This window comes from Trachypithecus francoisi, unplaced genomic scaffold (genome assembly GCF_009764315.1).
Source record: "Trachypithecus francoisi isolate TF-2019V2 unplaced genomic scaffold, Tfra_2.0 Lachesis_group1, whole genome shotgun sequence".
NCBI classification, from domain to species: domain Eukaryota; kingdom Metazoa; phylum Chordata; class Mammalia; order Primates; family Cercopithecidae; genus Trachypithecus; species Trachypithecus francoisi.
The window spans coordinates 76,233,067-76,304,421 of record NW_022681454.1 but is presented as its reverse complement, the minus strand read 5'-3'; the positions used below and the strand labels follow the sequence as shown (position 1 = coordinate 76,304,421).

Genomic DNA, 71,355 nt, shown 5'->3' with positions numbered 1-71,355 from the left:
GTTCCCATTGTCTTCCAATATTAATTATATTTCAAACATGCCAAAGTAGTTTAAGTTACACTTATTGTTATGAACTTTTCTTTTTTTTTTTTGAGACGGAGTCTGGCTCTGTCTCCCAGGCTGGAGTACAGTGGCCGGATCTCAGCTCACTGCAAACTCCGCCTCCCGGGTTTACACCATTCTCCTGCCTCAGCCTCCGGAGCAGCTGGGACTACAGGCGCCCGCCACCTCGCCCGGCTAGTTTCTTGTATTTCTAGTAGAGATGGGGTTTCACCGTGTTAACCAGGATGGTCTCGAACTCCTGACCTTGTGATCCACCCGTCTCGGCCTCCCAAAGTGCTGGGATTACAGGCTTGTGCCACCGCGCCCGGCCTCGTTATGAACTTTTCAACATCTTTCTGAGCCCAGCCCTAGCATTGTTTAAAATTGACAAATTGTTTCTTATAAATGATATTTAAAATGTATTTGGAAACCTGACAAAGATTTGCAGAAACAAGTGATTACAAAAAAAATTCCACGAAGCCAAGAAGATCACAGAAAATAAAAAGTAGTTTCAACAAACAAACAGGCCAGGTGCAGTGGCTCACACCTATCACGCCTGTTATCCCAGCACTTATCCAAGCACTTTGGGAGGCTAAGGCAAGAGTATCACTTGAGCTCAAGAGTTTGAGACCAGCCTTGGCAACATGGCGAGGCCTTGTCTTTACAGAAACAAACAAACAAACAAACATCAAATTCTTAATTGTGTGAAATAGTACAAGAACAAATTGACATAGAGAATGTAAGGTTTTATACAAGCAATGTAAGATGAGTTCTTTACAAATAGAAAAATATTTTTTAAATTGGCTATGGTTGATTCTGGAAGGAAAAATAAAAAATGTCTCTGCAATAGAGTCTCTGCAAAAAAAAAATAATGTAAAAGAAAAGAAATAAATGATATGGCAATTTCACTTCCTTTTTTTATATTTATTTTTATTTATTTATTTTTGAGACGGAGTCTCGCTCTGTTGCCCAGGCTTGAGTGCAGTGGCACAATCTTGTCTGACTGCAAGCGCCACCTCCTGGGTTCACGCCATTCTCCTGCCTCAGCCTCCCGAATAGCTGGCACTACAGGCGCCTGCCGCCACACCCAGCTAATTTTTTGTATTTTTAGTAGAGACGGGGTTTCACCATGTTAGCCAGGATGGTCTCGATCTCCTGACCTCATGATCCGCCCGCCTCGGCCTCCTAAAGTACTGGGATTACAGGCGTGAGCCACCGCGCCCCGCCTTCACTTCTTATTTTATTTTTTGAGATGAGATCTCATTCTGGCACCCAGGCTGGAGTGCAGTGGCGTGAACAGGGCTAACTACAGTCCTCCTGGGCTCAAGCAATCCTACCCCCTCAGTTTCTTGGGTAATTAGGACTACAGACACATGCCATCATGTCCAGGAAATATTTTTTTTGTACAGATGAAAAGGGTCTCACCATGTTGCCCAGGCTGGTCTCTAATTCCTGGGCTCACATGATTTGCCAGCCTTGGCCTCCCAAAGTGCTGGGATTACAGGTGTGCGCCACTGCGCCTGGTCCCATTTCACTTTATTAAGTACCTTCTTGATGATGCCAATGACTCACAAACATATATTGGCAGCTCAGACCTCTTCCTGAATTCCAAACTCAGAATTTACTTGAAATTTTCTGATGAGCTGTGGCGGCTCATGCCTGTAATCCCAGCACTTTGGGAGGCCAAGAAGGGTGGATCACCAGAGCCCAGGAATTTGAGACCTAGGCAACATGGTGAGAGCCCCACCTCTACAAAATAAAATAAAATAAATTTCCTCTGGCATGTTTCAAGGACATCTTAAACCTCACATGTTCAAAATTCAATTGTAAATTATGAGCTGAGTAAAATAAGCCCTAGAAGCTGTGGAGACTGGAAAAATCTCCTACCAAGAAAAAGGTATTTTCCCATATGGCACTGACTACAAGAGAAAACTAAGGGGTAAGGAAAATCATATTTATTAGTAATGAAGCAACATCGTTGTCTGGGTAAATACCCAAGGTTCGTTGTCTCATACCAGGGAAATCGAGGACACAGAGACAAAAGAAGTGAGTTTAAGAGCAGAGGTTTAGGCCAGGTGCAGTGGTTCATGCCTGTAATTCCAGCACTTTGAGAGGCCAAGGTGAGCAGATCACCTGAGGTTGGGAGTTTGAGACCAGCCTGTCCAATATGGTGAAATCCCATCTATACTAAAAATACAAAAATTAGCCAGGCGTGGTGGCTGGCGCCTGTAATCCCAGCTAGTCAGGAGGCTGAGGCAGGAGAATTGCTTGAGCCCAGGAGACAAAAGTTGCAGTGAGCTGAGATCGTGCCACTGCACTTCAGCCTGGGCAACAGAGCGGGAGTCTGTCTAAAAAAAAAAAGTGGAGGTTTAATAGGCAAAAGAAAGGGAAAAGAGAATAGCTCTCTCTCCCTGCAGAGAGAAATGGCACACCCTAGTGGATCTTCTAGTTCCATGGTGAAATGCACAGGGTTTTATAGACAAGCTTGAGGAGGCGGTGTCTGATTTACATAGGGCACAAGAGATTGGTCAGACCAGGTGTGCCGTTTGCATAGCACACCATGCAAAGAAGTTGGCAGTCCCACCCTAATCTTTTATTATGCAGATGGAGTCTCTACCTGGCCAGTGCCATGTTGCCTACTTTCTTACTGCACACATGGCGACAAAGAAAAGGAAGGAGGGAACCTCTATGTTGAACATCCCTGTCTTCCAGCTATCCGTTTTCTATTGGCACAGCTGCCAGCATTTACCTATGCAAGCTTTTAGCTTGCTTATTCATCTCTACTTGCAGCTTGATTTTTCAGGCTGCAAAGAAAAGAAATGATTTCGGGACTGCTTTTTATTGAAAGGAAACCTTACTGAAGACTCTTTTACCCTCACCATCTGCCTAAATAATTTCTTTCTAGCTCCTGTATCAGTAACTTGCCCAAAGTTAAAATATGGTTCCCAGAAAATATATACATATGTGCGTGTTAGTATGTGTGTGAGAGAGACAGAGAAAGAAAGATTAGTTTGACTTATCAGTGAAGGAATCTGCAGATAGTAAAGCTGGTTCAAAGAGCATTTGATAAACAGAGATTTATAAAGTTCTCCAGGAAAGACATGCTGGAGTAAATTTGCTAGGTTAGAAACTGAAACTAGTTAATGTGCTACAGGATAATAAGATTATGGCCATTTGGGGTACTTTTTCTACTAAAGAGAAGTCATTTGCATCTTTACCAGACAAAAATCTGCAAGTTAACATGCAACTTCCCAGAGTCTGGGCCTAGTCAACAGTAAATAGCATGCCAAAAACGATCATTTCCTTAGGGAATTAAATCATCTGTGGGTAGGTCTGTCATACAGAACTCAAGTATGACACTGAAAACATACCGCCCTCTTTCTAGCCTCTCTTCCGTGTCTTGTATAATTTTTAACAAGTATCAGAACCTCCACACTTTTTTTTTTCCCTGAGCACAGAGTTTTTAGTAGAGCTGGGATTTTTTTTTTTTTTTTTTTTTTTCCAGATAGAGACTCACTCTGTCGCCAAGGCTGGAGTGCAGTGGTGCCATCTCAACTCACTACAACCTCCACCTCCCAGGATGAAGTGATCTTCTCACCTCAGCCTCCCGAGTAGCTGGGATTACAGTCATGTGCCCCTGCCAACCTCATGGCCGGGTGTGGTGGCTCGTGCCTGTAATCACAGCACTTTGGGAGGCCAAGGCAGGTGGATCCCTTGAGCTCAGGAATTCGAGACCAGCCTGGGCAACATTGTGAAACCCCATCTTTAAAAAAAAAGAAAAATCTGAAGGTCATACTCCTTCCTCACACTCCATTGGCACATAATATATGTTTTGGAGGGAGAGATAGTATTGAGATTTTCAGGTTCTAGGGTTCAGCTGAAATATCCCTCACCAGGACTTAGTGCTCTTAGAACCTGGAAGTTTCAAAAAGGAAAAACAAAAAATAATACATTTTAAAAGAGAAATTAAAATAAATAGTTAAAAAAGAAAGACAGAACAATAAAATTTTATAAAGAAAAAAAAAATCACGCCTGTAATCCCAGCACTTTGGGATGCCAAGGTGTGTGGGTCATGAGGTCAAGAGATCGATACCATCCTAGCCAACAAGGTGAAACCCTGTCTCTACTAAAAATACAAAAATTAGCTGGACGTGGTGGTGCACAACTGTAGTTCCAGCCACTGGGGAGGCTGAGGAAGGAGAATCACTTGAATCTTGGAGGCAGAGGTTACAGTGAGCTGGTATTGCGCCACTGCACTCCAGCCTGGCAACAGAGCAAGACTCCTTCTCAAAAAAAAAAAGGGCCGGGCATGGTGGCTCATGTCTGTAATCCCAGCACTTTGGGAGGGCAAAGCAGGTGGGTCACTTGAGGTCAGGAGTTCGAGACCAGCCTGGCCAGTATGGTGAAACCCCCATCTCTACTAAATACACAAAAATCAGCTGGGCACAGTGGTGCACCCCTGTAATCCTAGCACTTTGCAAGGCCGAGGCTGGCAGATCTCTTGAGTTCAGAAGTTCAAGACCAGCCTGGTGAAACCCCATCTCTACAAAAACTACAGAAATTAGCCAGGTGTGGTGGCTTGCTGTAATCCCAGCTACTCAGGAGGCTGAGGCAGGAGAATCACTTGAACCCAAGAGGCAGAGGTTGCAGTGAACTGAGATCAGGCCACTGCACTCCTGCCTGAGGGACAGAGCATGACTCCATCTCAAAAAAAAAAAAAAAATGCTTTCACTGTAAATAAAAATGAAAATGACTTGTGATAAAGTTTTAAGAAGGCAATGGTTGGGCACAGTGGCTCACACCTGTAATCCCAGCACCACTGGAGGCCAAGGCAGGATCTCTTGAGTTTAGGAGTCCGAGACCAGCTAGGGCAAGATAGCAAGACCTCCTCTCTACTAAAAAATAGAAATAAAGGCCTGGAGGGTGGTTCACGCCTATATTCTCAACACTTTGGGAGGCCGAGATTGGTAGATCGACTGAGGTAGGAAGTTCGAGATCTGCCTGGCGAGCATGGTAAAACCCATCTTTACTAAAAATACAAAAATTGGGCTGGGGTCGTGGCAGGCACCTATAATCCCAGCTACTTGGGAAGCTGAGGCAGGAGAATCATTTGAACTTCTGGAGGTGGAGGTTGCAGTGAACCAAGATCATGTCATTGCACTCCAGCCTGGGCAACAGAATAAGACTCTGTCTCAAAAAAAAAAAAAAAAAAAAAAAAGAAAGAAAGAAGTAAAAAAATTTAGCCAGATGCAGTGGCTCATGCCTGTAATCCCAGCACTTTGGGAGGCCAAGGCAGACAGATCACCTGAGGTCAGGAGTTTGAGACCAGCCTGACCATCATGGAGAAACCCTGTCTCTACTAAAAATACAAAAAAATTAGCTGGACGTGGTGGCACGAGCCTGTAGTCCCAGCTACTTGGGAGGCTGAGGCAGGAGAATCGCTTGTACCTGGGAGGGAAGTGGAGGCTGCAGTGAGCCAAGATAGTGCCTGGGCAACAAGAACAAAACTCCGTCCCAAAAAACAAAACGAAACAAAAAATTAGCCAGGTGTGGTGGTGTTAGATATAAGTTCTAAATTTCTTTTCAAAGAATCAGTATGTCAGTATGTTCAATTCTTTGCCTTCTACCTTTAAACTTAACTTTCTCCTAAAGCAACCTTTTTTGATTACCTGCGTTACCCTGACTCGTTCCGATTACCTACTCCACCGTGACTAATTCCGATTATCTGCTCTGTCATAACCATTTTTCCTGTGAAAGCACTCACCCCGTCACTCTCTTTAATCAGCCAATCGGAATTAGTTTAGCCTTTTAGGTCTAACCCTAGCCAATAGGGGAACACGCAGCAGGGGCCACGTACCTCAGGGATAAGAACCCCTTCCCCTCCCTTGTCCAAGTGTGCACTCACCTTTTCTCCATCTGTAAGGTTGCACCCTTCTATAGAAGTACCTTGCCTTGCTGAGAATTAAAAAGAAAATTTCATATTCGAGTGCTATTTCTTTTGGGGCACCGAAACTTTATATATAATAGTGTTGTGTGCCTATCTATAGTCTCAGCTACTCAGTAGGCTGAGATGGGAGGATTTCTTGAGCCCAGGCAGTGGAGGCTGCAGTAAGCCATGATCGCACCACTGCGCTCCAGCCTGGGCTACCAACCACAGAGCAAGACCACATTAAAAAAAAAAAAAAAAAAAAAAAAAAAAAAAAACAGGAAAAGAAAGACAGAAAGACAAAAGAAAAGACAAATAATTTCAGCAAAATAGGTCAATTTGAAAATAAAATGTATCTTTTTTCTCAAACGGATTTTTTACCTACAGTGATTAAGGAAGTGAGGGTGGGGCGGAGGTGGGAGGGGGTGGTGGGAATCAGTTTATCTATTTGGTCAAAACTTTGTCTCCATTTAAAGGTCTCCTTCCTGTAAATGAAGAAGTTTTCATCTTATCCCTGAAACTGCATATCACAAATGCACCAAGTAAAAAAAAGAGGTTTGTGGAACATTCCCTTTGTTTACACTTTTTTTTTTTTTTTTTTTTTGAGACGGAGTCTTGCTCTGCTGCCCAGGCTGGAGTGCAGTGGCCGGCTCTCAGCTCACTGCAAGCTCCGCCTCCCGGGTTCACGCCATTCTCCTGTCTCAGCCTCCCGAGTAGCTGGGACTACAGGCGCCCGCCTCGTCGCCCGGCTAGTTTTTTGTATTTTTTAGTAGAGACGGGGTTTCACCGTATTAGCCAGGATGGTCTCGATCTCCTGACCTCGTGATCCGCCCGTCTCGGCCTCCCAAAGTGCTGGGATTACAGGCTTGAGCCACCGCGCCCGGCCTGTTTACACTTTTATACTGACCTTTTGGACCCTTTTGATTCTATCCTCTCAGAACCCTATACTAGGGAGATTTCTCCATGAAATTCAGTTTGGTCTTTATGTATATAAAGACCTGGTCTTGGCCAGGCGTGGTGGCTCACGTCTGTAATCCCAGCACTTCGGGAGGCCGAGGTGGGCAAATCAGCTAAGGTTGGGAGTTCAAGATCAGCCTAACCAACATGGAGAAACCCCGTCCCTACTAAAAATACAAAATTAGCCAGGCGTGGTGGCACATGCCTGTAATCCCAGCTACTTGGGAGGCTGAGGCAGGAGAATCACTTGAACCCGGGAGGCGGAGGTTGCAGCCTGGGCAACAAGAGTGAAACTCCGTTTCAAAAAAAAATAAAAAAAGATCTGGTATTTATATACATAAAGCCTCCACGCCTAGCAGATTTCTGGGAAGTTGTTTAAAACATTGGATAGATCTTTATACAAAAACAGATTCAGGCTGGGCTCGGTGGCTTGCGCCTGTAATCCTAGCACTCTCGGAGGCCAAGGCGGGTGGATCACCTGAGGTCAGGAGTTCGAGACCAACCTGGCCAATATGGTGAAACACTGTCTCTATTAAGAATACAAAAATTAGTCAAATGTTGTGGCACGCACCTGTAATCCCAGCTACCCAGGAGGCTGAGGCAGGAGAATTTCTTGAGCCCAGGAGGCAGAGGTTGCAGTGAGCTGCGCTCCAGCCTGAGTGACAGAGTGAGACTCCATCTCAAAAACAAAACAAAACAAAAAACAGATTCAGGGATTCAAGATGTATTATTAAAGGAAAAAAGTTTTAGTACAGTGTGAAACAATTTTAGTTTAAAGATGTTTATTTTGAACTCGGTGACGTGGTTCATGCTGTAATCCCAGTACTTTGGGAAGCCAAGGTGGGAGGACTGCTTGAGTCTAGGAGTTCAAGACCAGTCTGGGCAACATGGTGAAACCCCTGTCTCTACAAAAAAACACAAAAATTATCTAGGCATGGTGGCATGCGCCTGTGGTCCCAGGCACTCAGTCGGCTGAGGTGAGAGGATCCCTTGAGCCCAGGAGGTCAAGGTTGCAGTGGGCTGTGCTTGTGTCACTGTACTCCAGCCTGGGCTAATACAGAGTGAGACCCTGTCTCAAAATAAATAAATAAATAAATTTATTTTGGACTGGACATGGTGACTCATGCCTGTTATGTAACACTTTAGGAGGCTGAGGTAGGGGGTTCAATTGACCCCAGGAGCCGAGATCACGCCACTGCACTCCACAAGACTCCGTCTCAGAAAAAAAAAAAAGAGACTATCATAAAATGATGGCCAATGATTGGATTAAAATTTATTTCTGGATGTGAAGGATCCATTTTTTTGCCTGCTTTTATTGTTTTTCATTGACATATAATAATTGTATTTATGGGGTATAGTGTGATGTGGCAACACATGTATACAGTGTGTAATGATCAAATCCAGGAAATTAACATATCCATACCTATCCAAACAAACATTTATCATTTTTTCGTGTTAGGACACTTAATATCTGCTCTTCTCACTATTTGGTTTTCTTTGTTTGGTTTTGTTTTGAATTGGAGTTTCGCTCTTGTTGCCCAGTCTGGAGTACAATGGCGCGCAATGTCGGCTCATCACAAGCTCCGCCTTCCAGGTTCAAGCGATTCTCCTGCCTCAGCCTCCCGAGTAGCTGGGATTACAGGCATGCTCCACCACGCCCGGCTAATTTTGTATTTTTGGTAGAGACAGGGTTTCTCCATGCTAGTCAAGCTGGTCTTGAACTCCTGACCTCAGGTGATCTGCCTGCCTCGGCCTCCCAAAGTGCTGGGATTCCAGGTGTGAGCCACTGTGGTTGGCCTCACTATTTGAAAATATGCAATAAATTGTTGTTAATTACAGTCCCCCTATAGTGCTATAGAATACTGTAACTTATTCCTACTATCTAGCTGTGCTTTTGCCTCCATTAACCAACCTTTGTCTATTCCTCCCTTCCTATGCCCCTTCCCCAGGTGTAATAACTACTATTCTACTCCCTACTTTTTTTTTGTTTTTGTTATTGTTGTTTGAGACAGAGTCTCCCTCTATCACCCAGGCTGCAGTGTAGTGGCACAATGTAAGCTCACTGCAACCTCCGCTTCCCAGGCTCAAGTGATTCTCAAGTCTCAGCCTTTCAAGTGGCTGGGACTGCAGGCACATACCACTATGCCTGGCTAATTTTTTGTATTTTTAGGAGAGATGGGGTTTCACCATGTTTGCCAAGCTGGTCTGGAACTCCTGGCTTCAACTCCCCCTTGACCTCCCAAAGTGCTGGGATCACAGGCATGAGTCATCACACCTGGCCTCTACTCCCTACTTCTATGAGATCAACATTTTTCCCCCTTGAGACGGAGTCTTGCTCTGTCGCCCAGGCTGGAGTGCAGTGGCATGATCTCGGTTCACTGCAACCTCCGCCTCCTGGGTTTAAGCGATTCTCCTGCCTCAGCCTCCTCAGTAGCTGGGACTTCAGGTGCATGCCACCACCATGCCCAGCTATTTTTTGTGTTTTTGGTAGAGATGGGGTTTCACCATTTTGGCCAGGCTGGTCTCGAACTCCCGACCTCATGATCCACCTGCCTCAGCCTCCCAAAGTGCTGGGATTACAGGCATAAGCCACAGTGCCCAGCCCGAGATCAACTTTTTTAGCTTCCATATATGAGTGAGAACATAGGGTATTTACTTTTCTGTGACTGGCTTATTTCATTTAAGTCCATTTTATTTTGACTTTCAGTTCAAGATGACCTTAAACTTGCTAGCAGACAAATTTTCAGTGATTATTCTCTAATGGATGGTGTCTGACTACAGGCCAAGTAAGTCAGGGAGAATATCAAATAGGAATCTCTAAACGTTCTTAAAGGGTCACCCCACCCCTCCCCTCTGCGTTTGAGGCTTATGGATGGATTTCCTCCACAAAGTCACCGTTGCCTCTCCCGTAGGCTTATTCTGACCCAGCCTGAATTAAGCGCCCCTTTCATGGGTCTCCTCAGATGTTATGCATTCTTTCCCCAGCTAGCACTTCTAGAAATGCGTTTTCATCTTCCCACTGACTTATCAGTCTGTACTCTCCACTAAATTGTGAGATTCTTTTTATCCCTAAGGCCTAGCAGGGAATTAGTCATGTGTCCACAAATATTTATTTGAATGTCTATTCTGTGCCAGGCACTGTGCTAGGTGCTGGAGTTGCAATGGTGACCAAAACAGTAAATACTGACATTATGGGATTTACAGTTTGTTGGCGGAATCAGTCATTAAAAAGATACACAAGTAACTAATTAATTAAGATGGTGTTTAGGGCCACTTAATCCAAGTACTGGGGGCTAAGAGAGCATATTAGCTTTAGCAGGACTTGGTTGAGTTCAGATGAATGCTTCCTGGAGGATATGACATTTAAGCTGATTTCTGAAAAATGAGAGCAAGTTGACCAAGCAAAGTGTATCTGTGTTGAAATGGGGATAGGTGGGGTGCTGAGACCGAGAAGAACCCTTCAAGTAGTTGGAAGAGCACACAGAAGGAGGCTGAAGCTGGAAGTGGTCAGTGTGGCTGAGCTGCTGAGAAGAGAGGTCAAGATCAGGCAGTTCCTCACAGACCTTGTTAAGCAGTTCAAACATTAAAAGAAATGTGGGCCAGCTAGGTGCAGTGGTTTACGCCTGTAATCCCAGCACTGTGGGGAGTCAAGGTGGGCAGATCACGAGGTCAGGAGTTCAAGACCAGCCTGGCCAACATAGTGAAACCCCCATCTCTACTAAAAATACAAAAATTAGGTGGGTGTGGTAGCACACACCTGTAGTCCCAGCTACTTGGGAAGCTGAGGCTGGAAAATCACTTGAACCTGGGAGGCAGATGTTGCAGTGAGCCAAGACTGTGACATTGCATTCTAGCCTGGGCAACAGAGCAAGACGCCATCTCAAAAAAAAAAAAAAGAAAAGAAAAGATATGTGGACCGGGCATGGTGGCTCATGCCTGCAATCCCAGCACTTTGGGAGGCCAAGGTGGGTGGATCGCCTGAGGTCAGGAGTTCAAGACCAGTCTGGCTAACATGGTGAAAACCAATTTCTACTAAAAATACAAAAAATTAGCCAGGCATGGTGGTGGTATGCACCTGTAATCCCAGCTACTCAGGAGGCTGAGGCAGGAGAATGGCTTAAACCCAGGAGGCGGAGGTTGCAGTGAGCCGACGTCGTGCCATTGCACCACTCCAGCTTGGGCAACAAGAACAAAACTCTGCCTTAAAAAAAAAAAGAAAGAAAGAAATATGAAGGCACTGAGGAGATTTTAGCAGAGAATGATGATGTGATCAGATGATGAGATTTGGGTTTCTGAAAGTTGACCTTTCTTAGGCTGCTAGAAGAAGAATGGAATGTAGAGAAGCAGGAATCGGCAAAGGGAGATTAGTTAAGGCAAGAGAGAATGGTGGCTTCATAAGGCAAGAGAATATGTGGAGTGAATGAGAGCCAAAGTGTAGGATGCAAGGCCTGGAAAGTCCCCAGAAATCCCATCTCAGTTAACTAGGAAACTGAGTCCCAGAGTGGAACCATAAATGACTCAGTGCATTCCAGTTCATTCACGGCACAGTTAGGATGACAAACCAGTCGTGCACTTCGTGTCTTTTCCTCTTTTTTCATGGACCTTCCCAAGTGACTCAGCTAGCTTTTGAATTAAAAGCAGTGCTTTACCAAGCGATGGATATATGAAGTTCACTACACTATTCTCTCTACGTTGATATGTTTGAAAATGTCAATAGTAATCAGGTTTATAAGAAGCAACATTTTAAAACTGTTGTGGCATAGGTGCTAACTCAAGGCCTTTCACACAGTCTGGGAAAGGGAAGAGGTCCGGGGCTTCTTGGCACTCACATCCTTATATGGCACTCACTAATCCGCAGCCTGACTGAGCTTGGCTGTGTTTGTACCTATTGCCACAGTCATACACAATGCTAGACTGCTGGACTCCATGACACTTGCCTTGGGCAAGACACAGAACCTCTCTTTGGATCTTCTGTAAAATAGAAGTCCATACCTATGACACAAAGAATGCTGTGAGATTGAAGTGAGTATTTACAAGTTCCTGTCTGCCCCTCATTCCCTATCAAATGAATGTTATTTTACGAAAAACTTTCCTTGAAATTGGGTAATGTCACCACAGCTGTCTGCATAAACCACCAAGAGTGACCACATAGTTGTGGGGTTTTTTGTTTTTTTCTTTTTTTTTTTGAGATGAAGTTTCATACTTTTTGCCCAGACTGGAGTGCAATGGCGCGATCTCAGCTCACCAGAACCTCCGCCTTCCGGGTTCAAGGGATTCTCCTGCCTCAGCCTCCTGAGTAGCTGGGATTACAGACATGTGCCACCATGCCCAGCTAATTTTGTACTTTTAGTAGAGACGGGGTTTCTCTGTGTTGATCAGGCTGGTCTCGAACTCCGCACTTTAGGTGATCTGCCCACTTCGGCCTTGAAAAGTGCTGGGATTACAGGTGTGAGCCACCTTGCTGGCCTTTTTTTCTTTTCTTTTCTTTTCTTTTTTTTTTTTTTTTGAGACAGAGTCTCTCTCTTGTCACTCAGACTGGAGTGCAGTGGCATGATCTTGGCTCACTGCAACCTCCACCTCCTGGATTCAAGTGATTCTCATGCCTCAGCCTCCCAAGTAGCTGGGATTACAGGCCCCTGCCACCACACCCAGCTAATTTTTTGTATTTTCAGTAGAGACAGGGGTTCACCATGTTGGCCAGGCTGGCATAGTTGTCTACACATGATTTACATTACATGTTTTTTGGTTTTTTTTTTTTTTTTTTTTTCTTTTTTTTTTTGAGACGGAGTCTCGCTCTGCCGCCCAGGCTGGAGTGCAGTGGCCGGATCTCAGCTCACTGCAAGCTCCGCCTCCGGGTTTACGCCATTCTCTCGCCTCAGCCTCCCGAGTAGCTGGGACTACAGGCGCCCGCCATCTCGCCCGGCTAATTTTTTGTATTTTTTTAGTAGAGACGGGGTTTCACCGTGTTAGCCAGGATGGTCTCGATCTCCTGACCTCGTGATCCGCCCGTCTCGGCCTCCCAAAGTGCTGGGATTACAGGCTTGAGCCACCGCGCCCGGCCGGTTTTTTTTTTTGAGACGGAGTCTTGCTCTGCCACCCAGGCTGGAGTGCAGTGGCCGGATCTCAGCTCACTGCAAGCTCCGCCTCCCGGGCTTATGCCATTCTCCTGCCTCAGCCTCCCGAGTAGCTGGGACTACAGGCGCCCGCCTCGTCGCCCGGCTAGTTTTTTTTTTGTATTTTTAAGTAGAGACAGGGTTTCACCATATTAGCCAGGATGGTCTCGATCTCCTGACCTCGTGATCCGCCCGTCTCGGCCTCCCAAAGTGCTGGGATTACAGGCTTGAGCCACCGCGCCCGGCCACATTACATGTTAATCTTAAAGACAGTCTGTGTTTTGATTTTTATTTTTTATTTAATTCGGGGATTGCTATTCATCTTAAACCCTCACAATATAGAAAGCAAAGGTAACATTTACGTTGCTAAAACAATGATGTGGAAGGTGGAGATTTGCTTTTGATCTGAAGTCTCTGGGTCTTGGAGGCTGGTGGTGGACAGTTAAAAAAAAATTAATCGGCCGGGCGCGGTGGCTCAAGCCTGTAATCCCAGCACTTTGGGTGGCCGAGACGGGCGGATCACGAGGTCAGGAGATCGAGACCATCCTGGCTAACACGGTGAAACCCCGTCTCTACTAAAATATACAAAAAATTAGCCGGGCGAGATGGCGGGCGCCTGTAGTCCCAGCTACTCGGGAGGCTGAGGCAGGAGAATGGCGTAAACCCGGGAGGCGGAGCTTGCAGTGAGCTGAGATCCGGCCACGGCACTCCAGCCTGGGCGACAGAGCGAGACTCCGTCTCAAAAAAAAAAAAAAAAAAAAAAAAAAAAAAAAAATTAATCAGCTTTAGCCCAGCATGGTGGCTCAGGCACATTGGGAGGCCAAGGCGCGGATCACGAGGTCAGGAGATCAAGACCATCCCGGCTAACACGGTGAAATCCCGTCTCTACTGAAAATATAAAAAAACTAGCCGGGCATGGTGGTGGGCGCCTGTATTCCCAGCTACTCAGGAGGCTGAGGCAGGAGAATGGCATGAACCCAGGAGGCGGAGCTTGCAGTGAGCCAAGGTCCTGCCACTGCAGTCCTGCCTAGGCGACAGAGAGAGACTCCATCTCAAAATAAGTAAATAAATAAAAATTAATCAGCTTATTTTCAAGCGGCTGGTTGGCCTTCTTTAGAGAATGTGCTCAAGGAGCTCTTCAAATAACACCTTCAATTTTATCCTCTTCCCAATGTTTCTACTCCACATAGACACTCTGGTATACAGAAGACATTTGACTAGTCACCTCTTCATTTCCTCTCCATTAACACACGTCCTTTTTATTTCAGTCTTAAACTGGTGAGGGCAGATTCGAGGGGCAAATCTGGCATGTTACAACTACATAATAGTTGTTGAGCCTGGGCGCAGTGGCTCACACCTGTAATCCTAGCACTTTGGGAGGCCGACGAGGTCAGGAGACTGAGACCTTCCTGGCTAACACTGTGAAAACCCATCTCTACTAAAAATTCAAAAATAAATTATCAGGGTGTGGTGGCAGGTGCCTGTAGTCCCAGTTACTGGGGAGGCTGAGGCAGAATGGTGTGAACCTGGGAGGCGGAGCTTGCAGTGAGCTGAGATCGCGCCACTGCACTCCAGCCTAGGCCATAGAGCAAGACTCTGTCTCAAAAAAAGAAAAAAGTCGGCCGGGCGCGGTGGCTCAAGCCTGTAATCCCAGCACTTTGGGAGGCCGAGACGGGCGGATCACGAGGTCAGGAGATCGAGACCATCCTGGCTAATACGGTGAAACCCTGTCTCTACTTAAAAATACAAAAAACTAGCCGGGCGACGAGGCGGGCGCCTGTAGTCCCAGCTACTCGGGAGGCTGAGGCAGGAGAATGGCGTAAACCCAGGAGGCGGAGCTTGCAGTGAGCTGAGATCCGGCCACTGCACTCCAGCCTGGGTGGCAGAGCAAGACTCCGTCTCAAAAAAAAAAAAAAAAAAAAGAAAAAAAAAGAAAAAAGTTGTTGAGCAAATGAAGCAATGAATAAGCAAATGTGAGCTCTATAATTCTTTTTTCTTTTTTTTTTTTGAGACAGAGTCTGGCTTTTGTCTCCCAGGCTGCAGCGCAATGGTGCGATCTCAGCTCACTGCAACCTCCGCCTCCCAGGCTCAAGCAATTCTCCTGCTGCAGCCTCTAAGTAGCTGGGATTACAGGCATCTACCACCACACCCCGCTAATTTTTTGTATTTTTAGTAGAGACAGGGTTTCATGATGTTGACCTTGCCTGGCCTTTTTTTTTGAGAGGAAGTCTCATTATGTTGCCTAGGCTGATCTGGAACTCTTGGGCTCAAGTGATCCTCCAGCCTCAGCCTCTCAAAGTGCTGAGATCACACACATGTGCGACCACACCCAGCCTGCTACAATCATTTCTAAGCGAATCAAACATGTCTACCAGATTACAAGAATTTATGAAAATGTTAGAACCTGGAAGTTATTCATTTTGGTGGCTCCAAAATTTGAAAGGTAAACTGTAAGATAAAAATTAGTAAAGATTTAATAAAATGTCTATGAAATACATTATGTCAGCTTACTTAGTCATAGATTTAGCATTTATAAAAATGTCATTATATTTCAGAAAAAGAAGTTACATTTTCCTACTTCCAAGATATCCTAAAAGGGAAGAACAATTATTCAGAAATCATTGCTGGTAAATTAAATAAGTTACTAATAGCCAAGTATTTTTAATAGAAAAGAATGTTACATTATTTCAAATAAATAAATATATTTGTATGCTATGTGTGTGTATGTATATATATTTTATGTGGGTGAGTGCATTTGAAAATGATTGGTAGGATCTTCAAAATTCAGACAGCTGAGGGCCTAGGAGGCCTAAACAGGTCTCTCACAGAATGCTTTAGCAGTGACATAGGTTGGTTACACATACTACAGGAAAAAAAACAAAAAATAGATTGAGACTTCAGTGAGCCATATCCACACCACGGCACTCCAGCCTGTCCAGCATGGTGACAGAGTGAGACCCTATCTCAAAAAAAAAAAAAAAAAAAGATGTTATGATCTTAGCCAGCCAGCCTTAACTTCTCACATATGTAATCACAGCACATTGGAAGGCCAAAGTGGGAGGATTACTTGAGGCCAGGAGTTCCAGACCAGCCTGGGAAATAAACAGAGACTCCCCTCTCTACAAAAAATTTAAAAATTAGCTCAACCATGCATTAGCTGGGTGTGGTGGCATGTGCCTGTAATCCCAGCCACTCAGGAGGCTGAGGCAGGAGAATCACTTAAACCCAAAAGGTGGAGGTTGCAGTGAGCCAAGATCATGCCACTGCACTCCATCCTGGGTGGCAGAGCAAGACTCTGTCTCAAACAAAAACAAAAAAATTAGCTGAGCATGATGGGGTGGCTCATTCCTATATTCCTAGCTACTAGGGAGGCAGAAGAAGGATTGATTGAGTCTAGGTGTTCCAGGCTGCAGTGAGCCACGATTGTGCCACCGCACTGAGCTTGGGTGACAGAGCAAGAGACTCTCTCAAAAAAAAAAAAAATTTAGCCAAATAAAAAATAAATAAAATAATTAGACTTATTATAAATAAAAAGTTCAGACAGTCTCCAGTCTGCGTGAAAGAGTGAGACTCTGTGTCCAAAATAAAAGGTTCAGACAGTAAGAAAAGTATTATTTGAAAGTAGAAGTCTAGTGGGTTCCAAGATGGCCGAATAGGAACAGCTCCGGTCTGCAGCTCCCAGCATGATCGATGCAGAAGACAGGTGATTTCTGCATTTCCAACTGAGGTACCTGGTTCATCTCATTGGGACTGGTTGGACAGTGGGTACAGCCCATGGAGGGTGAGCTGAAGCAGGGTGGGGCATTGCCTCACCTGGGAAGTGCAAGGGGTTGGGGGATTTCCCTTTCCTAGCCAAGGGAAGTCATGACAGACTGTACCTGGAAAAATGGGACACTCTCACCCAAATACTGCTCTTTTCCCAAGGTCTTAGCAACCTGCAATCAAGGAGATTCCCCACACCCACGGAGCCTTGCTCACTGCTAGCACAGCAGTCTGAGATCGAACTGCAAGGTGGCAGCCTGGCTGGAGGAGGGGTGTTTCTGCCATTGCTGAGGCTTGAGTAGGTAAACAAAGTGGCTGAGAAGCTTGAACTGGGCAGAGCCAACCACAGCTCAGCAAGGCCTACTATCTCTATAGACTCCACCTCTGTGGGCAGGGCATAGCTGAACAAAAGGCAGCAACCCACTTCTACAGACTTAAACATCCCTGTCTCACAGTTCTGAAGAGAGCAGTCATTCTCCCAGCATGGCGTTTGAGCTCTGAGAACGGACAGACTGCCTCCTGAAGTGGGTCCCTGACCCCCATGTAGCCTAAGTGGGAGACACCTCCCAGTAGGGACCGACAGACACCTCATATAGGCGGGTGCCCCTCTGAGATGAAGCTTCCAGAGGAAGGATCAGGCAGCAATATTTGCTGTTCTGCAGCCTCCGCTGGTGATAACCAGGCAAACAGGGTCTGGAGTGGATGGACCTCCAGCAAACTCCAACAGACTTGCAGCTGAGGGACCTGTTAGAAGGAAAACTAACAAACAGAAAGGAATAGCATCCACATCAACAAAAAGGACATCTACACCAAAACCCCATCTGTATGTCACCAACATCAAACACCAAAGGTAGATAAAACCACGAAGATGGGGAAAAAACAGAGCAGAAAAGCTGAAAAATCTAAAAACCAAGCACCTCTTCTCCTCCAAAGGATTGCAGCTCCTCGCCAGCAATGGAACAACGCTGGACAGAGAATGACTTTGACAAGTTGACAGAAGTAGGCTTCAGAAGGTGAGTAATAAACTTCTCCAAGCTAAAGGAGCATATGCTAACCCATTGCAAAGAAGCTAAAAGCCTTGAAAAAAGGTTAGACGAATGGCTGACTAGAATAAACAGTGTAGAGAAGACCATAAATGACCTGATGGATCTGAAAACCATGGCATGAGAACTTCATGACGCATGCACAAGCTTCAATAGCTGATTTGATCAAGTGGAAGAAAGGGTATCAGTGTTTGAAGATCAAATTAATGAAATACAGCTAGAAGTCAAGGTTAGAGAAAAAAGAGTAAAAAGAAACAAACAAAGCCTCCAAGAAATATGGGACTATGTGAAAAGACCAAATCTACGATTGATTGGTGTACCTGAAAGTGAGGGGGAGAATGGAATAAAATTGGAAAACACTCTTCAGGATATTATCCAGGAGAACTTCCCCAACCTAGCAAGTCAGGCCAACATTCAAATTCAGGAAATACAGAGAACATCACAAAGATATTCCTCAAGAAGAGCAAGACACATAATTGTCAGATTCACCATGGTTGCAATGAAGGAAAAACTGTTAAGGACAGCCAGAGAGAAAGGTCGGGTTACCCACAAAGGAAAGCCCATCACACTAACAGCGGATCTCTCAGCAGAAACTCTACAAGTCAGAAGAGAGTGGGGGCCAATATTCAACCTTCTTAAAGAAAAGAATTTTCGCCGGGCGTGGTGGCTCAAGCCTATAATCCCAGCACTTTGGGAGGCCGAGACGGGTGGATCACGAGGTCAGGAGATTGAGACCATCCTGGCTAACATGGTGAAACCCCGTCTCTAAAAAAAAAAATACAAAAACTAGCCGGGCGTGGTGGCGGCGCCTGTAGTCCCAGCTACTCAGGAGGCTGAGGCAGGAGAATGGCGTGAACCTGGGAGGCGGAGCTTGCAGTGAGCTGAGATCCGGCCACTGCACTCCAGCCTGGGTGACAGAGTGAGACTCCATCTTAAAAAAAAAAAAAAAAGAAAGAAAAGAATTTTCAACCCAGAATTTCATATCCAGCCAAAAAGTAAGCTTCATAAATGAAGGAGAAATAAAATCCTTTACAGACAAGCAAATGCTGAGAGATTTTGTCACCACCAGGCCTGCCCTACAACAGTTCCTGAAAGACGCGTTAAACATGGAAAGGAAAACCATTACCAGCCACCACAAAAACATGCCAAATTGTAAAGACCATCGATGCTAGGAAGAAACTGTATCAACTAATGGGCAAAATAACGAGGTAACATCATAATGACAGGATCAGAATCACACATAACAATATTAACCTTAAATGTAAATGGTCTAAATGCCCCAATTAAAAGACACAGACTGGCAAATTGGATAAAGAGTCAAGACCCATCAGTGTGCTGTATTCAGGAGACTCATCTCAAGTGCAGGGACACACATGGCCTCAAAATAAAAGGGTGGAAGAAGATCTACCAAGTAAATGGAAAGCAAAAAAAAAGCAGGGGTTGCAATCCTAGTCTCTGATAAAACAGACTTTAAACCAACAAAGATCAAAAGAGACAAAGAAGGCCATTACATAATGGAAAACGAATCAATTCAACAAGAAGAGCTAACTATTCTAAATGCCACCATACCCAGCTAATTTTATAGTTTTAATAGAGCCTATGTTGGTCACGCTGGTCTCAAACTCCTGACCTCAGGTGATCCATCCGCCTTGGCCTCCCAAAGTGGTGGGTTTACAGGCATGAGCCACCATGCCTGGCCTAAATAAGTATTTTTTAAAGCAAATGAAAAGCTGTCAATGTGGCCTCAGATCTGGTCTCTGCACTCCTCTGAATCTCAGTGGTGCTGGTCTTTGCTGCCTTTATTTCCCAGGCTTCATGTAAGTTGACATCAGGCTGGGTTTGGTCAGTGGGAAGCACTGGCAAGAGATTGTCCTGGGCAGTGTCTTATAGCAAGAGCAGTTACTTACTCGTTTGCTCCAGCTCTTCCATGACTTCCCCTCCTGGTAAACAGGCCTGGGGTGGTTCCAGCTTCTGTTGGTGTCCCCATCTCCTTGACTGTCCTGCTTGTATACTCAACACTTCAGTCACCTCTTGCATTAGTCCGTTCTCATGATACTAATAAAGACATACCCAAGACTGGGTAATTTATGAAGTGAGGAGGTTTAATGGACTCACAGCTCCACATAGCTGGTGAGGCTTCACAATCATGGCAGAAGGCCAATGAGAAGCAAAGGTACATCTTACATGGTGGCAGGCAAGAGAGTGTGTTTAGGGGAACTGCCCTCTATAAAACCATCAGATCTTTTTTTTTTTTTTTTTTGAGACGGAGTCTTGCTCTGCTGCCAGGCTGGAGTGCAGTAGCCGGATCGCAGCTCACTGCAAGCTCCGCCTCCCGGGTTCACGCCATTCTCCTGCCTCAGCCTCCCGAGTAGCTGGGACTACAGGCGCCCGCCTCGTCGCCCGGCTATTTTTTTTTTGTATTTTTTAGTAGAGACGGGGTTTCACCGTATTAGCCAGGATGGTCTCGATTTCCTGACCTCGTGATCCGCCCGTCTCGGCCTCCCAAAGTGCTGGGATTACAGGCTTGAGCCACCGCGCCTGGCCAAAACCATCAGATCTTTTGAGAATTATTCACTATCACCAGAACAGCATGGAAAAACCTGTCCCCAAGATTCAATTACCTCCCACTGGGTCCTTCTCACAACATTTGGGGATTATGGGAGCTACAACTCAAAATGAGATTTGGATGGGGACACAGCCAAACCATATCACCTCCATAAAATATTAATTGCCTCAAATTCCCTGTTTTAAGTACTTTGAAATAATTCTGTTTCCTAGTAGAACCCTGACTGACATGCTAATCACGTCACCATCCTAGCATTATTTCCTTAGCATACTTTCTTCTACATGCTCACATGTTTTGACATTATCACAGCCACATAAGTTAGTATTTTGTCTTCTGTTTTGATCATTTAACATTATAAAGACATAAACATATTTTTGAGTATTTTAAATAATTTTCCTAATTAATGGCTGATAATATTTTTTTCTTGTTGATGTACCATGGGTTTTTTTGCTTTTTTGGTTTCTGGGGTTTTTTTTTAGACAAGGTTTTGCTCAGTCACCCAGGCTCACGCTGAAGTACAGTGAGGCAACCATGGCTCATTGGAGCCTCAACCTTCTGTGCTCAAGATCCTTCCACCTCAGCCTCCCTAGTAACAGGGACTACAGGCACATATCTGGCTACTTTTTGTATATTTTGTAGAGGCTACTTTTTGTATATTTTGTAGAGGCTGAGTTTTACCATGTTGCTCAGGCTGGTCTTGAACTCCTGGACTCAAGTAATCCACCTGCCTAGGCTTCCTAAAGTGCTGGGATTACAGGCATGAGCCACCATGTCCCTCCAATCAATTGTTAATCTAATCCCTTAATGTGTATTTTAAAATTGTTTACCTTGAGAACTGAAACTAACTTTCTTATCTCTGTGCTATATTCTCTGAACAAACATCTTCCTTTTCCTGTGCTAAACAATTCTCGGGTTAAGCAAAAATAATTTCACTATTTGTTGTATGAAATTTTTGCTGATGGAAGATGTCACTATGAACCAACTAAAACAGCTAGTTTAGGGCCAGATATGGTGGCTTACGCCTGCAATCCCAGCATTTTGGGAGGCCAAAGCAGGCAGATCACTTGAGCTAAGGAGTTTGAGACCAGCCTGGTCAACATGACAAAACCCTGTCTCTACTAAAAATACAAAACTTAACCAGGCATGGTGGCATATACCTATAATCCCAGCTACTTGGAAGGCTGAGACAGGAGAATTGCTTGAACCGAATACAGTGGAGGTTGCAGTGAGCTGAATTCACGTCACTGCACTCCAGCCTGGGTGACAGAGTGAGACTCCATCTCAAATAAATAAATAAATAAAATAGTTTATCAAAATTAACAACTTGGCCAAGTATGGTGGCTCACATCTATAATCCCAACACTTTGGGAGGCCAAGGTGGAGGGATCCCTTGAGCCCAGAGTTCAAGTTCAACCTGGGCAACATAGCAAGACCCTGTCTCTAAAATAATGATAATATGGCCAGTCTTAGTGGCTCACACCTGTAATCCCAGCACTTTGGGAGGCTAAGGTTGGGAGGATTGCTTGAACCCAGGGGTTTAAGATCAGCTTGGGCAATATAGCTTGTCTCTACAAATATATATATACATATTTTAATTAGCTGGGCAGGGTCTTATGTGTTTATTATTTATTTATTTATTTTCTTGAGACAGCATCTCATTCTGTCACCCAGGCTGGAGTGCAGTGGCACGATCTCGGCTCACTGCACCCTCCACCTCCTGGGTTCAAGTGATTCTTCTGCCTCAGTCTCTGGAGTAGCTGGGATTACAGGCGCATACCACCACACCCGGACAGTTTTTGTATTTTTAGTAGAGATGGGGTTTCACCATGTTGTGTTGGCCTCCTGACTTCAGGTGATCCGCCCACCTAGGCCTCCCAAAGTGCTGGGATTATAGGCATGAGCCACTGTGCCAGGCAGTGTCACGTGTTTAGAGGCAGGAGGATCATATGAGCCTGGGAGGCAGAGGTTGCAGTGAGTTGAGATCCCACCACTGTACTCCAGCCTGGGTGACAGAGTGATACCTTGTCTCAAAAATAACAACAATAATAATAATGATTGCATCTGCAAAGGCTGGCATGTGTGGCTGGAGTTTAGTGAGTGTGAGAAAAGGAAGTGATATGGCAGGAGATGTAAGGGAATAGAAGGAAGACATGCGTAATTTAGAATACCAGTTGATAAATGACTTAATTGTGGCTAGAAATCAAAATACTGGGAAGGGCATGTTGTTAACCATTAAGTTACTTGATGAGTAGGGACTCTTTTTTTTTTTTTTTTTTTTTTTTTTTGAGACGGAGTCTCGCTCTGTCACCAGGCTGGAGTGCAGTGGCCGGATCTCAGCTCACTGCAAGCTCCGCCTCCCGGTTTATGCCATTCTCTCGCCTCAGCTCCCGAGTAGCTGGGACTACAGGCACCCGCCACATCGCCCGGCTAATTTTTTGTATTTTTTAGTAGAGACGGGGTTTCACCGTGTTAGCCAGGATGGTCTCGATCTCCTGACCTCGTGATCCACCCGTCTCGGCCTCCCAAAGTGCTGGGATTACAGGCTTGAGCCACCGCGCCCGGCCTCTTTTTTTTTTTTTTTTGAGACAGAGTCTCACTCTGTTGCCCAGGCTAGAGGGCAGTGGCACAATCTCGGCTCACTGCAACCTTCGCCTAACAGGTTCAATCAATTCTCCCGCCTTAGCCTCTCAAGTAGCTGGGATTACAGGCACCTGCCACCAGGCCCAGCTAATTTTTGTAATTATAGTAGAGATGGAGTTTCGCCATGTTGACCAGGCTAGTCTTGAACTCCTGACCTCAGGTGATCCACACACCCCCACCCCCCCACCCCCGCACCCTTGGCCTCCCAAAGTGCTGGGATTACAGGTATGAGCCACTAGCCTTTATTTTATTTTATTTTATTTTTTTTGAGACAGAGTTTGGCTCTGTCTCAGGCTGCAGTGCAATGGCATGATCTCAGCTCACCGAAACCTCCATCTCCCAGGTTCAAGTGATTCTCCTGCTTCAGCTTCCCGAGTAGCTGGGATTACAGGGACCTGCCATGATGCCCGGCTAATTTTTGTTTGTTTTTTGAGACAGAGTCTCTCTCTGCCACCCAGGCTGGAGTACAGTGGTGCGATCTTGGCTCACTGCAACCTCGGTCTCCCGGGTTCAAGCAATTCTCCTGCCTCAGCCTCCCCAGTAGCCGGGATCACAGGCCTGCACCACCACACCTGGCTAATTTTTGTATTTTTAGTTGAGACGGGGTTTCACCATGTTGGCCTGGCTGGTCTCGAACTCCTGACCTCAGGTAATCCACCTGCCTCGGCCTCCCGAAGTGCTGGGATTACAGGCGTAAGCCACTGTGCCCGGCTGAGTATTGACTTAATGCCAGGAGAGATAAAGAATCTTGACATTTGGCCGGTCACAGTGCCTCACACCTGTAATTGGGAGGCAGAGGTGGGTGGATCACTTGAGGTCAGGTGTTCGTGCCCAGCCTCGTCAACATGGTGAAATCCCATCTCAACTAAAAACACAAAAATTAGCCAGGCATGGTGACTCATGCCTGTAGTCCCAGCTACTTGGGAGGCTAAGGCAAGAGAATTGTGTGAATCCGGGAGGTGGAGGTTGCAGTGAGCCACGATCGTGCCACTGCACTCCAGCCTAGGTGACAGAGCAAGACTCTGTCTCAAAACAAAACAAAACAAAACAAAAACTTGACATTTATTCTAAGCCATGAAAAATCTGAGTGAACTATCCTTGTCCTAAACCTAGATTATGCATCTCTGTCTACCAGATTCAGTGTCTCAATCATTGTTAGACAATTTTAGGTGAGTAGTGTAAAATTTTTCTTTTTCTTTGTTTTTTTTCTTTTTTGAGACAGAGTTTCTCTCTTGTTTCCCAGGCTGGAGTGCAGTGGTGCGATCTGGGCTCACTGCAACCTCTGCCTCCTAGGTTCAAGTGATTCTCCTGCCTCAGCCTCCCAAGTAGCTGGAATTACAGGCACTCGCCACAATGCCCGGCTAATTTTTGTATTTTTTAGTAGAGATGGGGTTTCACCATGTTGGCAAGGCTGGTCTTGAACTCCTGACCTCAGGTGATCCACCCGCCTCTGCCTCCCAAAGTGGTGGGATTATAGGTGTGAGCCACTGTGCCTGGCCTAATAGTGCCCGATGTTTCACCTTCATTTTTGTCCTTATGGATTACATGCAGACTAGCTTCTTAGGGAAATACATTATTTCTTCTTAGTATAATCCAGGAATTTAGATTAGACTTCATCTTCATCGAAATTCATGCACTTCATTAGTTCACGGTTTGTCTGTGACATCCATGCTTATGATTGGATTGTAGTGCTGTTGGTTGTGCTTTGCTGAGAGACTTGAGCCCTGCTTTTTTTTTTTTTTTTTTTTTTTGAGACAGAGTCTCACTCTGTTGCCCAGGCTGGAGTGCAGTGGCGTGATCTGGGCTCACTGCAACCTCCATCTCCCAGGGTCAAGCAATTTTCCTACCTTGGCCTCCTCAGTAGCTGGGACTACAGGCGCCCTCCACCATGCCTGGCTAATTTTCGTATTTTTAGTAGAGACGGGGTTTCACCATGCTGGACAGGCTGGTCTTGAACTCCAACTTTGTGATCCGCCCGCCTTGGCCTCCCAAAGTGCTGGGATTATAGGTGTGAGCCACCACAACCAGCCATTTTTTGTTGTAGTTGTTGTTGTTTGTTTTTTGTTTTTTTTGAGACGGAGTCTCTCGCTCTGTCACCAGGCTGTCGTGTAGTGGCGCGATCTCGGTGAGATTACAGGTGTGAGCCACTGTGCCTGGTCGGATCCCTACTTTTTAAATACCTCTTTGGAGCAGGCCACACCTATATGTAAAAGGGTTTCTGTACCCCATTGATCCTGTGCACTTCATCTTCAGTCTTCTTTTGCTCCAACTCCAGCTGGTGAGCCATCTTGGTTTAGCTGTTTTTCCTGCATTGCTTCTTCTGCCTTTTCATCTTTCGTGAGGACCAGTTTCCCTGCCTTTCATGGAGTGACGCATTAGGAATGACCTTAAGGTAACTGATCTCTGTACTTTGGACTCTCCCCATGTAAACTGTGCCATGGGCTGCATGTTTCTGGCAAAACAAACCCCACCTCCTCCTTGAAGCTTGCTTAAGTCTACTAGCTGGAAGCAAATTCTTCAAACTCGAAAAGCTCTTACTGACTGTGCTTTTACTAAAGCAGGATATATTTTATTTCCTCAACTAGATAATGAGCTGGTGAAAGTCAAAACCCATTTTATACTTCTTTACCCACCTCCTAGCCCCACATGAGAACTGCACCCAGTCCTTGTTGCATTTTATACTTAGCTTTTTAAACTTTTAGCCATTCTAGTAGGTTTAGTGATAATTTTTAGACAAACAAGGAAAATGTACAGGTTCATTAATCTAGGAAACATTTATGCATAAAACCAGTGCCTGGCCGGGCGCGGTGGCTCAAGCCTGTAATCCCAGCACTTTGGGAGGCCGAGACGGGCGGATCACGAGGTCAGGAGATCGAGACCATCCTGGCTAACACGGTGAAACCCCGTCTCTACTAAAAAAATACAAAAAATTAGCCGGGCGAGATGGCGGGCGCCTGTAGTCCCAGCTACTCGGGAGGCTGAGGCGAGAGAATGGCGTAAACCCGGGAGGCGGAGCTTGCAGTGAGCTAAGATCCGGCCACTGCACTCCAGCCTGGGCGACACAGCGAGACTCCGTCTCAACAAAAAAAAAAAAAAAAAAAAAAACAAACCATGCCTGGCTTTAGCTTGTCTGGGTTGATACACTTTGCCAGGAGTTTGATTTTATTTACTGTGTCAGAAATATCAGCATGTTGAGAACACACAACACAATTTCTTGTCTCTAGACCCTCTCAGACAGATGAGAAAGACATGGGAAAGAATACAGGTACAAGAGTATACTTATGGCATTTTAGGAGCTCATGTGGGAAGGTTTTAACCTCTCCTTGGGAAGAAGGGAAAGGTTGCCAGAAGTTGTCTTCTGAGTCAAGTCCATATTCCTCTAAATTGATGATTAGCTTTGTAAATTAACATGTCAATGTTGGCTCTTGAGTGTTTTAAATGCCATGGGAGACAATAAGGGCTTCTGCTTCCCAAGCCAGAAGGTAATAAATCTTTTATTTATTTATTTTTTTGAGACATGGTCTTGCTGTGTCACCCAGCTGGAGCGCAGTGGTATAACCCTGGCTCAGCCTAAGTCTCCTAGACTCAAGCAATCCTCCCACCTCAGCCTCCCAAGTAGCTGGGGCTACAGGCACACCCCACCACACCAGCTATTTTTTTTTTTTTTTTTTTTTTTTGAGACGGAGTCTCACTCTGTCGCCAGGCTGGAGTGCAGTGGTGCGATCTCGGTTCACTGCAACCTCTGCCTCCCAGGTTCAAGTGATTCTCCTGCCTCAGCCTTTAGAGTAGCTGGGACTACATGGTGCCTGCCAGCACACCTGGCTAATTTTTTGTATTTTTAGTAGCAACGGGGTTTCACCGTGTTAGCCAGGATGGTCTTGATCTCCTGACCTCGTGATCCACCCGCCTTGGCCTCCCAAAGTGCTGGGATTACAGGCATGAGCCACCGCGTCTGGTCACAACAGCTATTTTTTTTTTTTTTTTTGAGACGGAGTCTTGCTCTGTCGCCCGGGCTGGAGTGCAGTGGCCGGATCTCAGCTCACTGCAAGCTCCGCCTCCCGAGCTTCTCCGCCATTCTCCTGCCTCAGCCTCCCGAGTAGCTGGGACTACAGGCGCCCGCCACCTCGCCCGGCTAGTTTTTTTTTGTATTTTTTAGTAGAGACGGGGTTTCACCGTGTTCGCCAGGATGGTCTCGATCTCCTGACCTCGTGATTCGCCCGTCTCGGCCTCCCACAGTGCTGGGATTACAGGCTTGAGCCACCGCGCCCGGCCCACAACAGCTATTTTTAAAAAACGATTTTTACTAGAGATGAGGTCTCACTATGTTGCCCAGGCTGGTCTTGAACTCTTGGGCTCAAGTGATCGTCCCACTTCGGCCTCCCAAAGTGCTGGGATTATAGGTGAGAGCCACTGGGCCCGACCCAGAAGGTAATTAATCTTAATATAAAAAGTAGGCTTCAGAGTTATGGAATTGGGGATCCGAAAAGTCCCCCTATCTCAAATATATACATCTCTAAAGCCATTGTACATAGTCACCCATCAGGTCCCAAAGATTAAAAGATGTTTTTGGGAATGGGGCCAGGTAAGAGCAGAAAGAAGACTGGACAAAGTGTCTGAGAGACATGGAAAGAGCACTGGACTGACTGGAAATTGAGTCACGGGTCCTACTTCTATTTGTGCCCTAACTAGTTGTGTAAACCTGGACAAGCCAAAAGCTTATAGGCCTGTCTCCTTTTATGCATAAAACAAGAGCCTGCACCTCTAAGATCTCTCGCATTTGTGACATTTTGTGGTCTACATACCATGTGGAGGGAGAATTCTGGAAAAAAAGGACAATGGTGAGGGCCAGAGAAGAGAGGGGCAGAGAAATGCAGATGATGGGCTATGCAATTTGTATTTAAACCCATCAAATGGAGCGACACCTAAGGTTGAAGCAGATTTTTTTTTTTGAGATGGAGTTTCATTCTTGTTGCCTAGGCTGGAGTGCACTGGCGCGATCTCGGCTCACGCAACCTCCGCCTCCCACGTTCAAGCCATTCTCCTGCCTTAGTCTCCTAAGTAACTGCGATTACATGTATGTGCCACCATGCCCCGGCTCTTTTTGTGTTTTTAGTAGAGACAGGGTTTCTCTATGTTGGTCAGGCTGGTCTAGAACTCCTGACTTCAGGTGATCTGCCCGCTTCGGCCTCCCAAAGTGCTGGGATTACAGGCATGAGCCACCGCACCTGGCCAAAACAGATTGTTAATGATCACCAAGGAAAATCCAACCAGAGGCTGATGTGTGAAACCAGGAATGTGCTAGGAATACAATATGAAGAAGAGCAGGCAGGGAGATTTTCACCAGGAGGGTAGAACCCCGAGACCAGAGATCCAGGAGCATTTATTTATTTAACAGTAGTTATTATGAGATTCAAGGAGGCAGGCTCACGCTTAGCATGACGGAAGACTGTGATGGGTACTGAATGGTGGGTACCAACATGGGTAAGGATGGTTCCCACTTTGAGAGATTGTGATACCAAGCTAGGATTTTGTAACCATTCATCTAACTAATATTTGTTGAGGAACTGCCAAGTTATAGGTGCTGGGAATAAAGAAATGTCTCTATCTTTCTGGAGCTTAAGTTCCAGTGAAGGAAGAGAAACAATAAGTAGGGTAAATAAATAAAAATACCTAGCAAGTTAGTAATAAATGCTAGAGACAGAAACAGCAGGGAAGGGCATCAGGATTGGATGAAAATGGGAGAGGGTTATAAATTTGAATAGTATGGCCGCTGAGAAAATGACATTTGCGTCAAGGAGGGGAAGGGATGAGCAGCGGTGATGGAGAGGTCCTGGATAGTCTTTTTTGTTGTTGTTATTGAGATGGAGTCTCACTCTGTTGCCCTGGCTGGAGTACAGTGGTGCGATGTTGGCTCACCGCAAGCTTCGCCTCCCAGGTTCATGCCATTCTCCTGCCTCAACCTCCTGAGTAGCTGGGACTACAGGTGCCTGCCACCACGCCTGGCTAACATTTTTTGTATTTTTTTTTTTTTTTTTTTTTGAGACGGAGTCTTGCTCTGTCGCCCGGGCTGGAGTGCAGTGGCTGGATCTCAGCTCACTGCAAGCTCTCTCCTGGTTTACGCCATTCTCCTCCCTCAGCCTCCTCGAGTAGCTGGGACTACAGGCCGCCGCCCCTCGCCCAGCTAGTTTTTTGTATTTTTAGTAGGGATGGGGTTTCACCATGTTAGCCAGGATGGTCTCGATCTCCTGACCTCGTGATCCGCCCGTCTCGGCCTCCCAAAGTGCTGGGATTACAGGCTTGAGCCACCGTGCCCGGCCTCATGTTTTGTACTTTTAGTAGAGATGGGGTTTCACCATGTTAGCCAGGATGGTCCTGATCTCCTGACCTTGTGATCTGCCCGCCTCGGCCTCCCAAAATGCTGGGATTACAGGTGTAAACCACTGCCTGGGTATCCCCTCCCTCCCCTCCCCCCTCCCCCCCTCCCCTCCCCTCCCCCCCCCCCTCCCCCTCCCCTCCCTCCCCTCCCTCACCTCCCCTCCCCCTCCCCCCCCTCCCCCCTCCCCTCCCCCTCCCCTCCCTCACCTCCCTCCCCTCCCCTCCCTCCCCTCCCGCTCCCCCTCCCCCCTCCCCCTCCCCTCCCTCCCCTCCCCCCCCCCCTCCCCTCCCTCCCCTCCCCCCCCTCCCCTCCCCTCCCCTCCCCTCCCCTCCCCTCCCCTCCCCTCCCCTCCTTTCTTTCTTTCCTTCTTTCTTTTTGACAGAGTCTTGCCCTTTCGCCCAGGCTGGAGTACAATCGCAGGATCTTGGCTCACTGCACGCTCCGCCTCCCAGGTTCAAGTGATTCTCCTGTCTCAGCTTTCTAAGTAGCTGGGATTACAGGCATGCACCACCACTCCCCGCTAATTTTTTGTATCTTTAGTAGAGATGGAGCTTCACCATGTTGGCCTGGCTGGTCTCGAACCCCTGACCTCATGATCTGCCTGCCTCGGCCTACCCAAAGCCCTGGGATTACAGGCGTGAGCCACCGTGCCCAGCCCCTGGATAGTCTTTCAAAAGAGGAACAGCAAGCAAAGCAATGGATCTGAGTTAGAAGACTAGCCAGGGTTCAAGGAGGCCAGAGTGGCTGAAGGGAAGAGAACAAGGGAGAGAGTAGTTCCAAATGTGATCTAGGCTTCAAAAGAAGGCAGGAAGGAGCCCAGCTCAAGTCTCAAGTTCCCTTGTTCACCTCTTTCCCTTCTCAGCATGTAGGGAACACCTCCCTGGCTGAAGCTGTTGATGCCTAGAATGAATAAGACATTATTCCAGTTATCAGAACCAGAACAAGAGGTCAGAGTCCAACCGGCAGCAAGAGTAGATGATGCTGGCTGGACTCAGTGGCTTACACAGGTAATCTCAGCACTTTGGGAGGCCGAGGTGGGTGGATCACTTGAGGTCAGGAGTTCGAGACTAGCCTGACTAACATGGTGAAATCCCATCTCTACTAAAATACAAAAATTAGCTGGGCGTCCTGGCAGGTGCCTGTAATCTCAGCTGCTTGGGAGGCTGAGGCAGGAGAATTGCTTGAACCCAGGAGGCAGAGGTTCCAGTGAGCCAAGATCTCGCCACTGCATTCTAGCCTGGGCAACACAGCGAGACTCCCCATCAAAAAAAAAAAAAAAAAAAAAAGAGTAGATGATGCTGCATCAAACAATCAAACAGGACTAGACCAGGCCTTTAATCTGTCTGTCTTCAGATGCCATCAGTCTTGAAGCCAGTGTAGCTCAGGGCCTGTTGGTGGGTCTCTATAGAAGGCAAAGGAGAGATATAGAGAAGAAATTAGGCAGACCAGGTACACCGAACTTTAAAAAATATACAATTGGCTGGCTGGGCATGGTGGCTCACACCTGTAATCCTAGCACTTTCGGAGGCCCAGGCAGGTGGATCATCTGAGGTCAGGAGTTCAAGACCAGCCTGGCCAACATGGTGAAACCCCGTCTCTACTGAAAATACAAAAATTAGCCAGGCGAGGTGGCACGGGCCTGTAATCCCAGCTACTCGGGAGGCTGAGGCAGGAGAATCGCTTGAACCCGGGAGGTGGAGGTTGCAGTGAACTGAGATCGCACCTTTGCATTCCAGCCGGGGCGACAGAGCAAGACTCTGTCTTAGGAAAAAAAAAAAAAAAATATATATATATATATATATATATAAAATTGGCCCTGTGCTGTGGCTGACGCCTGTAATTCCAGCACTTGGGGAAGCCGAGGCAGGCAGATCACCTAAGGCCAGGAGTTCGAGACCAGCCTGACCAACATGGAGAAACCCCTGTTTCTAACTAAAACTACAAAATTAGCTTGACGTGGTGGCGCATGCCTATAATCCCAGCTACTCGGGAGGCTGAGGCAGGAGAATTGCTTGAAACTGGGAGGCGGAAGTTGTGGTGAGCTGAGATTGTACTATTGCACTCCAGCCTGGGCAACAAGAGCGAAACTCTGTCTTGGAAAAAAAAAAAAGAAATAAATCTCTAGAGAAAATATTATTAAGAACATATGAGAATTAAAATAAAAAAAATCGACAAGTTAAATGTGCAGGACAAAAACCATATAAGAAAAGCAGAACTCATTCTCAAAGTTTTTATCTTGCAGAAGATCCTAAAGTTTGGATACAGCAAAGTAAAATACAGACTTTTGAAAAACAATTAGGAATTCAAGTTCATAGTAACAGCTTCCCCCAAGGAAATTTTCTATTGATTTGTAATTTGGCCTTGAATTTGACCTGTGGCCTTCATGTCATGATAATTTGGGTCACTCTCAATATGCCATCCCTTGAACAAGGGCCTCTGCTAATTTTAAATGAATGCAGCTGCCCGTTTGCCATTCTTCTATTTGCATCACAATATGTGGGAATAAATTTGCAATTAATAAAACATTTCCAGTAAGCAGATTGAGGAAATGAAGGACGTTTAGCAAGTTTAACAAGAGATATTTCATTTTTGCCTTTTTGGACATAAAAAAGGGAAAGAAAACAAGTTTATGTCTTTGACAACCTTGGTAGAGACCTGAACTGTACCCTGGGCTACAGCATCCAAAAAAGCCATGTGACCTCAAATTCGATTTTAGTTAAACAAATAAAATATATATAGAAAAGTTTGTACCGGTCCTAAAAATGTTGATCTTCCTTTCCTCCCTCTCTCCCTTCCTTCCTGTCTCTTTGGTTCAATGAAAATGAGTACTTTTCAGGTTTGGTTCATGGAGAGGTCTTACATTTGAAATCGCCTCACTGAAACTTTTGGTGGCCGAGCACCTTAGGGTCTTCATTTCATCTTGCATCGGAGACTGCATTAATTAGTAACATATTGTCCAGATAGAGGGAAACAGAGGTCCTATGTGGGTATACCAGGAAATGAAGAGTCTGGAAGCCCTGCCCCAAGAGAAACAAATAAAGGAACTTCAAAGAGAAGGAAGTGAGGTACCCTGAGGAGAAGCTGGGATGTCTTAACAACTGCTTTGAGATTTTGAGTTTGCCCTTTTCACTGTGTAGAGTGTTCCTTGCACTACTTTCCACCTGTTGAAGTTTTCTTCATTCTCCAAGTTCACACAGAATGCGTCTACTGTGAAGAGTTTCTAGAACCTCTTGGGATCCATCTCCCTACTGGCAAACCCCCATAGCACTTGCTACTTATGTTGTAATACCAGCAATAGACTTATCTAGGTCAAGTTAAGTAGGGGTTGAACGCCACATTAAGAGGTTTAAGCTTTTTAAGTTTGTAGTCATGGGGAGCCAGTGTGCTTCTGAGGACAGGTGTGACTTATGACCGACGTTTAGGAAGGTGTTTCAAAGGCAGACTGGAGAAGCTATTTCAGGTGAGAAAGGGGGTGGAATTACTCTTTCTCCCTCTGTTCCTGTTGTTTGTTTTTGTTTCTGTCAGCACATGACTATGGGCCAGGCATTCCGCTTGGTTATCCCGCTTCATAGACGTGAGCCCGGTTACTCCGACACAACGTGGTTCCAGGCAGCCTCCCGGTCCTCAGCACCTTTTCTTCTGTCATCTGAGGGTAATTCCTCCCCTGTAGTCGTGCTTTCCGGGCTCAGCAATGACTTGCAACCCGCTACGTCTAGGGATCTGTCCCCTCAGTCCTCACTCTCACTTTCTGAGTGCATAACCTCCTTCCCGAAACGTCTTCTCTTGTCTTCCAAACTGACTGCATTCCCTCTCCGGAAGTTTGAAATTGGAAGGCTTTTTTTTTTTTTTTTTTTTTACCGCAGATGCTTAAAACGAAGCTTAATTAGTCAAGGATACCTATGGGTGGAGACTTGAAAAGATCTGAAGGGTATCTTGGAGCGCTTTATACTTGAGAGGCCGGTGACAATAGCTCTGAAGAGACCGGTCAAAGCCTGCGGATTCTTCTTTTAACAGCTCTATTCTCATGCATGCACGCCAGGGCTGGGGGGGAACTTTTGTTGTTTGTTTGTAAAAGAAATCGAGAAAGGGAGTGGGGCCCGCCTCTTTTCTGACCTAAGGGCAGGAGTGAGGGGCCGCGAGGATTACGGTCGGCTCCCCCTAGACGCGCCCCCAGGCGGGCTGGAGACTGGGGCACTCCCTGCTTGGTCGGGGGGCGGGGCGCGCCTAGCGGCCACGCGCGCGGACGTCGGAGGGGGCGTGTCTCGCGGGCGCGCGCGGGCGCCGGAGGGGGCGTGTCCCGGGGGCGGGGTCGGCGGCGGCGGCAGCGGCGGCGACGCGGACTGGGTGCGCGGCGCAGCGTCCTGTGTTGGAATGTGCGGCTCCCGCGAGCTCGCGGCGCAGCAGCGGAGCGAGCGCCGCCGAGGCCCGGGGCCCCAGACCCCGGCGGCGGCGGCGGCGGCAGCCGAGACGGCAGGGCGAGGCCCGGAGGTCTGAGCACCCTCTGTAGCCCCACTCTTTGGCCTTCTTGGTCCTCGACGGCCCCAGCACCCAACTTTTCCACCCTCCCCCACCCCTCCCCCGAAACTCCAGCAACAAAGAAAAGTAGTAGGAGAAGGAGCGGTGACTTGGGGTCGCCCGCCCCTCCTCCCCGAGGAAGGCCGGTAAGTGCGGCGCGGGGCTGGGGGCTCGGTGAGGGTTGGGGGAGGGCCGGCCGGGCGGCGGCGGTGGCGGGATGGGGAGGGCGCGGAAGGACGAGGAGCCAGGCGCTGTCCAGGGCTGATTTGCAGATACTGTGGCTCCGGCGGCGGCGGCCGCGCCGGGCGGGGGCTGGCGGCCGAGCAGGATCGGGTTACACAGCCGCCGCCCGGGGGCTGGGGGCGTTTGTTGGGAGCGGCGCGTCGCCTGGACCCCCTCCCCACTGGAGGCCGGGACGCCGCCTCCGCGCTGACCCGGACGCTCCTCCGAGTCAGGTCCTCTGAGACCAAGGAGCGGAGCTGCTCGGGCCCCTAGTCCTGAAACTTCCTCTGCTTCCTCCTCCTGCTCCCGGGTCCCACCGCAGCCCCGCGCCGGCCCGCGGCCCTCCTGGCCCCCTCCCCCAGGGCTTCTCCCTGTCGCCGGAAGACGCCGTTGAGTGCGGCCGGGCGGGTTGAGTCAGCCCCGGGGCCCGGGCGGTTCCGCCAGCGGGGCTGGACAGCGATTTCTGCGCTTCGGCCGCCCGGCGCCGCTGGCCCCCGCGTCCGGCTACCCGACCGCTGGAGCTGGCGGGGCTGGGGCGCGCGTCCTGCCGGGCGCCGTGGGGGAGTGAAGTTCGCAAACTTCCGGGGCGCGGGGGCGGCGGCTGGCCCGCGTGGGGGCCCTCTCCGGTGCTCGGAGCCCGACGCCTCGCGAGGGCGCCCGCGGAGCCTCCCCGGCCCTGGGCGTTGGGCGAGTCCGGGGGCGGTCGGAGGGGCCCGGGGGAGGTCGGAGAAGCCCCGACGCCGGCTGCGCGGTAACTTTCCGTCCTCTCTCGGGACGGGGGCCCTAGGGCTGGGGAGGGGGCTGCCTGGACTCCGGGAGGACTCGGTCCGGCGAAACAGCGTCCCGAGCTTGCTCCCCTCCCCCGTTTTAGTGTTGGAGAGCGCAGGAAAAGGCTCGGGACGAGTGTCGGGGCGACTCCCGCGAGTTGGTGTGTAAATATGTGCAGTGAGCGGGCCGAGGCGAGAGGAAGCGAGAGCGCCCGAGTTTGCAAAGAGCTGCTTTGTGTTTGGTATTTTGAGAAAATGGCCGAATGCCTATTTCAGTTAGGAATGCCGCCGCCGAGGCAGGCGCTGGTGGCAGCAGCACGGAGGAATTCGTGCGGCATGTTGGGCTTTCGGGCTGTGCTTGGACGGTCTTCCTAACAATCGTTAAAATTCCATTTGGGGTGGCAGTGAGGGGTTAGGGAGCGATTAGAAAAGTCGATGTTGGGCCAAATTGCCGAGTAGCTTGGGCTGTTCAGCCCCAGGACAGCCTTCGCCCTGTTTTCTGTGATGGCATTTGCTTCCAACTTTTGTTGGTACGTAGAACTAAACCGGTTTGTGTTTATACACTTGGATGAGGCGGATTACTTTTTGTATTTTCGGTTTAACTTTATTTTCTTAGAACTTGTTACTTTTTTTAATTTGCAAGTGAACACTTCGTTTGAGAATGGCACCTTTTAGATTGAGAAGTAACGTAACATTTAGAAAGCCCAACTTGTTTTCAAGAAGGTGATCTTGTAATGGCTTCCACTAGGCAAGTAGGCCAAGTCAAGCACAATGCAAGAAAGTTGCTGATTGTCGAGTTGAGTTGCACGATGATTTTATTCGTATTGAAAAGTTTGGAATTCAGTGTTGTGGAACTTCAGCCTGCAGAAAAATAAGCTTATTAATTTTTATTTGTGAAGTTTTGAATAAATCAAACTTCCTTTTTCACAAGAAAAGGGGTCCATAATGTTTTTCATTTTAAGCCTGTGGAGTTGTCGAAAAATTAAGGGACTGACTGGTAGTGGTAGTTTTTCACAGTAGTTTATTCTTTTGGAGTTAGTTGAGTTCATGCGAAATCCAATTAAGTTGAACAATTATTACAGGCTTCTACTTTCCAGATGTGTTTGTGTACTTAATAAATGCGCTGAATGGCTTGTGGATTTCTGGGCTTTCTGATTCAGACCATTGAACTGTTGAAGGGGGAAAAGTTGGGAGGACAATAATTTACTACTCGTGTTTTGAATTTTTGGAGTAATTTTAACAGTAAAAATGAAGGTTACTTTTTATCCCCACCAGAACAATTAAAAGTGCTTGAGGGACCACATGCCAGTGGCTGGATGGTGAATGAGTTAGTCAAACAATTGGTAGAATTGTTTTCTAGGGATAGTAAACATTTTTTTTTTTGGTGATTGCCAAAGACTATTAGGAATTAACTGCTCTTTTAAAGATTTGTTTTTAATAGGTGATGAAGTTTACTGAGTTATAAAGATCATATTGGAAAATGTTTAAGTTATGAAGATTTACAGTGATGTGGTTTTAAGCCAGTAACAGCAGTGTTTACACTGGTGCTCTTGTTTTGTTTTGTTTTTAATTCAGAATACAGTTATGGCCACCCAGGTAATGGGGCAGTCTTCTGGAGGAGGAGGGCTGTTTACCAGCAGTGGCAACATTGGAATGGCCTTGCCTAACGACATGTATGACTTGCATGACCTTTCCAAAGCTGAACTGGCCGCCCCTCAGCTTATTATGCTGGCAAATGTAGCCTTAACTGGGGAAGTAAATGGCAGCTGCTGTGATTACCTGGTCGGTGAAGAAAGACAGATGGCAGAATTGATGCCTGTTGGGGATAACAACTTTTCAGATAGTGAAGAAGGAGAAGGACTTGAAGAGTCTGCTGAAATAAAAGGTGAACCTCATGGACTGGAAAACATGGAACTGAGAAGTTTGGAACTCAGCGTTGTAGAACCTCAGCCTGTATTTGAGGCATCAGGTGCTCCAGAGATTTACAGCTCAAATAAAGATCTTTCTCCTGAAACACCTGGAGCAGAGGACAAAGGCAAGAGCTCGAAGACCAAACCCTTTCGCTGTAAGCCATGCCAGTATGAAGCAGAATCTGAAGAACAGTTTGTGCATCACATCAGAGTTCACAGTGCTAAGAAATTTTTTGTGGAAGAGAGTGCGGAGAAGCAGGCAAAAGCCAGGGAATCTGGCTCTTCCACTGCAGAAGAAGGAGATTTCTCCAAGGGCCCCATTCGCTGTGACCGCTGCGGCTATAATACCAATCGATATGATCACTATACTGCACACCTGAAACACCACACCAGAGCTGGGGATAATGAGCGAGTCTACAAGTGCATCATTTGTACATACACAACAGTGAGCGAGTATCACTGGAGGAAACATTTAAGAAACCATTTTCCAAGGAAAGTATACACATGTGGAAAATGCAACTATTTTTCAGACAGAAAAAACAATTATGTTCAGCATGTTAGAACTCATACAGGTAAGAGAAGCTTTCTAGTCCATAAGTTCAGTTCTCTTTTCTGATTGTTACTTGAGTGGTTAAGTAGTGCTTGAGAAAAAGAACTCTGGTTCAAATCCAGGTTCCATTTTTGCTATCTTTGTGACCTTGCACAAGTTGTTTAGAGTTCAGAAATTTCTCCATGGAGTAACAATATCTAGGATGGGAGGATTATGTGAAGTTACATGTAAAGCACAGAATGTTAGCTGGGAGGAACAGCCAAGAGATCTTACCATGCTCTTCCTAAAGTACATATCCTAACCTGGGATTTACTTTCAGCAAGTTAGACTGGCCGTGCATGGTGGCTCATGCCTGTAATTCCATCACTTCAGGAGGCCGAGGCAGAAGGACTGCCTGAGCCCAGAAGTTCTAGACCAGTCTGGGAAACATGGAAAAACCCCTGTCTCAAAAATAAAACAGAAAAAAAAAGTTTGTATATTTATTTCTGTGACAGTGAACACATTTAAGATGCAGTATAGTTTCTGAAAGGAATTGAGGGCTTATATAAAAAGGAAAACTCAGTGATTAACCTTGCATATCTCCACTTAACAAAAGCCTCAAACTTAGAAACATTTGACTTATAGCATTGAGTTCCTAAATGGAACAGCTTGTCTTTGTCCACAAAAAAGAAATGTGAGAAGATAGTTTTTAAAACATGGGTGGGATTATCACCAATCGAAACTACTTTCCTATGAAAGCAAACACATGTAGAAAATGTGTTTTTCAGACAATTGTGTTTAGCGTGTTTGAACTCATACTAAACGCAAGTGTATTAAAAAAGTTGAAACTTTTTTTTTTTTTTTTTGAGAAGGAGTCTGGCTCTGTCACCCAGGCTGAAGTGCAGTGGCACGATCTCGGCTCAGTGTAACCTCTGCCTCAGGGTTCAAGCGATTCTCCTCTGCCTCCACCTCCCTGGCTCAGCCTCCGGCGTAGCTGGGATTACAGGCGCCCACCACTGTGTCTGGCTAATTTTTTTCTTTTTTTTTTTTGACACGGAGTGTCATTCTGTTGCTCAGGCTGGAGTGCAATGGCATGGTCTTGGCTCACTGCAACCTCTGTCTCCCAGGTTTAAGCAGTTCTCATGCCTCAGCCTCCCGAGTAGCTGGGATTGTAGGCGCCCACCACCATACCTAGCTAATTTTTTGTATTTTTAGTAGAGACAGGGTTTCACCATGTTGATCAGGCTGATCTGGAACTCCTGACCTTGTGATCCACCCACTGCAGCCTCCCAAAGTGCTGGGATGACAGGTGTGAGCCACCGCACCTGGCCAATTTTTTTTTTTTTTTGAGATAGCTTTACTTCGTCACCCATCCTGGAGTGCAGTGGCGTGATCACTGCTCACTGCAGCCTCGACCTCCTGGACTCAAGTGACCCTCTTGCCTCAGTCCCTCAAATAGCTGGGACCACCGATGCATGCCACCACACCTGGCTAATATTTGTAATTTTTGTAGATACAGGGTTTCTGCCATGTTGCGCAGGTTGGTCTCTAACTCCTGAACTCAAGTAATCTGCCCTCAGTCACCCAAAGTGCTGGGTTTATGGGTGTGAGCCACCATATCCAGCCGACTTAATTTTTAAAAATTTATTTTATTTAGTTATTTTTTACATCCCAAAGATTTGAAACTATTAAGTGGTAGGCTTAAACAATAAAACTTGCAGGTGAGATTCCATTACAAGAGTGACCTCTGTTACAAGATTGCTAGGCCCCAGCACATGGATGGCTCGTGTGTTGAATGCTTTAAAATTTAGTCCAGTAAAAGAATTTGTAGTTCCTTTGGAATTCGTCATAACCTGTGATTGTCTCCATGCTTTGAAACCATTTGATTTCAGAAGTAAAGGTCAAGCATTACAAAAATATGTAGAGTAGGAAATGAAAGTTACTTGGGGATACAACCCCATTAATCACTTGACAGTTTGAATTAGACAAACTGTTAGACTAAACCAGCCCCACCTACAATATCTTAAATCCCAGCCATCATATATACTAAACTCATAAATAAGTACATCATATTCATTTAGCTGGAATTACAGGTGCCTTCCATCATGCCCGGCTAATTTTTGTATTTTCAGTAGAGATGTGGTTTCCCATGTTGGCCAGGCTAGTCTTGAACTCCTGACCTCAGGTAATCTGCCCACCTCAGCCTTCTGAAGTGCTGGGATTGCAGGCATGAGCCACCATGCCTGGTTTATTTGGTCTTAATGCTTATTTTTCCCCGGTATTACCTTCATTCTGATTCTTTTTTTTTTTTTTTTGAAACAGAGTTTTACTCTTGTTGCCCAGGCTGGAGTGCAGTGGCGCAATCTTGGTTCACTGCAACCTCCGCCTCCCAGGTACAAGCAATTCTCCTGCCTCAGCCTCCTGAGTAGCTGGGATTCCAGGCATGTGTCACCACACCTGACTAATTTTGTATTTTTTGTAGAGATGAGGTTTCTCCATGTTGGTCAGACTGGTCTCAAAACTCCCGGCCTCAAGTGATATGCCCGCCGCGGCCTCCCAGAGATTATAGGCATGAGCCACCATGCCCAGCCAATTTTTTATGTATGTGTGTGTGTGTATGTGTGTATATGTGTATATATATATATATATTTTTTTTTTTTTTTTTTTTTTTTTTTGAGACGGAGTCTCGCTCTGTCACCCAGGCTGGAGTGCAGTGGCCGGATCTCAGCTCACTGCAAGCTCCGCCTCCCGGGTTTACGCCATTCTCTCGCCTCAGCCTCCCGAGTAGCTGGGACTACAGGCGCCCGCCATCTCGCCCGGCTAATTTTTTGTATTTTTTTAGTAGAGACGGGGTTTCACAGTGTTAGCCAGGATGGTCTCGATCTCCTGACCTCGTGATCCGCCCGTCTCGGCCTCCCAAAGTGCTGGGATTACAGGCTTGAGCCACCGCGCCCGGCCAGTTTTTTTTAGACGGAGTCTTGCTCTGTTGCTCGGGCTGGAGTGCAATGGCGCGATCTCGGCTCACTGCAACCTCCGCCTCCCAGGCTTAAGTAATTCTCTTGCCTCAGCCTCCCGAGTAGCTGGGATTACAGGCGCGCGCCGTCACGCCCAGCTAATTTTTAAAAAATTTTTTAGTAGAGACAAGATTTCACTGTGTTGGCCAGGCTGGTCTCAAACTCCTGACCTTGTGATCAGCCCGCCTCGATCTCTCAGGGTGCTGGAATTACAAGCGTGAGCCACCGAACCTGGCCTTTTTTTACATTTTAAAACAATTGGGTGATGTATAGATTGAAGGTAAATATTTTGATTATGTAAATTCTGAAAGTATCTTGTATTAAATGTATAGTTCTGAAAATTATGGAAAATGAATTCATCTGGTGCGGAAGAGTAGAGAGAGAAAAGACAGGAATCACTTAAATTGACAGTGTTCAGGAATTACTTCTCATTTCCACTTGTAAGTAGCCCAGTTTTCTGATTGACCTAATGGGCTTAATTGTGTTTCTTGTGCCCAGTGTTAGGTGCTGTCTTCTTTTCTGTGCTAATCTTCAGAACAATCCATTGAGGAAAATAGAATCTGTGATGATAGTTCATGTTTGCAGAGGGGAAAACTTCAGATTTAAAAGCCTGAAGTGATGTTCCCAAGGTGATATACAAGTATCACATTTAAAGCCTTCCACGATGGCTCACGTCTGTAATCCTAGCACTTTGGGAGGCTGAGGCAGGAGAATCGCTTAAACCTAGGAGGTGGAGGTTGCAGTGAGTCGAGATTGAGCATCTGCACTCCAGCCTGGGCGACAGAGTGAGACTCTGTCTCAAAAAAAACCAGAAACAAAAGTAGCATTTAAAGTTCAGCAATCTCCACTCACTGCAGCCTCCACCAAAACCGGGGGAGGTTGGGAGCTGGGGATTACTTTCATTCAGGTTGACCTCTTTAGTTTAATGGTTTTGTTATTTAACTAGTTCACAAAATCTACTTTTAAAGAAAACCTTTTTGCCTGTATGTGTAACTGAAAAATCTGTAGGTAACTAAACTTTCTAGAGGAGAGTTATGCCTAGTTTTTAGAATTATACAGATAAAGTCATCTGTTGTAAAGAATTTAAAAGCAGGCTGGATGAGGTGGCTCATGCCTATAATCCCAGCGCCTTGGGAGGCAGGCAGATCACCTGAGATTGGGAATTCCAGACTAGCCTGGTCGGCATGGTGAAACCCTGTCTCTACCAAAAATACAAGAAGTCCCAGCTTCTAGGGAGATTGAGGCAGGAGAATCGCTTGAACCCGAGAGGCAGAGGTTGCATTGAGCCAAGATCATGCCACTGCACTCCAGCCTGGGCGACAGAGCGAGACTCTGTCTCAAAAAATAATAATAATAAAAGAATTTAAAAGTAAATTATTTTTGATTCTTCAACTTTATCTGCAATGGTATTTAATTTTTTCCAACTTCATTGAGATACAATTTACATATACAGTTCACTATAGATTGGCCTATTTTGAATATTTCATGTAAGTGGAATCATAATATGCAATCTGAATAATCGTGCTATGAATATTCATGTTTAAGTGTTGTGTGGACATATGTTTTTCTTTTGGATATATACCTAAGAATGAGATTGTGGGGCAGTATAGTAGCAACACTTTGGGTAACTGCCAAACTATTTTCCAAATTAGCCATGCCATTTTACAGTCCCACCAGCAATGTGTGAGGGGTTCCACTTTCAGCACATCCTCAGCAATAATACTGTTAACATCTGTCTTTGTGATTACAGCTATCCTAGTGGGTATGAAGTCTTCATCTCATGTGGTTTTGATTTGTGTTTCCCTCACAGCTAATGATAATGTTCATCTTTTCATGTGTTTATTGGCTATTTGTATATCCCTTTTTTACAGAATTCCATTAATATAAAACTATCTTGATTGTTCCAGGTCATAAGGTAGGCATTCTGTTGCTACCAGCTCTTTACAGCTAATACATAGCTACCAGCGAATTACAGCAGAATAGTTACTAGGAACACATTTCCCACCTATCACCATTCTTTTTGTTGTTGTTGTTTGTTTTTTGTTTTGAGACAGGGTCTCACTTGTTGCCCTGTGTGGAGTGCAGTGGCGTGATCACGGCTCACTGAAGCCTCGACCTTCTGGGCTCAAATGATCTGCCTGCCTCCCAAAGTGCTGGGATTACAGGCATGAGCCACCATGCCTGGCCTATTCTTGTTTTCTGGGTACCACCTTTTCCTTATTTTATTAGACATATTTGTTTCTGTCTTAGACAAAATTGATAGCTGACATTTATTGAGGGCTTTACTATGTGCCAGACACAGTGTTAAATGCTCTGCATGTATTATTTAAACTTTTGCAATTACAGGGAATGAAGATTCTGTTACTTTTGCAGATGGGGAAACGGAATGTTTTAGTAACTTTACCAAGGTCATAATTATCTTATGTCTGGAGACTATATTAAAACAAATTGTACACCTTTTTTTAAAAGCTTGTTTTGCCGGGTGTGGTGGCTCACGCCTGTAATTCCTACACTTTGGGAGGCCGAGGTGGGTGGATCATGAGGTCAGGAGATCGAGCCCATCCTGGCTAACAAGGTGAAACCCCGTCTCTGCTAAAAATACAAAAAAAATTAGCTGGGCATGGTGGCGGGTGCCTGTAGTCCCAGCTGCTCGGGAGGCTGAGGCAGGAGAATGGTGTGAACCCAGGAGGCGGAGCTTGCAGTGAGCCGAGATCTCGCCACTGCACTCTAGCATGGACAACAGAGTGAGACTCCGTCTCAAAAAAAACAAAAAAAAACCTTTTTTTGTTGTTGATAGCCGTGTCTAAAAAGAATATACATGTCCTACCTTTGAGTCTTAAAATTATTCAGTATTCAATCACTGGCTTCTAGTCTTCAGTCCCTGTGACTTTTGTAATTTGTTTTAAAAATTGGTAACTGGTTGGGCATGGTGGCTTATGCCTGTAATCCCAGCACTTTGGGAGGCCAAGACAGGTGGATTGCTTAAGCCCAGGGGTTAGAGACCAGTCTGGGCAACATGGCAAAACCTGGTCTCTACCAAAAAAAAAAAAATTATCTGGGCTTGGTTGCCACACCTATGGTCCCAGCTACTTAGGAGGCTGAAGTGGGAGGATCTGTTGAGCCCAGGAGGTCCAGGCTGCAGGAGCTATATTCACGCCACCGCACTCCAGTCTGGGCGACAGGGCAAGACCCTGTCTCATAAAAAACAATAAAAAGAAAATTGATGATCTTCTTCTTTCATTTTTCTTTTTAACTTACTGTTTTCTATTTATTTTTATTTTTAGAGACAGGATCTCTCTCTATACTGCAGGCTGGAGTATAGTGGTGCCATCATAGCTCACTGCAACCTCAAACTCTGGGCTCAAGTGATCATCCTGCCTCAGCCTCCCAAGTGAGACTATAGGGTCTCACTTTTACCTAGGCTGGAGCACAGTGGTACAATCATGACTCACACCAGCCTCGTCCTTCCTGGGCTCAAGCAGTCCTCCCATCTCATTCTCCCAAGTAGCTGGGACCACAGGCATGTGCCACCACACCTGGCTAATTTTTCTGTTTTTTGTAGAGAGGAGGTCTTGCTATGTTGCCCAGGCTAGTCTTGAACTCCTGGGCTCAAGTGATCGACCTGTTTTGGCCTCCCAAAGTGTTGGGGTTACAATTGGGGGCCACAATCCCCATGCTCAGCCCAGGCTTTTTTTTTTTTTTTTAAATGAGGTCTCACTCACTGCAACCTCCACCTCCCGGGGTCAAGTGATTCTCCTGCGTCACTCAGCCTCCTGAGTAGCTGGGACAACAGGCACATGCCACCGTGCCCGGCTAATTTTTTTTTTTTTTTTGTATTTTTAGTAGAGGTGGGGTTTAATTATGTTGGCCAGGCTGGTCTTGAACTCCTGACCTCGTGATCTGTCAGCCTTGGCCTCCCAAAGTGCTGGGATTTCAGGCATGAGCCACCGTGCCCAGCCCCAGGCTAGTTTTTTAAAATAAATTTTTAGAAATGGGGTATTGCTGTATTGCCCAGGCTGGTCTGGAACTCTACCACTTGAAAATTTTTAGCATAAAGCAATTACATTCTCACTTAAAAGTATTGTTGTTTTAAGCTAACACTTTCAAATGGTAGTAGATTTGTCATTTACAAGTTAAAAAAAAACTGTTAATAGCATCAGACGGGGTAGACTTTTTTAAAAGGTGAATCTTATATAACAAAAATATGCTTTGTACCTTATCAAGATAGTTTTTCACTTCTCACTACTTAATGTATTAACATGCAGTATCACTGTGAAAATTAAAAGGGCTTTGAGAATTCAGAAAGTCAATGTTTTTTTTGTCAGCAAAGCCAAAATAATGTAGTCATAGTTTCTGAAATAAATAACTTACATTTTAAATACATAATAAATTGATCTTTTGGCCAGAAATAGGAAAAAAAAATTCTTGTTAAAATGTGCTGAGCACTGAATATTGTTGCATTGTTAGTAAGAATTGTATTTGGCTCATTTTGTGACATTTAAACACTCTTCATTATTGAAATTTGCAGGAGAACGCCCATATAAATGTGAACTTTGTCCTTACTCAAGTTCTCAGAAGACTCATCTAACTAGACATATGCGTACTCATTCAGGTTGGTAAGAAATGAGAACTTTCCTATCATTTTCAGTCAACAACCATTTTAGGGAAGTTCTTTTAAGGACTTGTAACTGAGTCGTTTACTTATTATTTATTTTTAATATAATTTAGAAGTCAGAATTTGAAAATCAATGTTCTGTCAATCTGGGGATTTCTAACATGGAATCCAAAGGTGGACCTCCTGAAAATGAAATTTTTGTGTACACTTTTTCTGGGAGGAGGGGCCTTAATTCTCATCAAATCTTTGAAGTGTTCCGTGACTCCAACAAAAGTTAAACTAATGTACACCAAGGCTGATTGATCCTTTAACCCCTGCTTCTCACATTTCTCCTAACAGTATAAAGCTGAGACTCATAATGTGTGGTTGACAAGTGTCAGGGATTCCTTCTTAGCTTCTCAGGTCCTGAAATTTAGGTTTGTTCTGTTTCAAGGTTTGGTAGAGCTTTTGAGGACTGACTGCAAAAGCTTAGCTTGAAAAAGAAAATGACAATCTAGGATGCCAATTTATTAAGCTATAGTAAGAGTGTAGGACCGTGACATGAGAGATTCGTCCACTGCAGGGACTGAAACAGTCACCATCACCACTCAGAGTTAGTCCCCATTGGCCAGCACTGTGGCTCAAGTCTGTAATCCCAGCACTTTGGGAGGCCAAGGTGGGCAGATCACCTGAGGCTGGGAGTTCGAGACCACCCTGACCAACATGGAGAAATCCCATCTCTACTAAAAATACAAAATTAGCCAGGCATGGTGGCACATGCCTGTAATCCCAGCTACTCAGGAGGCTGAGGCAGGAGAATTGCTTGAACCTTGGGAGGCGGAGGTTGCGGTGAGCCAAGATTATACCATTAAGAGCAAAACTCCATCTCCATAAAGAAGTCCCTATTGGCCGGGCGCGGAGGCTCAAGCCTGTAATCCCAGCACTTTGGGAGGCCGAGACGGGTGGATCACGAGGTCAGGAGATCGAGACCATCCTGGCTAACACGGTGAAAACCCGTCTCTACTAAAAAAATACAAAAAACTAGCCGGGCGAGGTGGCGGGCGCCTGTAGTCCCAGCTGCTCTGGAGGCTGAGGCAGGAGAATGGCATGAACCCGGGAGGCGGAGCTTGCAGTGAGCTGAGATCCGGCCACTGCACTCCAGCCTGGGCGACAGAGCGAGACTCCATCTCAAAAAAAAAAAAAGTCCCTATTAAAGTATGTAAGTGGCCAAGTTAAAAAGTAATGTTAGCATCGGTGATCTTGCTTGAATGGGTATCCCTGAGTGACTCTTGGTCAACTACCACTTTTACTTTTTATTTTTTATTTTTTTGGAGACAGTCCTTCTCTGTTGCCCAGGCTGGAGTGCAATGTGATCTCAGCTCACCACAACCTCTGCCTCCGGGTTCAAGCGATTCTCCTGCCTCAGCCTCCTGAGTAGCTGGGATTACAGGCGCACATCACCACACCCGATTAATTCTTGTATTTTTAGTAGAGATGGGGTTTCACCATGTTGGTCAGGCTGGTCTCGAACTCCTGACCTCATGATCTGCCCACCTTGGCCTCCCAAAGTACTGAGATTACAGGCATGAGCCACCACGCCTGGCCGAACTACCACTTCTAATTAGAATACAGATTTAGAAAGTATATCCCTGTGGGAAAAGTATCTTAAATCTTGCTGTTACAAAAGCCTATGTAGACCTGTCCCCCTTAAGTTAGTAATTACGTTACCTTAGATCTGTGCTATTCAGTTGAGTAGCCACTAGCCACGTTAAGCTTTGGAAACAGTAGTAGTTTAAATTGATACTTATAAAATATGTACTTACCAGATTTTTTGTTGTTGTTGAGACAGAGTCTTACTCTGTCTCCCAGGCTGGAGTGCAGTGGCATGGATTTCAGCTCACTGCAACCTCTGCCTTCTGGGTTCAAGCAATTCTCATGCCTCAGCCTCCCCAGTAGCTGGGATTACAGGCAGGTGCCACCATGACCAGCTAATTTTTGTAATTTGTCTTGAACTCCTGGCCTAAAGTGATCTGCCCATCCTGGCCTCCCAAAATGCTGGGATTGTAGGTGTGAGCCACTGCACGTGGCCACAGATTTCAGACAGTATGAAGAAAAGACTATCTTTCTCTGAAGCAGGTTAGAGAAAAAATAATGTTAAATATTTATTTTTCAAGTTGATCATATGGCGAAACTGTTATATACATTGGCTTTAAAAAGTAATAAAATTAATTTTACCTGTTTCCTTTTTACGTTTGTGGTATGACTGCTAGAAAATTTAAGATTACATGTGTGATATGCATTATATTTCTACCGGACATTGCGGCCATTAGTAACAAGACTTGATAATCAGACATGATTATATTGCAGATTCTGATTTATTTGAACAGCTATGAAGGTGTCCTATAGTATGCTTGCTAGCCTTTCTTGACCCTACATGGTTGTCAACGCTAATGTACTTCGAGTGTTTTTTTTTTTCCTAAATCTCTAAGCCATTGAGTGGTGCCACTTAACCAGAAACCTGGTTTTATTATTTTTGGGTGTATTTTTGGTTTCATTCTCTGATGGTAACGTGGATGCAATCTCAGACTTTGGAGGTAGGCATCATGTCCTGTTGATAGTTGTACTGTAGCTTTTTAGTGAAATATTTAAGAGTTTTGTAGTAGTAGTAGTAGTATTACTTTTTTTTTCTGAGATGGAGTTTCGCTCTTGTTGCCCAGGCTGGAGTACAATGGTGTGATCACAGCTCACTGCAACCTCTGTCTCCTGGGATCAAGTGATTCTCCTGCCTCAGCCTCCCAAGTAGCTGGGATTACAGGCATGCGCCACCACACCTGGCTAATTTGTATTTTTAGTAGAGATGGGGTTTTACCATGTTGGCCAGCGTGGTCTGGAACTCCTGATGTCAGGTGATCCGCTGGCCTCAGCCTCCCAACATGCTGGGATTACAGGTGTGAGCCACTGCTCCTGGCCAAGAGCTTTATATTAGTTAAGTAGTTTTAGTCTTCATAACTGTTATATGTTGCATGAGTTCTATTATCCCCATTTTACAGACCTTTTTTCCTGTAGAATGTCCTTTCTTCTGGATATGTCCACTTGTTTTCTCATGGTGTCATTTAGCTTTTCTTCTGTTCCTTATATTGTAAACTAAATTTAATTATTGTAAATTAAATTTAAATGCTTGATAATCTTTCTCACAAATGATAAGCCTCATTTAAAGTCACATGTGGTTGATCCATTAATATAATGTTAGGTCACTGTATTTAGAATGACTACATACTTTTATCCTTTTGTTCAATTAGTAATACTTTGTCTTGTCACTGTTTAAATGTTTATGGTGTTTTATACCAGTTGATAATCTTTGCCTGAAATCGTTGTATTTGAGTTTGCAAAATGTTTTGTGTTTTGCCTGCTATATCTTAAAAATGATTTTTAGTATTTGTTGTTACAGTATAGCAAGTATTTTAATGGTATCTTAAAAACTAGTAGTAGCCACTAGCTATTGTATGTATGCTGGGTACTAAAAACAAGTATTTGCTGTCTCCAATCTTAGTACTAAGAAGATACTGAGTTTCAGATTACATATTATAGGATACAAGCTCACAAATAAGTAATTTTGTTGTTGTTTTTGGAGTTGGGGACTCTGTTGCGCAGGCTGGAATGCAGTGGTGTGATCATGCCTTACTGCAACTTCAAATGTCTGGGCTCAAGCCATCCTCTTGCCTCAGTCTCCTGAGTAGCTAGGTCTACTGGCACATGCCACCACTTCAGCTAATTGGGGACTATTATTGTTATTATTTTCAAGACAGTTTCGCTCTTGTCACCCAGCTGGAGTATAATGGCGCGATCTCGACTCAGTGCGACTTCTGCCTCCCGGGTTCAAGCTATAGAATCTTCCTCAGCCTCCTGTGTAGCTAAAATTACAGGTACCCACCACCATGCCTGGCTAATTTTTTTTTTTTTTTTGAGACAGGGTCTTGTTCTGTCGCCCAGGCTGGAGTGCAGTGGCGCGATCTCTGCTCACTGCAAGCTCCACCTCCCGGGTTCACACCATTCTCCTGCCTCAGCCTCCCGGGTAGCTGGGACTATAGGCGCCCGCCGCCAGGCCCAGCTAATTTTTTCATATTTTTAGTAGAGATGGGGTTTCACTGTGTTAGCCAGGATGGTCTTGATCTCCTGACCTCGTGATCCGCCTGCCTTGGCCTCCCAAAGTGCTGGGATTACAGACGTGAGCCACCATGCCTGGCCAAATTTTTGTATTTTTAGTAGAGGTGTTGACTAGGCTGGTCTTGAACTCCTGAATTCAGGTGATCCACCCACCTCAGTCTGCCAAAGTGCTGGGATTACAGGTATGAGTCACCGCGCTTGGCCGGGACTATTATTTTTATTTATTTATTTTATTATATAAATTATTTTACTATTCGTGGCCAGGCGCGGTGGCTCAAGCCTGTAATCCCAGCACTTTGGGAGGCCAAGACGGGCAGATCATGAGGTCAGGAGATTGAGACCATCCTGGCTAACATGGTGAAACCCCGTCTCTACTAAAAAATACAAAAAACTAGCCGGGTGAGGTGGCGGGCGCTTGTAGTTCCAGCTGCGCGGGAGGCTGAGGCAGGAAAATGGCATAAACCCGGGAGGCGGAGCTTGCAGTGAGCTGAGATCCGGCCACTGCACTCCAACCTGGGCGACAGAGCGAGACTCCGTCTCAAAAAAAAAAAAAAAAAAAAAATGCTATTCATTTATTGAGACCGAGTCTCACTGTCGCCCAGGTTGGAGTGCAATGGCGCGACCTCGGCTCACTCAACCTCTGCCTCCTGGGTTCAAGCGATTCTCCTGCCTCAGCCTTCTGAGTAGCTGGGACTACAGGCTCGTGCCACCATGCCAGGCTAATATTTTGTATTTTTTATAGAGACAGGGTTTCACCATGTTAGCCAGGATGGTCTCAATCTCCTGACCTGGTGATTTGCCCACCTCAGCCTCCCAAAGTGCTGGGATTACAGCGGGGAGCCACTGCGTGCAGCCAATATCCGATTTCTTTTTATGGAGACTGGGTCTTTTTGTGTTGCCTCAGCTGGCCTCTAACTCCTGGCCTCAAGCAATTCTCTTGTCTCTTACAGGTATGAATCACTGTGCCCAGACACACATATTTTTTATTTTTTCTATTGATAACATTGGTTCCAAGGGACTCTTTTAAATAACTGGGATTGTTTGAAAGATATTTTAATGGTTTGAGAGCCTTTGTAGAATAAGTTTTAAAAACAATATTTTATTGAGGTAAAATTTAAAAATGCACAGATCTTAACTGTACAGCGCGGTGACTATGCTTTCACCTATTTGCTTATCACTCAAGAACAAGTGATGGAATATTTCTGCCAGAAACACCTTGCCCTTTCCACTCAGTCTTTCCCCTGGATGATATTTTGTCTCCTACCAAAGAACATTATAGCATTTTTGTTTGTTTGTTTGAGATGGGATCTTACTGTCACCTAGGCCGGAGTGCAGTGGGTGCAGTTACAGCTGCCTAAACCTCTTGAGCTCAGGTAGTCCTCCCACTTTAACTTTCCAAGTAGCTGGGACCACAGGTGTGCGCTACCATGCCTGTTTTTTTGTTTTTTGTTTTTGTAGAGATGGAGTCTTACTATGTTGCCTAGGCTGGTTTTGAACTCCTGGGCTCAAGCAATTCACCTGCCTCAGCCTGCCAAAGTGCTAGGAATACAGGCATGGGCCACTGTGCCTAGTTTTAGAACATTCTTTTATAAAGTGTTCTTGAGATTAATCCATGTTGCATTATTGGACTTCATTTTATTGCTGGTAATGTATTGTATGCCCCCATTACTTTTTACTTAAAAATTTTCTTTGCCAGCTGTGCACGGTGATTGACACCTGTAATCCTAGCGCTTTGGGAAGCCAAGGTGGGTGGATCACCTGAGGTCAGGAGTTCAAGACCAGGCTGGCCAACATGGTGGTACCCCATCACTCCTAAAATACAAAAATCAGCCTGGCATGATGGCAGGTGTCTGTAATCCCAGCTGCTCGGGAGGCTGAGATGGGAGAATCACTTGAACCTGGGAGATAGTGGTTGCAGTGAGCCGAGATCACACCATTGCACTCCTGCCTGGGCAGCTGAGAGAGACTCAGTCTCAAAAAAAAAAAATAGAGAAAAATTTATTTGCCATTCTCTCTAGATTTTTGTTTTGTTTTGTTTTTATTTTTAATAGAATTAATTCAAAAATTAAAAAAAAGTTGAGAGGCTTGTATTTGTGTATTTTTCACTGCAGCTTTGACCTCCTAGGCTCAAACGGTACTCCCACCTCCGCCTCTGGAGTAGGTGGCACTGTAGGCTTGTGCTACAACATCTGTCTAAGTTTTAAATTTTTTTGTAGACAGGGTCTCACTAGGTTGCCCAGGCTGGTCTCAAACTCCTTAGCTCAAGCAATCTTCCTCACCTCATCCTCCCAAAAGTGCTAGGATTACAGGTGTGAACCACTATGCCTGGCCATTCTTCTAAAAATATTTTTGTTACATATGTATAAATCTTGCAGAACGCTTTCCCTTTTTGTCTTGGCTTGCACCTATAAATTCATTTCGGAGGCATAAAACAGACGACTGGCAGATTTATAAAGAAGAGAAGCTGTTACTAGAATTGGGAAAAAGAATTTAAAATTGTTTGTACAGGGCAAAAAGATTAATATTCAGGTAGGTACTAATTGGAAAATCTTGATGAACATAATACAAGCAAGATTTAATGGCAATAAAGTAAAAAGTATGGGAGAGAAACAATGGAGCAAATAAATCGTGCCATCAAATTTTAAACAGAAAATTTCTACATCCTCCCTTTCCGTTCACCATTCCTTAGGTAGACCCTTGTACCTTGATTGATGCTTGCGTGCTGTCTAGATCTCCTTATTCATTAAAGTTATAAAATGGTGCTATTTTAATTATAATTATTTTATTATTAGTGTAAATTTGAAGAGGAGAGATAAATTCTACTTATCTATTTAGTCATAATGTAGGAAAAACAGGATACGTAAGAGTCTTCTCATTGATTGATTGATTGATTGAGATGGAGTCTCACCCTGTTGTCCAGGCTGGAGTGCAGTGGCGCAATCTCAGCTCACTGCAACCTCTGCCTCCTGGATTCAAGCGATTCTCCTGCCTCAGCCTCCCGAGTAGCTGGGATTACAGGCACGTGCCACCATGCCCAGCTAATTTTGTGTATCTTTAGTAGAGATGGAGTTTCACCATGTTGGCTAGACTGGTCTCGAACTCCTGGTCTCCAACTCTTGACCTGTTGATTCACCTGCCTCGGTCTTCCAAAGTGCTGGGATTACAGGCGTGAGCCACTGCACTCAGCCTTTTTTATTTTTTTATTTTTTGAGATGGAGTCTCGCTCTGTTGCCAAGACTGGAGTGCAGTGGTGCGATCTCGGCTCACTGCACCCTCTGCCCCCCAGGTTCAAGGGATTCTCCTGCCTCAACCTCCCAAGTAGCTGGGACTATAGATGCACGTCACCATGCCTAGCTAATTTTTTTTTATTTTTACAAAATGCCTCCCAAAATTTTATATTTTTGCAAAAATGCCTCCCAGAGTTCTGGGATTACAGGTGTGACCCACTGTGCCTGGCCGAGTCCCCCTTTTATTTATCCATACTCAGAGTTACCAGTTGGTTCCAAAAGTGAACAATTATAGATAATTCATTTTGAGTTCTTGCTCTCTGCTCCATGTTAAGGACTTTACATAGATAAGATTATTTATAGCTGACAACACTAGAGAGTATTTTATAGATGAAATTGAGACTGGGCATGGTGGCTCGTGCCTGTAATCCCAGCACATTGGGAAGCCGAGGAGGGCGGATCACCTGAGGTCAGGAATTCAAGACCAGCCTGATCAACATGGAGAAACCGCGTCTCTACTAAAAATACAAAATTAGCCAGGCTTAGTGGCACGTGCCTGTAATCCCAGCTACTAGGGAGGGTGAGGCAAGATAATCGTTTGAACCTGGGAGGCGGAGGTTGTGGTGAGCCGAGATCGCGCCATTGCACTCCAGCATGGGCAACAAGAGCGAAACTCCATCTCGAGAAAAAGAAATTGAACTCGAGAGAGGTTTCAGGACTTTGCTCAAAGTCTCAGAGTAAGCAACTTGCAGAGCTCATTGTTTTATCTCCCAGTCTAGCTCTATCTAGAAGAAGTTCTTAGGCCTTATGCTACCTATCTTTCTATGTTCTATGTCCACTATATTTTAAGAAAATGTTTGTCTTCATTTAAATCATTCACTGGAGAGGACAGTATAGAACCAGGTTTAGAGTAATGTAGAAACTTGCATATTTATAAATCTGTTAGTAGACCAACATGGAGAATTGTCCAGTCAGCTGAATATCCAATTTGACTACCTGGTTAAGGTGATTATTTTATCACCAGACATTTTATAATCATGTAAAACTTAACATCTACATGGTTTTACCTAATGTCTGAGTTTTGTTTTATGAAAAATTTTAGTAAGATTTGATATGAATTTGAGAATGTTTGAGATGAATTTTCATAAATGTCAATTTCCGTTTTTCTACTATGCATTCCATTGGACCAGTGGGGTATGGATACCATTTGGTAATATTTACTAGAGTGTGATCTAGATGGGTATGTATTCAGGTAGAATGTATTACTCTTATGCCTTTAATTTGGGGGTGGGGGTGGTTCTGGTTTTGTATGTATCAGTGATGGTGACTTTGCTTATTTTACATACCATATATTTGTGTGCCACTTCTCATTACCTAGTTCCTTTATCTATTTTATAGAAAGGTGGAGGGGGAGGAAATCAGGAAAGTTTTCTGAATAATTACCTTGGCCTGTATTTTTGCTTTAAAATAGCAATGCTAGCACAGGAAGTTTGCTAAGTGAAAATTTACTCAGCTCTTGCCATTATGGACAGAAGGATTAAATTTCAAGAAAAAGCCTTTGCTCAGGCTAAAGCAGAATTTCAAAACTTTTGCACCTAGGATCTGGGAGTATAGTCCAGAGTGAAAGATATTTTTCTCAAGATTTTCCATAAGAAAATTAGGGTGAAGGGAGTATGGGAATTTTATTTTATTTTATTTTATTTTTGAGACGAAATTTTGCTCTGGTTGTCCAGGCTATAGTGCAGTGGCACGATGTTGGCTCACTGTAACCTCACTTTCTGGGCTCAAGCAATTCTCCTGCTTCAGCCTCCCGAGTAGCTGGGATTACAGGCGTCTGCCACCACACCTGGCTAATTTTTTGTATTTTTAGTAGAAACAGGGTTTCACCGTATTGGCCAGGCTGGTCTTGAACTCCTGACCTCAGGTGATCCACTGCTTTGGCCCCCCAAAGTGCTAGGTTTACAGGTGTGAACCACCATGCCTGGCCGGGAATTTTATTTATAGATTTATTTTTGAGTCAGAGCCTTGCTCTGTTGCCCAGGTTGGAGTACAGTAGCACATTCACAACTCACTGCTACTTCAAATTCCTGGGCTTAAGCGGTCCTCCTGCCTTTGTCTCCCAAGTAGCTGGGACTTCTACAGGTGCACTCCACCATGCCTGGCTAATTTCTTTTTTTTTTAGACAGAGTCTTACTGTCGCCCAGGCTGGAGTGAAGTGGTGCGATCTCAGCTCACTGCAACCTCCGCCTCCTGAGTTAAAGCAATTCTCGTGTCTCAGCCTCCCGATTAGGTGGGATTACTGGTGTGCAGCACCACGTCTAGCTAATTTTTCTTGTATTTTTTAGTAGAGATGGGGTTTCACCATGTTGGCCAGGCTGGTCTCAAAACTCCTGGCCTCGAGGTATCCGCACATCTTGACCTCTCGAAGTTAATTTTTGTTTTTATTTATTTTGCTCAGGTTGTTCTGTAACTTCTGGGCTCAAGCAGTCCTGCCATGGCCTCCCATAGAGTTGAGATTATAGTCGTGAGCCACTGCATCTGGCCAGAATTTTATTTTCTACTTCATTAGGCATTTGTTTTAACTAAACACACACAAATTAAAATTGATAATTTTCCCCCAAATTAACATCCAGAGCCCAATTGAACTTTGTCAATAGTTGTGTATGTCTTAAAGAATCTCTGTTCTTTAATAGTGCTTGAGGACTCAAACTTGAACTTTTTTGAAGCTTGTGGTTGACTGAGATTTATTCCTCTCTTTTGAGAATCAATGTCAAAGGATAAGAGAAATGTTACACAAATAAATATGGTAAATGTAAGGTGCATGATACGGCATTTTCAATAAATAGTCTTTGTTGTTACTTTACATACACAGTTCCTTATATTTTAATCTTGAATTTGTCTTAATCTATGTCTTCTCTCATACTTTTGATTTGTCTTCAGGTGAGAAGCCATTTAAATGTGATCAGTGCAGTTATGTGGCCTCTAATCAACACGAAGTAACCCGCCATGCAAGACAGGTTCACAATGGGCCTAAACCTCTTAATTGCCCACACTGTGATTACAAAACAGCAGATAGAAGCAACTTCAAAAAACACGTGGAGCTACATGTGAACCCACGGCAGTTCAATTGCCCTGTGTGTGACTATGCAGCTTCCAAGAAGTGTAATCTACAGTATCACTTCAAATCTAAGCATCCTACTTGTCCTAATAAAACAATGGATGTCTCAAAAGTGAAACTAAAGAAAACCAAAAAACGAGAGGTGGACTTGCCTGATATTACCAATGAAAAAACAGAAATAGAACAAACAAAAATAAAAGGGGATGTGGCTGGAAAGAAAAACGAAAAGTCCATCAAAGCAGAGAAAAGAGATGTCTCAAAAGAGAAAAAGCCTTCTAATAATGTGTCAGTGATTCAGGTGACTACCAGAACTCGAAAATCAGTAACAGAGACGAAAGAAATGGATGTGCATACAGGAAGCAATTCAGAAAAATTCAGTAAAACTAAGAAAAGCAAAAGGAAGCTGGAAGTTGACACCCATTCTTTACATGATCCTGTGAATGATGAGGAATCTTCAACAAAAAAGAAAAAGAAGGTAGAAAGCAAATCCAAAAATAATAGTCAGGAAGTGCCAAAGGGTGACAGCAAAGTGGAGGAGAATAAAAAGCAAAATACTTGCTTGAAAAAAAGTACAAAGAAGAAAACTTTGAAAAATAAATCAAGTAAGAAAAGCAGTAAGCCTCCTCAGAAGGAACCTGTTGAGAAGGAATCTGCTCAGATGGACCCTCCTCAGGTGGGGCCTGCTCCCACAGAGGCGATTCAGAAGGGACCCGTTCAGGTGGAGCCGTCACCTCCCATGGATCCTGCTCAGATAGAGGGTGCCCAGATACAGCCTGCTCATGACGAGCGTGTTCAGATGGAGGTGGCTCAGGAGGGGCCTACTCAGAAGGAGCTGCTGCCTCCCCTAGAGCCTGCTCAGATGGCGGGTGCCCAGATGGTACCTGCTCATGTGGAGCTGCCTCCTCCCATGGAGACTGCTCAGACGGAGGTTGCCCAAATGGGGCGTGCTCCCGTGGAACCTGCTCAGATGGAGGTTGCCCAGGTAGAACCTGCTCCCATGCAGGTGGTCCAGAAGGAGCCTGTTCAGATGGAGCTGTCTCCTCCCATGGAGGCGGTCCAGAAGGAGCCTGTTCAGATAGAGCTGTCTCCTCCCATGGAAGTGGTTCAGAAGGAACCTGTTCAGATAGAGCTGTCTCCTCCCATAGAGGTGATCCAGAACGAGCCTGTTCAGATGGAGGCATCTCCTCCCATGGGGGTGGTTCAGAAGGAGCCTGATCAGAGGGAGCCACCTCCTCCCAGAGAGCCTCCCCTTCACATGGAGTCAGTTTCCAAAAAGCCTCCTCTCCGAAAAGATAAAAAGGAAAAGTCTAACATGCAGAGTGAAAGGGCACGGAAGGAGCAAGTCCTTATTGAAGTTGGCTTAGTGCCTGTTAAAGATAGCCGGCTTCTAAAGGAAAGTGTAAGCACAGAGGATCTCTCACCACCATCACCACCGCTGCCAAAGGAAAATTTAAAAGAAGAGGCATCAGGAGACCAAAAATTACTCAACATAGGTGAAGGAAATAAAGAAGCCCCTCTTGAGAAAGTAGGAGCAGAAGAGGCAGATGAGAGCCTACCTGGTCTTGCTGCTAATATCAACGAATCTACCAATGTTTCATCCTCTGGACAAAACTTGAATACGCCAGAGGGTGAAACTTTAAATGGTAAACATCAGACTGACACTATGGTTTGTGAAATGAAAATGGACACTGATCAGAACACACGAGAGACTCTCCCTGGTATAAATTCAACAGTTGAAGAAGCAGTTTCACCAGTGCTTCCCCCTTCAGCAGTAGAAGAATGTGAAGCAGTGTCCAAAACTGCACTGGCATCACCTCCTGCTACCATGGCAGTAAATGAGTCTCAGGAAATTGATGAAGATGAAGGCATCCACAGCCATGAAGGAAGTGACCTAAGTGACAACATGTCAGAGGGTAGTGATGATTCTGGATTGCATGGGGCTCGGCCAGTTCCACAAGAATCTAGCAGAAAAAATGCAAAGGAAGCCTTGGCAGTCAAAGCGGCCAAGGAAGATTTTGTTTGTATCTTCTGTGATCGTTCTTTCAGAAAGGGAAAAGATTACAGCAAACACCTCAATCGCCATTTGGTTAATGTGTACTATCTTGAAGAAGCAGCTCAAGGGCAGGAGTAATGAAACTTTGAACAAGGTTTCGGTTCTTAGTTTGTAAGGTATATTACATTTTATATTCATTTATAGTAGCAGACAACCTTTTAAGATTGCTTTAATTAGTATCTGATGTTGATTTTTAAGTGGCATTCTTTTCCTTAGGACTTTTTATGTATACCTATTGATTGTTGTGTAAATTTTAGCAAATATAAGAGAGTTAGTGTACTAAACCAGCAGATACCTAAATCTGTTAGCTTATGTGTTTAATTGAAATTAGAAGCCTACGATGGTATAACAGCATTTTATTGCTTTGTCCAGCTACAACTTGTCATTTTTTTCTCCATGTCTTATCTTCCTGTTTCACTTTAGTTTATTCATTTTTTATTGAGATCTATAAAAAATTGGCTTAATAGCAAATTACTTGAAGAATTTGCCTGCTTTATATAAAGTTAGCACTTTAAGATTTTTTTTTAGAGATAAGACATTTAAATTGAAGAAAATTCTCCCAACAATAGACATTTCTGTGAGTCCAAGTATTTACTTCCTGAGTTTTGATCAATATTTTTTGTGTATGTTAATCATCATAAAAACAGTGATTTTGGTGTGTTTTTTATTTTGGTGCTTTAATGGCTTAAGATGTTGCACATTTTTTTTTCTTTTGGTTTCTGTTTTTGTTTTTTTGCCTATGCAGTTAAATTTTTCCTAGAAATAGCATTTGTGTTGAACAGTAACACTTTATACATATATATATGCATGTTTATTTTGTTTGGCGTCTTTGGAGGGATGCTTTTAGACTTGTTTGCAAAAGGGCAGTTTTCTTTTTCTTTGCTGCAGTTGTCTATTTTGCAGAATAATAGTGTGTGCAAGTTTGTGAGCAAATGAAACATGCAGGTTCAATCCATTGATTTTGATTTTTACATCTTATATCTATGCTAGAATCTGTATTTCATATAACTTATTTATTTTGAATGGATGTAGTAAATTCACAGCTATCAGTTTTGATTTTGCAATAAATAAACCACTAGGTTCCATATTGAACAAATTTTTATCTCAAATACCAACCATCATTTTTTTTTTTTCCGTGTGTTTTGGTACAGCTAATTTCTAATTGTAGAGTGTTAAATGTTTGAGGAAAACCTTTTCTCATAGATGGTTGGTGTCCATATGGCTACTTTACAATAAAGAACTGTAAGTGTTATTTGGAAACTGCAAATCTGGAATTAGGAGACATAATTATTCCTTCATTTATAGAATATCACTTGGGAGATTCCAAAGCCATAGCTATTACGCGGCAAACCTAGGATAAGAGAGGTAGGTAGTATGAGTGCTGGTAGACCAGCTGCAACTTTCCTATACAGTGAAAAAGGCTGGTGAAACAAGTACAGTCCAGATTTTTAAAAATCATACTTTCTCAGGGATCTCCACAAACTGGTGGGTGTCCTGGCTGTCTGTGTGATAGCCTCTTTCTACAGGTGAGGCCTCAAATGAATTGCAGCTATCCTAGTGTTCCTGTGGGGGCACTTTGTATGAAAAAGGGCATGTACTTCAAAACATTTTTGTAGGTTCTTTGGCCAGTTGCCAAAGTATGAAAGAATCCAATAGAGGATTTTTCTTACTGATAGCAGTCATTAATTGCAGTAAAATATGATCCCATTAGGGAATCTTGAATTCTGACCTCCCATATTCTGTTTTGAAATAACCACTTTATATATCATTTAAAACAAAAATCTGATGATCTCTTTGAGGCAGGTTTCAGATTTTGGCAGTACAACATGAAAGATTAGGAAAAGCATTAATAATGTGTGGGTGGAAAGCTTGTTAAAAATCTGAGAGTGAAGTTTGAGTTAAAAGTTGTTTGAACATGGAATTGACTGGGAGGCCAAAGATTTAAAGAAGCAGAAGATTCTTCTCTTAAGACATGAGGAGTAAGTTGTGTGATAATGGTGTGTGTTTTGTGTGCATGAATGGACATTGTAAATGTTGAATTCTAGGCTCCGACAATCATTGTCAACAGAAGATCAAGCTGCAAATATTTATGTTTTAAAACTTAAATTATAAAGCTAGTTAAGTCTTTCTAACGACTAGTTTTAATGTTCATGGGTACATTTTACCTAAGTTACCGTTTACATTGTAGAGAAAAAGATTCATCTTAAGCACAGATTGGTTATTAGGAACTAGTTTGGGGAAGAGGTTTTTTTGTGGATTCTTTCATACTGTAAAGAAAAACCATTTGTCTTTTGGGGAATTCTAATCTAGTCTTAAGACTAGAGTGCTAAAAACAAAAACATGAAGGAAATTAAAACCCCTTATTACTAGATTGATTTGTAAAAACATTGTTACTGGAAATTGATTGGACTTGAGGCCTTCTTCCAGAAAATAAGGACTTGATTGTCAGGCCTATATTAGGTTCTGAACCTTAATGCCGTGTATTTGTACTTACTAAAAATTGTTTCAATGAAAAGTACATTAGCAGTATGAACTTCTGGTCTAGGTGGAAGTTCTTCCATTTGAAAAATGTGATATTTGCATGGAACTGTTTGAATATTTTTATTTTCTAGTCCCCCTCCCCCACACTGGATAGAATTTAACCTAGAATTTTCCCTTTGGATAAAAGAACAAAAATTGAACATGTTATTTGTAAATTGATGTTTAGTAATTAGTGATAAACTTGAAATACTAGCATATATTATAAGCCTTAATCTTAGGTAGTCTTATGAAAATGAATCTCTTAACTATCTTTTGAACCTGTATTCACATTGGTTTTCAAGATATTTTAAGTTATATTTTTTCCTCTTTTCAGAGCTGCTTCTTATTCTGAGGCTACTTTTTTTAAAATTGTGTAATTCACAAGGGGCTGCATTTTTTTTTTTTTTAATAAGACTTATAACTATGGCTGGATCTTTTGCTCTAGTCTTCTAAGAAGGGCCATTTTATTTTTTAGAGTCACTTCTAAAGTCATGTGGTAATTAACTTTGGAGACTGTTTTGCATATGAGTGCTGATACAAATTAAAACCCAAGTAGACCTCATTGCATGTCACCCTATGAATGTTGACAATGGAAGGAATACCTTGCCTGTAGTACACTGTCACTTCTGGACTGAAAAGCTGAGGAAGAAAGTTAGTTTTCTTTTTTACCTAAGTTAGAAAAACTTAACAACTGGTGTTCCTAGTTTCCTGGTTGACCTCGGCAGATGAAGTGAACAGATAGTGTTAATTCAGATTGAAGAAATTATCTGAATCTTGGTTTGTGTAGATTTACAATCTACATGCAATATTAACTAAATCAGTTAGCTTTTACAGTTTCACATGTGTACATAGGTTCCCTCCCAGTCCCTTCCATATCCATTAGTTATTGAACTTTCTAAACTGGCATTGAAACATTGCAACAATGTTTTGTTGCACCAATTTTATAAACTTATGCAGTGCAATACGTGTTACTTTTCTGAGGCAAACCAAAGGTAAATTTCTCAAGGTTCTTGCTGCCTTCTTTAGCAGCATTTGATGGAAGATCTTTTATACATTTGTAATAGATAAAAATAAACCAGATTGCAAATCCTTTTTTAAAATCTTAAACCATGTACCAAGTTTTTGGTCCAAATTGTGTAGGATAAGTTAAATTGCATTCTATTAACCAATATGAGTGTATTTCTGTAAGCATAGTTAATGTTGAAATAAAGTTTTAAAAACCATGATGCCTTTGTTTATTATTGGTATATCCAGAATGTAGGAAAGCCAAATTTATATTGCTGGAACTGCAAGTGTATTAATAGGCTTTTCAAGATTATTTCTCAGGCTGGGCACAGTGGCTTACACCTGTAATCCCATCTCTTTGGGAGGCTGAGGCAGGTGGATCACGAGGTCAGGAGTTCAAGGCCAGCCTGGCCAACATAGTGAAACCACGTCTCTACTAAAAATACAAAAATTAGCCGGGTGTGGTGGCGGGCGCCTGTAATCCCAGCCATTTGGGAGGCTGAGGCAAGAGAATTGGTTAAAGCCAGGAGGTGGAGGTTGCAGTAAGGCGAGATTGCACCGTTGCACTCCAGCCCAGGCGACAGTGCGAGACTCCGTCTTAAAAAAGTATGTATTGGCCGGGCGCGGTGGCTCAAGCCTGTAATCCCAGCACTTTGGGATGCCGAGACGGGCGGATCACGAGGTCAGGAGATCTAGACCATCCTGGCTAACACGGTGAAACCCCCGTCTCTACTAAAAAAATACAAAAAAAATACCCGGGCGAGGTGGCGGGCGCCTGTAGTCTCAGCTACTCGGAAGGCTGAGGCAGGAGAATGGCGTGAACCCGGGAGGCAGAGCTTGCAGTGAGCTGAGATCCGGCCACTGTCCTCCAGCCTGGGCCACAGAGCAAGACTCCGTCTCAAAAAAAAAAAAAAAAAAGTATGTATTTATCACAGGTGACCAGTTGTAGGTAGAAAAGTCACAGCATGTTGTTTGAGTTAACAATCCAGTATGGGTAGTAACCCAAAGCATACACTGCTTGGTGGGAGGTGGGGGAGAAATTGGACAATTCACACAAGATTTTAAATAATTACTTCCCAACCACAAGTCCCCTTAATAGTTTTAATATGCGTATCCCTTTTCAGTAGCAGGCCTGGAATTACTGAATTTTGAAACAGTCTCTGTCACCCAGGCTAGAGTGCAGTGGCATGATCTTGGCTCACTGCAACCTCTGCTACCTGGGTTCAGGTGACTCTTCTTCCCCAGCCTCCCATGTAGCTGGAATCACAGGTGGCTGCTACCGTGCCTGGCCAATTTTTGTAGTTTTAGTTGGCCAGGCTGGTCTTGAACTCCTGACCTCGTGATCCACCCGCCTCAGCCTCCTAAAGTGCTGGGATTACAGGCGTGAGCCACTGTGCCTGGCCAGATGTTTTTTTTTTTTTTAAATAGACATGAGGTCTCACTATATTGCCCCGGCTGGTGTCAAAAGTCCTGGCCTCAAGTAATCCTCCCGATTTGGCCTCCCAAAGTGTTGAGATTATAGGTGTGAGCTGCTGCATCCCACCACCAGATGTTTGGACGGGAAGATAAATTGAGTTACACAGTACAGTGTTCATTGGTGCCAGGGCATGATTTTAAGCTTTTATTGTGTTTAATGAAGCTCTGAGAAGAAACCCAAGGGAAAGTGATAATCTCGTAGTAAGCCTCTGCTTCCTCTGTTAACAGAAACTTACAGTTGAACTGTATGTTGAGCAAGGCGTATGTTTTTGTGCAATTTAGGGAAGAGTTGAGAGACCTCTCTGGCCACGTGGGGCTTTGAAGCAATATAATGGTATTTTGTTGTTTTTTTTATTTTTTTGAGATGGAGTCTTGTTCTGTTGCCAGGCTGGAGTGCAGTGGCACAATCTTGGCCCACTGCAACCTCCGTCTCTTGGATTCAAGTGATTATCCTGCCTCAGCCTCCCAGGTAGGTGGGACTATAGACGTGTGCCGCCACACTGGCTAATTTTTGTAATTTTAGTAGAGACAGGGTTTCACCATGTTGGCCAGGGTGGTATCAATCTCCTGACCTCATGATCCACCCGCCTCAGCCTCCCAAAGTGCTGGGATTACCGCACCCGGTTGCTGTTACTTTGTTTTTTATAAAATGAGATGGAGTTCTCACTGTGTTGCCCAGGGTGGGCTCAGATGATCCTCCCACCTCAGTCTCCCTAAATGCTGGTGTTTACAGATGTGAGCCACCATGCCCAGCCTGTGTCCCCACCCTCCCAGACAGAGTCTTGCTCTGTTGCCAAGGATGGAGTGCCATGGCATGATCTCCTTTCACTGCAACCTCGGCCTCCTGCAAGGCAGATGCAAGAGATTCTCCTACCTCAGTCTCCTGAGTAGCTGGGATTACAGGTGTCCGCTGCAACGCCCAGCTTATTTTTGTATTTTAGTAGAGATGGGGTTTCACCATGTTGCCCAGGCTGGTCTCGAACTCCTGAACCGAAGTATTCCTCCTACTTTGGCCTCCCAAAGTGCTGGGATTACAGGCGTGAGCCACCATGCGCGGCCTGTTTTTTTGTTTTGAGAAAGGGTCTTACTCTCTCCCAGGCTGGAGTGTGGTGGCATGGTCACAGTCCCTGCAGCCTTCAACTCCTGGGCTCAAGCGGTCCTCTTGCCTCAGCCTCCTGAGTAGCTGGGACTACAGACCTGCCCCACCACACCACCTGCATCCTCCTCTCAAAAGCGTATTATAGGCATGAGCCATCATGCCCCGCCACATTTTGTTTTGATGCAGCATCAGATCTGGAAGATTGAGTCTGGAGAAGAGTATTTCATATTTGGATTGGTGAGTTATTCACCCTCTTCCCACTTCCTGCAAAACTCCTTATCGGCAACAAAGCAAAATGAATTTTTTTTTCCCCTTGAGACAGGGTCTTGCTCTGTTGCCGAGGCTGTAGTGCAGTGGCACCATCATGGCTCATTGCTGCTGCCTCAACCTTCTGGACTCAAGCAATCCTCCCGCCTCAGCTTCTTGACTACAGGTGCATGCCACGCACCCAGCTGGTCGGTCTCTCTCTCTCTCTCTCTCTCTCTCTCTCTCTCTCTCTCTCTCTCTCTCTCTCTCTCTCTCTCTCTCTCTCTCTCTTCTTTCTTTCTTTTCTTTTCCTTCCTTCCTTCCTTCCTTCCTTCCTTCCTTCCTTCCTTCTTTCCTTTCCCTCCCTCCCTCCTTCCTTCCTTCCTTCCTTCCTTCCTTCCTTCCTTCCTTCTTCCTTCCTTCCTTCCTTCCTTTCTTTTCTTTCTTTCTTTTCTTTTATTTTCTTTCTTTTCTTTCTTTCTTGTTTTGCCTTGTTCCCCAGGCTGGTTTTCAACTCCTGGACTGAAGCAGCCCACCAGCTTTGACCTCCTAAAGTGCTGGGATTCCAGGTGTGAGCCATCATGCCCGACCACAAAATGAATTTTCTAAGAATTGATTTTATTATGGTAGAGTCGATGATGAGTAGCATGAAATTTTCTATCTCATCTGGGATATATGGGGAGTTTATCTTGAATATATAAATCCTTTGATAATCTGATTTGGTGTGTTTAATGAAGGAAGTAATTGGTACAAGGTCTTTCTCCAGTCTTTTGCTGTTGCTTTCCCACAACTATCCCTGGTAAGGGTTTTTACATATATTACACATTCACACTTGCCTTGTTGCCCCATCCCTTTTTCTTCCCAAGAGTCTCACTTGGGTTGAATGTAGGAAGAGTTAACAGTATAGTAGGGTGAGCAGCCTATTGAAACTCATCCTCAGCTTCATAAAGGCAGATTGATGAAAGTTCTAAGACCCATATGCTAACATTTGCTACTCAGGGAGGTCAGTGTGAAGAAAGTGGTGGCTTTTCTTATTTTTTTTTCTTTTTGAGACGGAGTCTCGCTCTGTCACCCAGGCTGGAGTACAGTGGTGCGATCTCAGCTCACTGCAACCTCCGACTCCCTGGTTGAAACGATTATCCAGCCTCAGCCTCCTGGAGTAGCTAGAATTACAGGCACCCACCACCATGCCCAGCCAGTTTTTGTATTTTTAGTAGGGATGGGGTTTCACCATGTTGTTGGTCAGGATGGTCTCCATCTCCTGACCTCGTGTTCCGCCTGCCTCGGACTCCCAAAGTGCTGGGATTACAGGTGTGAGCCACCCCCACGCCCAGCCGAAAGTGGCTCTTTTCAAAGGATTTGAAGTTCACTGTATCGAGAGCTTTGTGGGCCCTGCAGTGGGAGCCAGGTTTACAAGGGGCTTCTCATCTATAATCAGGCAGATCATTTTAACTTTACTAAGCCTGTTTCCTCATCTATAAAGTGGATGTGTAGCACATCTATCCATAGAGTGGCATTTGCTTGGCATATAGTACTAGCATTAAGACCTCTTTCACTAGATAACAAACCAACTATTAAAGAAAAGGTGCGTTCTCAATTTCTGGTTAAGTTGTATAGCTCATCTTTTTTGCATGGTTTGCAAAGTAGTGAGCATTTTACTGGTATATAAGTAGTATGTAAGCCTTTGTGTTGATCTGTTAACATTTCCATGAGAGCCACAATGCTTTTATTTTCACATACTGGCCCTTATTGGGACAAAGAGTTAATTGCCTAGGCCAAGAATGGTATGTGTATATTGATATTAACTAATACACAATGGTGATTTTACTGTGATTTTAAAATTCTGATAACGTTGAAATCTCTTTGTAAACAGACTGTTTTCTTTCTGGATGCCTTAACAAAGTAAGGAGAATTGCCAGGCATGGTGGCTCACGCTTGTAATCCCAGCACTTTGGGAGACCGAGGCGGGTGGATCACATGAGATCGGGAGTTTGAGACCAGCCTGGCCAACATGGAGAAATGCCATCTCTACTGAAAAAATACAAAATTAGTCGGGCATGGTGGCACATGCCTGTAGTCCCAGCTACTTGGGAGGCTTAGGCAGGAGAATTGCTTGAACCCAGGAGGCGGAGGTTGCAGTGAGCCGAGATCACACCATTGCACTTCAACTTGGGCAACGAGCGAAACTCCATCTCAAAAAAAAAAAAAAAAAAAAGGAGAGTCATCTTAAGTATCAAGAAATAGCAAGCTTTGAAAAAGATTATTGTTTTTTTTGAGACAGGGTCTGGAATGCAGTGGTGCGATCTTGTTTCACTGCAACCTCGGCTCACTGCAATTTTCTTGCCTCAGCTTCCCAAGTAGCTGGGACTACAGGCATGCGCCACCACACCTGGCTAAGTTTTGTATTTTTAGTAGAGATGGGGTTTCGCCTGTTGGCCAGGCTGGTCTCGAACTCCTGACCTGAAGTAGTCCTCCCACTTTGGCCTCCCAAAGTGCTGGGATTACAGGGGTGAGCCACCGCACCCGGCCAAAAAAGATACTTTTTTCAACTTTGTTTTGAGAAAGGTTCAGGCTTACAGAGACGTTGAAACGACTGGCTGAAAAAGATATTTTTTTCAACTTTATTTTGAGAAAGGTTCAAGCTCATAGAGACGTTGAAAGAATGGTATACTAGGACGGGTGTGGTGGCTCATGCCTGTAATCCCAGCACTTCGGGAGGCCAAGGCGGGCACATCACTTGAGCTCAGGAGTTCAAGACCAGCATGGCCGACATGGTGAATACCCCATCTCTACTAAAAATACAGAAATTAGCCGGGCATGGTGGCACACACCTGTAATGCCAGCTACTTGGGCGACTGAGGCAGGAGAATCGCTTGAACCCAGAGGTGGAGGTTGCAGTGAGCTGAGACCGTGCCATTGCACTCCAGCCTGGGTGACAGAATGAGACTCTGTCTCAAAAAAAGAAAAGAAAACATACTCCTCAGTTGGATTCACCACTCACATTTGCTTTCTATATATTTATGTTATTTGCTAAACCACTAGAAATTCAGTTGCAGATATACCCTTTCTAAATATGTCATTTGTATCTCCTAAGGATAAGGGCATTTTCTTCTACAATCAATATAATACATTTGGGACATTGAAGTATTATTAAAAAAAAATTTTTTTGAGACAGTTGTCTAGCACAATCTCAGCTCACTGCAACCTGCACCTCCCAGGTTCGGTTTCAAGCTATTCTCATGCCTCAGCTTTCTGAGTAGCTGGGATTACAGGCGCATGCCACCACTCCTGGCTAATTTTTGTGTTTTTAGTAGAGACGGGGTTTCACTATGTTGGCCAGACTCTGGAACTCCTGGCCTCAAGTGATCTGCTCGCCTTGGCCTTCTAAAGTGCTGAGATTACAGGTGTGAGCGACTGCACCCAGAAAAATTAATGTAATGTTCTAATATACAGTCTCTACAGATTGAGTATCCCTTAACCAAAAAGCTTGGGACTACAGTGTTTTGGATTTTGGATTTTTGAGTATTTGCATTATACTTACCAGTTGAGCATCCCGAATCTGAAAATCAAAAATCTGAAATGGTCCAATGAGCATTTTCTTTGAGCATCATGTTAGTGCTCAGAAAGTTTCAGATTTCTGGATTTGGGATGCTCAACAAATGTCTTTTCAAACATAAATATCTTGATACCTAATCCCCTCCATTTATTATCCATTGCAGTTGTTACATTTCTTCAGTTTCCTTTAACTTGGAACAATTCCTTAGCCTTTGTCTTTAACAATGACACTTTAAAGGGTGTGCACCAGATGTTTAAAGAATGTCCCTTAATTTATTTTTTTCTGTTTCTTCCAGCTTCAGTTCAGGTTACGCATTTTGGCAAGGATACTTAACTGTGTTATATTACATCAGAAGGCACATGATGTCAGCTTATTCCAATATTTGTTGTGTTAGGTGGTTAAGGTGTTGTCTGCCAGATTTCTCTACTGTAAAGTTTCTTCTCATAATTCTGTGGGAGGATACATTGAGTCTCTTCCTCAACAAACCCACTGATTTTAACATCTGTTGATTCTTGCTTGAATCAGTTATTACTATCATACCTTATATATTAGCTGATAAATTTCTCCGGTCAAGAAGAACTTTCCCTTCTCATTTCTTTTATATCATTGCTAATTTCTATGCCAGTGTTGGTGTAGACTCAATTTTTAATTTGATTAATGTGTTGTGACCTATGACAGTCATTCACTTTACCCCATTCAGCTGTTGGGGGCTGGGGTGCTCATCTCAGCTCCTTGAATGAGACTTTATACAGTCTGTTAATACACTGAAGGGTTCCAATTTGTGACCAAAGACGTTCAAACTCAGCTACATCAAACGTCTGTATAAGTCATAACAGTACTATAAGATTTAAAATTTATGAAAGCTTGATGGAAGATCTTAAGGGATAAACTGCAAGTGGAAATTTACCAGTACTGAAGATTCTACCAGAAGAGGCAATCTTAGAGAACAATATCTAACTCTTTTATTAACTTTGAAATACCACAATTTTCATGTCTTCCTTTATGTGCTCTAATTAATGTTTAAGTCACAGCTCACACAATTACATTCTCAGAATTCATCTTGATTAGCTCTCTTCCTACTAACTCTCTTTAATTTGTTTCTTCTCCAGAATTAACCACTGTTAACTGCTTACTGTTAACTTGTTACTTACTTGTATATGCGGATTGAAATGCATGATTTCTCAACATGGAATCAGCATTTGCAACCTAATGCACTTATTTTTATTAATATCACACCTCTCACAACTTCATGCTGATCCACGTTCATTTTGTAGATGTAAGTTATCTACTATTGTATTACTAAATCCTAAATGTTATAGGTTATTACAAAATCAGATCTGACTGGGCGTGGTTGCTTACGCTGTAATCCTAGCACCTTGGGAGGCTGACGTGGGCAGATCACTTAATGTTGGGAGTTCAAGACCAGCCTAGCCAACACAGTGAAACCCCATCTCTACTAAATACCAAAATTAGCCAGGTGTGGTGGCACACGCCTGTAATCCCAGCTACTTAGGAGGCTGAGGCAGGAGAATTGCTTGAACCCAGGAGGTGGAGGTTGCAATGAGCTGGGATTGCTCCACTACACTCCAGCCTGGGCAACAGAGTGATACTCCTTCTCAAGGAAAAAAAAAAAAATCGGACCCCTATATCTTTGAAATCTAGTAAGTAAGTGTAAGTCTAAAGGAATATGCATAAATATCATAATTTGTTATGGTCTCTTAAATATTCTGTTTTCTACTTAACATTTCCAAAATCAGCATGATGTCCCTTAATATCTTATAAAGTTGAATTTCTTTTTTTTTTTCTTTTCCTGACACAGAGTCTTCGCTCTGTCGCCAAGGCTGGAGGGCAGTGGCATGATCTAGGCTCACTGCAACCTCCGCCTCACAGGTTCAAGCGATTCTCCTGCCTCAACCTCCCAAGTAGCTAGGATTACAGGCACCTGCACCATGCCCAGCTAATTTTTGTATTTTTAGTAGAAATGGGGTTTCACCATGTTGGTCAGGATGGTCTTGAATTCCCGACCTCAGGTGATTCGCTCCCCCCTCGGCGTCCCAAAGTGCTGGGATTACAGGTGTGAGTCACGGCCTAAAGTCGAATTTCTTCCTTCCTTCTTTCCTTCCTTTCCTTCCTTTGTTTCCTTTCCCAAAGTGCTGGGATTACAGGCATGCATCACCGCACCCAGCCTATCCTTGTGTTCTTAAGATAGAACTACTTAGCCGGGCGTGGTGGCTCACACCTGTAATCCCAACACTTCGGGAGGCTGAGGCAGGAGAATAGCTCGAACCCAGGAGGCTGGGGTTGTAGTGAGCTGAAATTGTGCCACTGCACTCCAGCCTGGCAATAGAGCAAGACTCCGTCTCAAAACAAACACTTTCATATTTTCCAATAGTACCTAAGTTTTAGAGGCATTATGTTAAAAGTTTCTTTTTACACAGAAGGTGTATTTGGAATGCTTAATTTAGTGTTTATTAAAACAACAAACAATAATGAGTAACATCTTACTGGCTTCCCTCTATTATGACATCTAACCACCAGTTTAAATTTACTAAAGACTAGCTGAGCACAGTGACTCAGGTCTGTAATCCCAGCACTTTGGGAGGCCAAGGCTGGTGGATCACCTGAGGTCAGGAGTTGGAGACCAGCCTGGTCAACATGGTGAAACCCCATCTCTACTAAAAATGCAAAAATTAGCCAGGTGTTGTAGCGAGCACCTGTAGTCCCAGCTACTCAGGAGACTGAGGCAGGATAATTGCTTGAACCTGGGAGGTGGAGGTTGCAGTGAGCAGAGATTGCACCACTGCCCTCCAGCCTGGGTGACAGCGCGAGGCTCCTCAAAAAAATAAATAAATTTACTAAAGACCATAATCTACCAACACTTGGCAGATTAATTTCATCCTTTTGACATAAAAGTAAATGTATAAAACAGTCGTACCCTGATTCTGCTTTATTTTTATTTTATTTTATTTTTGTTTGAGGTGGAGTCTCGCTCTGTCGCCCGGACTGGAGTGCAGTGGCCAGATCTCAGCTCACCACAAGCTCCGCCTCCCAGGTTTACGCCATTCTCCTGCCTCAGCCTCCCGAGTAGCTGGGACTACAGGCACCCACCACCTCGCCCGGCTAGTTTTTTTGTATTTTTTTTTTTTTTTAGTAGAGACGGGGTTTCACCGTGTTAGCCAGGATGGTCTCGATCTCCTGACCTCGTGATCCGCCCGTCTCGGCCTCCCAAAGTGCTGGGATTACAGGCTTGAGCCACCGCGCCCGGCCTATTTTTATTTTTTTATTTGAGAGTGTCTCACTCTGTTGCCCAGTCTGGAGTTCGGTGGCATGATCTCAGCTCACGGCAGCCTTGACAGCCCCCGGCTTAAGTGATCCTCCCACCTCCACTTCCCGAGAAGCTGGGACTACAGGCATATGCCACCATGCCGGCTAATTTTCTTTGTTATTTCTACAGACAAGATCTCACTATGTTGCCCAGGCTGGTCTCAAACTCCTGGGCTCAAGCAATCTGCCCTCCTCAGCCTGCCAAAGTGCTATGATTACAGGTGTGAGCCACCATGCCGGGCCCTGATTCTACTTGTACAGAGAGATCTGAGATAGCATAAGCCGGCATTTTTAGATAAGCCACTGTATTCATTGTGTGTGCAGTTCTTTACAGCCGTAACCGAGGTGAGCGGATTACTTGAGCTCAGGAGTTTGCAACCAGCCTGGCCAACATGGCAAAACCGCGTCTCTACCAAAAAATACAAAAATTAGCCGGGCATGGTGATGCACGCCTGTAGTCCCAGCTACCTGGGAGGCTGAGGCGAGAGAATTGCTTGAACCTGGGAGGCAGACGTTGCAGCGAGTTGAGATCACGCCGCTGCACTCCACCCTGGGCGACAAAGCAAGACCCCATCTCAAAAGAGTATGTCA

At 44.7% G+C, this 71,355-nt stretch overlaps 1 protein-coding gene across 3 annotated transcripts; it reads left to right on the top strand.

Annotated features, from left to right (window-relative positions):
• Positions 1–33,718: 33,718 nt before the first annotated feature.
• On the top strand, positions 33,719–61,284 carry REST (RE1 silencing transcription factor). Of its 3 annotated transcripts, none has more exons than XM_033214570.1 (4): positions 33,719–34,086; positions 36,505–37,411; positions 44,911–44,994; positions 55,308–61,284. In XM_033214570.1, exons 2-4 carry the CDS (start codon positions 36,514–36,516, stop codon positions 57,614–57,616), a joined length of 3,291 nt encoding a protein of 1,096 aa, XP_033070461.1. In that variant the 5' UTR covers positions 33,719–34,086; positions 36,505–36,513; the 3' UTR covers positions 57,617–61,284. The 3 variants fall into 3 exon arrangements, with proteins under 3 accessions (XP_033070461.1, XP_033070460.1, XP_033070459.1); XM_033214568.1 differs by lacking the exon at positions 33,719–34,086 and adding an exon at positions 34,756–34,913; XM_033214569.1 differs by lacking the exon at positions 44,911–44,994 and having other exon boundaries at positions 33,785–34,086.
• Positions 61,285–71,355: the final 10,071 nt, after the last annotated feature.

Excerpts from the sequence above, each read along its gene's own strand:
- REST (XM_033214570.1), top strand. The coding sequence starts at position 36,514 with ATGGCCACCCAGGTAATGGGGCAGTCTTCTGGAGGAGGAGGGCTGTTT. Across the intron at positions 37,412-44,910 it reads GCATGTTAGAACTCATACAG|GAGAACGCCCATATAAATGT; the intron begins GTAAGAGAAGCT and ends TGAAATTTGCAG. Across the intron at positions 44,995-55,307 it reads ACATATGCGTACTCATTCAG|GTGAGAAGCCATTTAAATGT; the intron begins GTTGGTAAGAAA and ends ATTTGTCTTCAG.